Genomic DNA, 72,089 nt, shown 5'->3' on the forward strand with positions numbered 1-72,089 from the left:
CAGATGCCTCCGAGACGTGACCCCGGATTTACCTTCCCAACGGAGCTCACTCAGTTGATCCAGCAACAGAATACCCTGATGCAGTTGTTAGTTCAAAACCAAGGCAACAACAACAACAATCCACCACCACCACCACCACCAGTTGACAACTTAGCCCGTTTTCTGAGGTTGCAGCCGCCGGTGTTCTCCAGTAGCACCGAGCCTATAGTAGCAGATGATTGGCTCCGCAAGATTGGAAGGGAGTTAACCATTGCAGGATGTACTGATGCTGAGAAGGTGCGTTTTACCGCACATCAGTTGGATGGACCAGCAACCTCATGGTGGGAGAATTACACTGTCACCTACCCTATAGCCACGGTGACATGGGACCAGTTTCAGCAAGCATTCCGTACAGCCCATGTCTCAACTGGAGCCATGAATTTTAAGAAGCGTGAGTTTCGCAACCTACGCCAGGGGAACCGTACTGTGGCTCAGTACGCGGACGAGTTTAGCAAGTTATCTTGCTATGCCCCTGATGATGTGGCCACAGATGCCGCAAAGTAGGAGAAGTTCATGGAAGGGCTGAATGATGAGATGAGTATGCAGTTGATGGTGGCAACATTCACCAACCACCAGGAGTTGGTAGATAAGGCTCTTATGATTGAAGGGAAGTAGCAGCAGATTGAGAGCCGTAAGAGGAAGTATGGACAAGGGAGGTATAACTCAGGAGCTCAGCAGAAGCCTCGCCTAACCCCGAACTCGGGAGGACTTGTTCATAACCATGGAGGCCACACCCATAATGGAGGAAGTAACCATAATCATACTGGCCCTAGGAATGGGAATGGGAATGGAGCAAGCAACAATCAGAACCGCCCTAATCCAGCCACACCCACCAAGAGAGACCTAAACCACGTTACTTGTTTCAAGTGCGGGAAGACCGGACACTATGCCACGGAGTGCCCTGAAGGGAAGAATGGAAACGGAAATGGGAGCATTGGGAAGAAGCCCAATCCATTCAACAAAGGACAAGTGAACCACGTTAATATGGAGGAGGTTGAAGAGCAGCCAGACGCGGTTATAGGTAAGTTTTTGGTTACGTCATTTATCGCTCTTGTTCTTTTTGATACTGGTGCATCGCATTCATACATATCAAGGGAATTCGTGGATAAGTTTAAACTACCGACCCAAACCCTTAGGACCTCTCTATTAGTAAGCTCACCTGGAGCAGAGTATATGGCTAGTCGATAGTGTGACCAGTTACCCTTGACCATTGGTAACCATGTTTTTCCGTCCGACCTAATTATCTTGGAGTCACAAGGATTGGATGTGATATTAGGAATGGACTGGATGTCAAAGTATGGAGGAAGTATTGACTGTGTTAGTAAGTCAATTTGTCTCACCACCCCGGAGAGAAAAAGGATCAAGTATGTATCCAGGCATGCACCATGAAGTAGCCAAGTAAATACCCTCACGGGAGTTGTTCAGGAAGAAGTGCATGTAGTAAAGGATTACCCGGATGTTTTCCCAGATGAGTTACCAGGCATGCCACCAAACCGAGATATTGAGTTTTCGATAGAGCTATTGCCAGGCACAGGGCCAATATCCAAGAGACCCTATAGGATGCCCGCGAATGATCTAGAGGAGATCAAGAAATAGATCAAGGAGTTATTGGAGAAAGGTTACATTTGACGGAGTTCATCACCATGGGGAGCCCCAGTGCTCTTGGTTGAGAAGAAGGATAAATCCATAAGAATGGTTGTTGATTATCGAGCCTTGAATGAAGTGACGATTAAGAACAAGTACCCATTGCCGATGATCAATGATCTGTTTGACCAGCTGCAAGGAGATAAGGTGTTTTTGAAGGTCGATCTGCGATCAGGATATCATCAGTTGAAGATACGAGAAAAGGATATACCAAAGACAGCCTTCACCACATGGTACGGGCTATACGAATATACGGTCATGTCATTTTGACTGACTAACGCCCCTGCCTATTTCATGAGCATGATGAACAAAGTATTCATGGAATATTTGGATAAGTTTGTTGTGGTGTTCATTGATGATATAATGGTATATTCGAAGAACAAAGAGGAACACAAGGAGCATTTGTGTTTAGTTCTCGAGAAACTTAGGGAACATCAGTTGTATGCCAAGTTCAGCAAATGCGAGTTTTTGTTGAAGGAAGTTGGATTCCTTGGACATGTTATATCGTGAGAAGGTATAGTAGTAGATCCCACCAAGATTCAGTCAGTCACTGAATGGTTGGCACCCACTTCAGTTAGCGAGATCCGCAGTTTTCTTAGACTCGCAGGATACTACCGTAGATTCATTGAGAATTTTTCTAAGATCGCGAAGCCCATGACAGAATTATTGAAGAAGGATATCAAGTTTAAATGGACGGAAGATTGTGAGGCAAGTTTCCAGGAGCTGAAGAAACGTTTGACTACAGCCCTAGTGCTGACACTGCCAGATATACGTAAGGATTTTCAAGTGTATTGCAATGCCTCTCGCTTAGGACTTGGAAGTGTGCTTATGCAGGACAAAAGAGTTGTTTTGTATGACTCAAGACAACTAAAACAACTCCAGTTAAATTATGCCACGCATGATTTGGAACTAGCAGCCGTAGTACATGCGTTGAAGACTTGGAGACATTACCTTATTGGAAACCATTGTGATGTGTACACAGATCATAAGAGTTTGAAGTACATTTTCACCTAGAAGGAACTGGACCTTAGGCAGAGAAGATGGTTGGAGCTTATAAAGGATTATGACATGAAGCTTCATTATCATCCAAGCAAGGCCAATGTCGTAGCCGACGCTTTGAGCCGGAAGAGCTATGCTAATACCCTAATAAGCACGGGATTGCCGAAAGAGTTAGGAGAGGATCTCTGGGAACTTTGATTGGAGATTGTTCCTAGAGGTTTTGTTGCAACAATGGAAGCGCAGTCTACATTGTTGGGAAAAATTCGAGAAGCTCAGAAGGATGACAAAGATATTGCCGAGATAAAGGAGAAAATGAGCGAAGGAAAGGCCAAAGGTTTTCGTGAGGATGAGCACGACACCCTGTGGTTTGAGGACCGTGTTTATGTGCCCAATAACACGGAGATCAGGAAGTTAATACTTCAGGAGGCTCATGACTCACCATACTCGATACACCCCGGAAACACCAAGATGTATTTGGATTTGAAGGAACGTTTCTGGTGGACAGGGATGAAGAAGGATATCGCCGAGTATGTGTTGGGGAACGTTGCAGAAAACAAAAAAAATTCCTATGGTTTCACCAAGATCCATCTATGAGTTCATATAGCAACGAGTGATTGGATGCATCTACGTACCTTGTACATCACGAGCGGAAGCGTTCAAAGAACGGGGATGAGGGAGTTGTACTCGACGTGATCCGAATCACCGGAGATCCTAGCGCCGAACGGACGGCACCTCCGCGTTCAACACACGTACGGTCAGCGTAACGTCTCATCCTTCTTGATCCAGCAAGGGGAAGGAGAGGTTGAGGAAGATGGCTCCAGCAGCAGCATGACGGCGTGGTGGTGGTGGAGCTGCAGTACTCCGGCAGGGCTTCGCCAAGCTCTATGGAGGAGGAGGAGGAGGTGTTGGAGAGGGAGAGGGAGGCACCAAAGTCGTGGCGTAAGAAGTCCTCCATCTCCCCACTATATATAGGAGGGCCAAGGGGGGGCGCCGGCCCTAGGAGATCCAATCTCCTAGGGGGGTGCGGCCAAGGGGAGGAATCCCTCCTCCCCAAGGCACCTAGGAGGTGCCTTCCCCCTTTGGGACTCTTCCCTTCTTGAACCCTAGGCGCATGGGCCTCTTGGGGCTGGTTCCCTTGGCCCATATAGGCCAAGGCGCACCCTCTACAGCCCATGTGGCCCCCGGGGCAGGTGGCCCCACCCGGTGGACCCCCGGGACCCTTCCGATGGTCCCGGTACAATACCAGTGACCCCGAAAACTTGTCCCGATGCCCGAAATAGTACTTCCTATATATAATTCTTTACCTCCCGACCATTTTGGAACTCCTCATGACGTCCGGGATCTCATCCGGGACTCCGAACAACATTCGGGTTACTGCATATACATATCCCTACAACCCTAGCGTCACCGAACCTTAAATGTGTAGACCCTACGGGTTCGGGAGACATGTAGACATGACCGAGATCGCTCTCTGGTCAATAACCAACAGCGGAATCTGGATACCCATGTTGGCTCCCACATGCTCCTCGATGATCTCATCGGATGAACCACGATGTCGAGGATTCAATCAATCCCGTATACAATTCCCTTTGTCAATCGATATGCTACTTGCCCGAGATTCGATCGTCGGTATCCCAATACCTCGTTCAATCTCGTTACCGGCAAGTCACTTTACTCGTACCGTAATGCATGATCCCGTGACCAGACACTTGGTCACTTTGAGCTCATTATGATGATGCATTAGCGAGTGGGCCCAGTGATACCTCTCCGTCATACGGAGTGACAAATCCCAGTCTTGATCCGTGTCAACCCAACAGACACTTTCGGAGAAACCCGTAGTATACCTTTATAGTCACCCAGTTACATTGTGACGTTTGGCACACCCAAAGCACTCCTACAGTATCCGGGAGTTACACGATCTCATGGTCAAAGGAAAAGATACTTGACATTGGAAAACTCTAGCAAACGAACTATACGATCTTATGCTATGTTTAGGATTGGGTCTTGTCCATCACATCATTCTCCTAATGATGTGATCCCGTTATCAATGACATCCAATGTCCATAGTCAGGAAACCATGGCTATCTGTTGATCAACGAGCTAGTCAACTAGAGGATTACTAGGGACATGTTGGTGTCCATTATTCACACATGTATTACGATTTCCGGATAACACAATTATAGCATGAATAAAGACAATTATCATGCACAAGGAAATATAATAATAATGCTTTTATTATTGCCTCTAGGGCATATTTCCAACAGTCTCCCACTTGCACTAGAGTCAATAATCTAGTTACATTGTGATGAATCGAACACCCATGGAATTCTGGTGTTGATCATGTTTTGCTCTAGGGAGAGGTTTAGTCAATGGATCTGCTACATTTAGGTCCGTATGTACTTTACAAATATCTATGTCTCCATCTTGAACATTTTCACGAATGGAGTTGAAGCGACGCTTGATGTGCCTCGTCTTCTTGTGAAACCTGGGCTCCTTGGCAAGTGCAATAGCTCCAGTGTTGTCACAGAAGAGTTTGATTGGCCCCGACGCATTGGGTATGACTCCTAGGTCGGTGATGAACTCCTCCTCCCAAATTGCTTCATGTGCTGCCTACGAGGCTGCCATGTACTCCGATTCACATGTAGATCCCGCCACGACGCTCTGCTTGCAACTGCACCAGCTCACTGCCCCACCATTCAAAATATACACGTATCCGGTTTGTGACTTAGAGTCATCCAGATCTGTGTCGAAGCTAGCTTCGACGTAACCTTTTACGACGAGCTCTTCATCACCTCCATAAACGAGAAACATTTCCTTAGTCCTTTTCAGGTACTTCAGGATATTCTTGACCGCTGTCCAGTGTTCCTTGCCGGGATTACTTTGGTACCTACCTACCAAACTTATGGCAAGGTTTACATCAGGTCTGGTACACAGCATGGCATACATAATAGAACCTATGGCTGAGGCATAGGGGATGACACTCATCTCTTCTATATCTTCTGCCGTGGCCGGACATTGAGCTGAGCTCAGTTTCACACCTTGCAACACAGGTAAGAACCCCTTCTTAGACTGATCCATATTGAACTTCTTCAATATCTTATCAAGGTATGTGCTTTGTGAAAGACCTATGAGGCGTCTTGATCTATCTCTGTAGATCTTGATGCCTAATATATAAGCAGCTTCTCCAAGGTCCTTCATTGAAAAAAATTTATTCAAGTAGGCCTTAATGCTGTCCAAGAGTTCTATATCATTTCCCATCAAAAGTATGTCATCTACATATAATATGAGAAATGCTACAGAGCTCCCACTCACTTTCTTGTAAACGCAGGCTTCTCCATAAGTCTGCGTAAACCCAAACGCTTTGATCATCTCATCAAAGCGAATGTTCCAACTCCGAGACGCTTGCACCAGCCCATAAATCGAGCATTGGAGCTTGCACACCTTGTCAGCATTCTTAGGATCGACAAAACCTTCCGGCTGCATCATATACAATTCTTCCTTAAGGAAACCATTAAGGAATGTCATTTTGACGTCCATTTGCCATATTTCATAATCATAGAATGCGGCAATTGCTAACATGATTTGGACGGACTTTAGCTTCGCTACCGGTGAGAAAGTCTCATCGTAGTCAACCCCTTGAACTTGTTGATAACCCTTAGCGACAAGCCGAGCTTTATAGATGGTCACATTACCATCCGCGTCTGTCTTCTTCTTAAAGATCCATTTATTTTCTATGGCTCGCCGCTCAACGGGCAAGTCAGTCAAAGTCCATACTTCGTTTTCATACATGGATCCTATCTCGGATTTCATGGCTTCTAGCCATTTGTCGGAATCCGGGCCCGCCATCGCTTCTTCATAGTTCGAAGGTTCATCGTTGTCTAACAACATGATTTCCAAGACAGGGTTGCCGTACCACTCTGGTGCGGAACGTGTCCTTGTGGACCTTCGAATTTCAATAGGAGCTTGATCAGAAGTATCTTGATCATCATCATTAACTTCCTCTCTTGTCGGTGCAGGCACCTCAGAAACATTTTCTTGAGTTGCGCCATTTTCTGGTTCAAGAGGTAATACTTCATCAAGGTCTACTTTCCTCCCACTTACTTCTTTCGAGAGAAACTCTTTCTCTAGAAAGGACCCATTCTTGGCAACAAAGATCTTGCCTTCGGATCTGAGGTAGAAGGTATACCCAATAGTTTCTTTAGGGTATCCTATGAAGACGCATTTTTCCGATTTGGGTTCGAGCTTTTCAGGTTGAAGTTTCTTGACATAAGCATCGCATCCCCAAACTTTTAGAAACGACAGCTTAGGTCTCTTCCCATACCATAATTCATACGGTGTCGTCTCAACGGATTTCGACGGAGCCCTATTTAAAGTGAATGCGGCAGTCTCTAAAGCATAGCCCCAAAAAGATAGTGCTAAATCGGCAAGAGACATCATAGATCGCACCATATCTAATAGAGTGCGATTACGACGTTCGGACACACCATTACGCTGAGGTGTTCCAGGCGGCGTGAGTTGTGAAACTATTCCACATTTTCTTAAGTGTGTGCCAAACTCGTGACTCAAGTATTCTCCTCCATGATCTGATCGCAGGAACTTGATATTCCTGTCACGTTGATTCTCAACCTCACTCTGAAATTCCTTGAACTTTTCAAAGGTCTTAGACTTGTGTTTCATTAAGTAGACATACCCATATCTACTCAAATCATCAGTGAGGGTGAGAACATAACGATAGCCACCGCGAGCCTCAACGCTCATTGAACCGCACACATCAGTATGTATGATTTCCAATAAGTTGGTTGCTCGCTCCATTGTTCCTGAGAACGGAGTCTTGGTCATTTTACCCATGAGGCATGGTTCGCACGTGTCAAATGATTCGTAATCAAGAGACTCTAAAAGTCCATCTGCATGGAGCTTCTTCATGCGTTTGACACCTATGTGACCAAGGCGGCAGTGCCACAAGTATGTGGGACTATCATTATGAATCTTACATCTTTTGGTATTCACACTATGAATATGTGTAGCATTACGCTCGAGATTCATTAAGAATAAACCATTCACCATCGGAGCATGACCATAAAACATATCTCTCATATAAATAGAACAACCATTATTCTCGGATTTAAATGAGTAGCCATCTCGAATTAAACGAGATCCTGATACAATGTTCATGCTCAAAGCTGGCACTAAATAACAATTATTAAGGTTTAAAACTAATCCTGAAGGTAAATGTAGAGGTAGCGTGCCGACGACGATCACATTGACCTTGGAACCATTCCCGACGCGCATCGTCACCTCGTCCTTTGCCAGTCTCTGCTTATTCCGCAGCTCCTGTTTTGAGTTACAAATCTGAGCAACCGCACCGGTATGAAATACCCAGGAGCTACTACGAGTACTGGTAAGGTACACATCAATTACATGTATATCACATATACCTTTCATTTTGCCGGCCTTCTTGTCCGCTAAGTATTTGGGGCAGTTACGCTTCCAGTGACCACTCTCCTTGCAATAAAAGCACTTAGTCTCGGGCTTGGGTCCATTCTTTGGCTTCTTCCCGGCAGCTTGCTTGCCGGGTGTGGCAACTCCCTTGCCATCCTTCTTGAAGGTTTTCTTACCCTTGCCTTTCTTGAACTTAGTGGTTTTATTCACCATCAACACTTGATGTTCCTTTTTGACTTCTACCTCTGCTGATTTCAGCATTGCAAATACTTCAGGAATGGTCTTTTCCATCCCCTGCATATTGAAGTTCATCACAAAGCTCTTGTAGCTCGGTGGAAGCGGCTGAAGGATTCTGTCAATGACCGCGTCATCCGGGAGATTAACTCCCAGCTGAGTCAAGCGGTTATGCAACCCAGACATAGTGAGTATGTGCTCACTGACATAACTGTTTTCCTCCATCTTACAGCTGAAGAACTTGTCGGAGACTTGATATCTCTCGACCCGGGCATGAGCTTGGAAAACCATTTTCAGCTCTTCGAACATCTCATATGCTCCGTGTCTCTCAAAACGCTTTTGGAGCCCCGGCTCTAAGCTGTAAAGCATGCCGCACTGAACGAGGGAGTAGTCATTGGTACGTGCCTGCCAAGCGTTCATAACGTCTTGTTATGCAGGGAGAATAGGTGCGTCACCTAGCGGTGCTTGTAGGACATAATCTTTCTTGGCAGCTATGAGGATGATCCTCAGGTTCCGGACCCAGTCCGTGTAGTTGCTGCCATTGTCTTTCAGCTTGGTTTTCTCTAGGAACGCGTTGAAGTTGAGGACTACGTTGGCCATTTGATCTACAAGACATATTTGTAAAATTTCAGACTAAGTTCATGATAATTAAGTTCATCTAATCAAATTATTCAATGAACTCCCACTTAGATAAACATCCCTCCTGTAATCTAAGTATAACATGATCCGAGTTAACTAGCCCGTGTCCGATCATCACGTGAGACGGACTAGTCAACATCGGTGAACATCTTCATGTTGATTGTATCTTCTATACGACTCATGCTCGACCTTTCGGTCTTCTGTGTTCTGAGGCCATGTCTGTACATGCTAGGCTCATCAAGTCAACCTAAGTGTTTGCATGTGTAAATCTGGCTTACACCCGTTGTATGTGAACGTTAGAATCTAACACCCAATCATCACGTGGTGCTTCGAAACAACAAACTGTCGCAACGGTGCACAGTTAGGGGGAACACTTTCTTGAAATTATTATGAGGGATCATCTTATTTACTACCGTCGTTCTAAGTAAACAAGATGCATAAATATGATAAACATCACATGCAATCAAATAATAAAAGTGACATGATATGGCCAATATCACATAGCTCCTTTGATCTCCATCTTGGGGCTCCATGATCATCTTGTCACCGGCATGACACCATGATCTCCATCATCATGATCTCCATCATCGTGTCTCCATGAAGTTGCTCGCCAACTATTACTTCTACTACTATGGCTAACGCGTTTAGCAATAAAGTAAAGTAATTTACATGGCGTTTCTCAATGACACGCAGGTCATACAAAAAATAAAGACAACTCCTATGGATCCTGCCGGTTGTCATACTCATCGACATGCAAGTCGTGATTCCTATTACAATAGCATGAACATCTCATACATCACATATATATCATTCATCATTCATCACAACTTTGGCCATATCATATCACAAAGCACTTGCTGCAAAAACAAGTTAGACGTCCTCTAATTGTTGTTGCAAGTTTTACGTGCCTGAAGTAGGGTTCTAGCAAGAACGTTTTCTTACCTACGTGAAAGCCACAACGTGATTTGTAAACTTCTATTTACCCTTCATAAGGACCCTTTTCATCGAATCCGCTCCAACTAAAGTGGGAGAGACAGACACCCGCCAGCCACCTTATGCAACTAGTGCATGTTAGTCGGTGGAACCGGTCTCACGTAAGCGTACGTGTAAGGTTGGTCCGGGCCGCTTCATCCCACAATACCGTTGAAGCAAGATAAGACTAGTAGCGGCAAGAAAGTTGACAACATCAACGCCCGCAACAAATTGTGTTCTACTCGTGCAAGAGAACTACGCATAGACCTAGCTTATGATGCCACTGTTGGGGAACGTTGCAGAAAACAAAAAAATTTCCTATGGTTTCACCAAGATCCATCTATGAGTTCATCTAGCAACAAGTGATTGGATGCATCTACGTACCTTGTAGATCGCGAGTGGAAGCGTTCAAAGAACGGGGATGAGGGAGTTGTACTCGACGTGATCCGAATCACCGGAGATCCTAGCGCCGAACGGACGGCACCTCCGCGTTCAACACACGTACGGTCAGCATAAAGTCTCCTCCTTCTTGATCCAGCAAGGGGAAGGAGAGGTTGAGGAAGATGGCTCCAATAGCAGCACGGCGGCGTGGTGGTGGTGGAGCTGCAGTACTCCGGCAGGGCTTCGCCAAGATCTATGGAGGAGGAGGAGGTGTTGGAGAGGGAGAGGGAGGCACCAAAGGCGTGGGGTAAGAAGTCCTCCATCTCCCCACTATATATAGGAGGGCCAAGGGGGGGTGGCGCCGGCCCTAGGAGATCCAATCTCCTAGGGGGGTGCGGCCAAGGGGAGGAATCCCTCCTCCCCAAGGCAACTAGGAGGTGCCTTCCCCCTTTGGGACTCTTCCCTTCTTGAACCCTAGGCGCATGGGCCTCTTGGGGCTGGTTCCCTTGGCCCATATAGGCCAAGGCGCACCCCCTACAGCCCATGTGGCCCCCCGGGCAGGTGGCCCCACCCGGTGGACCCCCGGGACCCTTTCGGTGGTCCCGGTACAATACCGGTGACCCCGAATACTTGTCCCGATGCCGAAATAGTACTTCCTATATATAATTCTTTACCTCCCGACCATTCTGGAACTCCTCATGACGTCCGGGATCTCATCCGGGACTCCGAACAACATTCGGGTTACTGCATATACATATCCCTACAACCCTAGCGTCACCGAACCTTAAGTGTGTAGACCCTACGGGTTCGGGAGACCTGTAGACATGACCGAGATCGCTCTCTGGTCAATAACCAACAGCGGGATCTGGATACCCATGTTGGCTCCCACATGCTCCTCGATGATCTCATCGGATGAACCACGATGTCGAGGATTCAATCAATCCCGTATACAATTCCCTTTGTCAATCGGTATGCTACTTGCCCGAGATTCGATCGTCGGTATCCCAATACCTCGTTCAATCTCGTTACCGGCAAGTCACTTTACTCGTACCATAATGCATGATCCCGTGACCAGACACTTGGTCACTTTGAGCTCATTATGATGATGCATTACCGAGTGGGCCCAGTGATACCTCTCCGTCATACGGAGTGACAAATCCCAGTCTTGATCCGTGTCAACCCAACAGACACTTTCAGAGAAACCCGTAGTATACCTTTATAGTCACCCAGTTACATTGTGACGTTTGGCACACCCAAAGCACTCCTACGGTATCCGGGAGTTACACGATCTCATGGTCTAAGGAAAAGATACTTGACATTGGAAAACTCTAGCAAACGAACTATACGATCTTATGCTATGTTTAGGATTGGGTCTTGTCCATCACATCATTCTACTAATGAAGTGATCCCGTTATCAATGACATCCAATGTCCATAGTCAGGAAACCATGACTATCTTTTGATCAACGAGCTAGTCAACTAGAGGATTACTAGGGACATGTTGGTGTCTATTATTCACACATGTATTACGATTTCCGGATAACACAATTATAGCATGAATAAAGACAATTATCATGAACAAGGAAATATAATAATAATGCTTTTATTATTGCCTCTAGGGCATATTTCCAACAGTCTCCCACTTGCACTAGAGTCAATAATCTAGTTACATTGTGATGAATCGAACACCCATGGAATTCTGGTGTTGATCATGTTTTGCTCTAGGGAGAGGTTTAGTCAATGGATCTGCTACATTCAGGTCCGTATGTACTTTACAAATATCTATGTCTCCATCTTGAACATTTTCACGAATGGAGTTGAAGCGACGCTTGATGTGCCTTGTCTTCTTGTGAAACCTGGGCTCCTTGGCAATGCAATAGCTCCAGTGTTGTCACAGAAGAGCTTGATCGGCCCCGACGCATTGGGTATGACTCCTAGGTCGGTGATGAACTCCTTCACCCATATTGCTTCATGTGCTGCCTCCGAGGCTGCCATGTACTCCGCTTCACATGTAGATCCCGCCACGACGCTTTGCTTGCAACTGCACCAGCTTACTGCCCCACCATTCAAAATATACACGTATCCGGTTTGTGACTTAGAGTCATCCAGATCTGTGTCGAAGCTAGCGTCGACGTAACCCTTTACGACGAGCTCTTCGTCACCTCCATAAACGAGAAACATTTCCTTAGTCCTTTTCAGGTACTTCAGGATATTCTTGACCGTTGTTCCAGTGTTCCTTGCCGGGATTACTTTGGTACCTACCTACCAAACTTATGGCAAGGTTTACATCAGGTCTGGTACACAGCATGGCATACATAATAGAACCTATGGCTGAGGCATAGGGGATGACACTCATCTCTTCTATATCTTCTGCCGTGGCCGGACATTGAGCTGAGCTCAATTTCACACCTTGCAGCATAGGCAAGAACCCCTTCTTAGACTGATCCATATTGAACTTCTTCAATATCTTATCAAGGTATGTGCTTTGTGAAAGACCTATGAGGCGTCTTGATCTATCTCTGTAGATCTTGATGCCTAATATATAAGCAGCTTCTCCAAGGTCCTTCATTGAAAAACTTTTATTCAAGTAGGCCTTAATGTTGTCCAAGAGTTCTATATCATTTCCCATCAAAAGTATGTCATCTACATATAATATGAGAAATGCTACAGAGCTCCCACTCACTTTCTTGTAAACGCAGGCTTCTCCTAGGTCGGAGTTGAAGCGACGGATCTTGTTTCTTTCGCCGTTTGAGTTTCGTTGCTCCGTTTGATTTGATTCTTTTTGCAAACCGGAGTTCTTCAGTTGAACTTTCTGGTTAGATCTTCTTATTTGAGTTTTACCCGTGCTTATTAGCTTGATTGCTTATGTATGCTATTGTTTGTTTGCGATAGAATTCCCGGAGTGTGAAGCGTGTTATTTGGAGTCTCTAGGTTACGCGGATCGTCAGCAAGGCAAGTTACACTTTGATGATACCCCTTTATCACCCAGTTTTTATGCATTAGTTCCAATCCTCAAACATTGCATGGTTAGGATGTCATTAACATGTGGGTTGGGAAGTAGTTGATGAGGTAGAACCTATTACCCTGTTACATTCAAACCCTTGGGAGTTACTCTTACGAATTGCTTATATTGCTATGCAATGCTCGTAGATGAGGTTTGAGAGAGTGAAATCCATGACAGATGTGAGATTGTTAATTAATGGTTCAACTTAAGGTGGCAACTTAAATACACATCTGGGTGGATTGAGGCACCTGGAGTACCCATTGTTGCCTGTATTTTTTGGAAATCCCGGAGTACCCATGTGATCTTCCTATGGACCGTCACCCAGGCTCAAAGGGAACTGAGATTATTCATACTAGAAACTTCTGTGTGCAGCCACAAGCTAATATGGGCTCTAGCATTGTTGAGTAAGTTACGTGAAGCTCTTGAAGAGGTGGATCAGCAGGTAGTGGGATTGTAGGTTTGGTATGGTCTGCCCGGAGTAGAGAGTTAATGTTTCTGAAAGACTGTGTCTCGGTCATCCGTTTCTCAAACACCATGTAGTGCGAGAAATCCCACGGAGGCGATCGAGTCTTGTGGGGAAAAGTGTGCAGACCTCTGCAGAGTGTACAAACTAATCATGGTTAGTCGTGTCCCCGGTTATGGACAATCTTGAGTATCTAGTACTTGGAGTATCTAGTACTTGGAGTATCTTAAGTATCTCATCACTCTAAATTAATATTTTTGGGTTGTTAATTACCTTAATTGGGATTGAGTTGGAGGAACCTTCTCAATGATGTTTCAACTACCATGATAGTTAAATTAAAATCTATTCCTTTGTTGTAGGAAAAAATTGGCTTTTCGCAAAAACGGTAACCATAGAGCTTTCCACCAGCCAAATATGCATGTAGTGATAGCATTATTCTGTTCTTCCTCTATTGTGTTACTTTGCCAGCATATTCCATGTGCTGACCCGTTTTCGGGCTGCAACATATTATGTTGAAGACTTTTCAGATGAGGAGTAAGGTTCGTTAGGTCGTTGTCGTGCAGCTCAGCTATGCCGTTGGAGTTGATGGACTCACTTTATATTCCAAGCCTTCCGCTGTTATCGTATTAGATGGCCTTAAGCCATATTTATTGTAATAAGTTCTCTTTGGAGACATTCGATGTAATAAGTGTGTGATTGCTACTATGTTATAAATCCTCGAGTACTGTGTGTGTGTCAGCATTACCGATCCAGGGATGACACTGAAGCATAGAGACTTGACCGTTTGAGGTCTGATCGCTACAGAGACACCAAAGGAAAAAATCCTCTAGTTTTGCTTTGCTCCACTCCTAACCAAATGCACGAATAGTAGTACCATAGTAGTTTAATAGCAAAGGATCCCTGAGGGATCGAAATGAATGCAGAGTAACAAAGTGATGCGACGAGTGTACAACCTCTTTAGAATAGCCTTGTCGACCTCAGCATCATTGGATTGGACGTGGAGGATGGTGATGCTGGTGTGATTGTCGGAGGCGGGGAAGAAGATTTGAGGCCTCTGGAAACGGCGCCGAGGGTAGTGCTCCGCTGTGATGGATGGTTCCGTCGTTGAAGCAGCTCCGGTGAGGTGTACGGCAGCGAGGTTGAAGCAGCACAAGATAAACAATGCTAATCTGAAGTGGGACTCTAATATCATCTACAATAGATGATGTAAAATGCATCACCAAAAAGTGCTAGATGTAAAACGCATCTGCCACGCCACAGCCGCTCCGACAGATGTTGTAAATACTGTTCACTCTGAACTTAACTGAAGAAACTGAACTTTACAGTCAAAACTGAATTTTACTATCGAAACTGGTTGAACTAGTAGCAGAGCATTGCAATAGATGTTTAGGGCGTTCGAGCACTAGTAGTAGAGAAGCAGTGATCTAAATCAGCAGACGCTCGAGTAGGGAACGCAATAGCAGGGAGCAAGTCGTGCAGCAGCACCGCGAGCGAGTGCTAAAGCAGCAACTCCTATAGCTGCCGGAGGTCGTGCAGCAGCAGAGCAAGAGCAGAGAATCAGCACGAACGAGAGAAAGAGCAGAGCAGCAGCACGATCGACGGCAATAGCAGAGCAGTAGCATGAACGAAAGCAAGAGCAGTGCAGCAGCGCGACTGACAACAAGAACAGAGCCGCATCGCGAGCGAGAGCCGGAGTAGCTGCAGCTAGTGCCGATGTGGAAGTCGCTGCTAAGGAAGCAACGACATGAGGGAGAGATGCCATGGATGAAGTGGCCAGCGACGGAGACCCGCCATGGCTGCTCGGTATCGAGCATCGGCAGCCCCATGAGATCGAATAAAAGATAAAATGCTGCGGTGAGTGCAGAACCTCCTTGGTGGTGCCGAGTTGGCCTCGGCTTCATCGGAGGAATTGGTGAGGGTGTTGTGGTTCCGATGGGGCAGGTCAAGATGATGCTGTGGGGATGGAGGCGGCGCCATAGATGAGACGAACATCGGGGCACGTCCTTGGAGGTGGAGGACGGGGCGGCTGATCCGGCGAGATGACGAGATCGGCGACGGATCCTCATTCGGTGCGGTGGATGAGGGACGACGAGCTGTTGCGGTGGACGAAATCGTCGGGGAAGAGTCTCCGGCTGGGCGGTGGTCGGGAGGCCAACGGAGGAGCGTGGGGTTTCATGGGTTTTGGCGGCCTCGGTGTACAAATGGGAGGGGGCAAAGGGGAAGTTAGGGGGAGCCATGGCTTAGGGACGCGCTTGTCCAAAATGTAGGGTAAGTTACCAGCATACCCCCACCGGTTTTGACCACGCGACGTCGAGCCAGCATTTTCGGCTGAGGGGTAGAAGAGGGATTTCGTGTGTTTGGGATGCGGGACCGATTTCGGACGAGGAGGGAGTTTTCACGCACGTCAAAATTTTGGGATAACAAGGCACGGGGCGGGTTGAAGAGGCGGGAGTTTCAAAGAAGATGAGACAAAAGATACTCGGGCTTGAAAATTTCGAGATAACAAGGCGCGGATTCCATGTTTGGTAAAACAAACTTAACGTGTACAAAAAACAATTCATACAAGACACAAGAGAGTCATTTCCCCTTTTACTATATTGCTATAAATGCCATTGAAAAAACTACAAGAAAAATGTAAAAAAATTGGGAGAACAAGATTACCCTGTACAGTACCAAATCGATTCGCACTTCACTCAACAACAACAAAAAACAAATCAATTCCCACCAAAAGAAAGATTCATGTCCCTTTTATATGATTACTGTCGGCGTTCTGGGAACGGGGGTCCGCAGACTTGCCTGCCTGCGGCCCACGGCGTGGCTGAGCTGGTAGGTCTGTACGACCCATCTTCATCGACAAGGCATTCAAGACCCTCGCGAGGGGCCAAGCCTCACGAGGCGAACGATGCAAGACCTCCTCAGGAGCGGCCTCGCCAGGCAAGCTCACGAGGGGCGGAGAGATCAAGGCAAGGCAAACCTCGCGAGGTACTCGTGACATGAGCCATGACGATCGAGGCCAGGCGAGCGCCAGGCGGGCACCAGCACGCGCAGTGTCCTTGCTTCCTCTTTGGTGCCAAGGGGGCAAGCACAGGCGTGGAGTGCTGAGTCATCAAGGAAAGGTTTCCATATCGGTGCAACGAGACCAAGACCAGCAGGACGGCAAGACAGAGGTCACCATGGAACCCAAGACGGCGTCATCACCAGAGCCTTTGCAGGCAAAGACCACTTTTGTAAGGATAAGTTGTACTAGATGTCCCCTTTCAAATTGGCTGTTGTTGGCTCCCTTCCCGCTCAATATTTGGGGAGAGGACCAGGGCCTATATAAGTAGAACTAGCCACCACAATAGAGGGGACTAATCGAGAACGGATCATCAAGATCATCCCCAACCACACAAGTGCACCAAGGACAAGAACACCTCAAGCTCAGGAGGCTGTTCTTCCCCTTGTACTGTTCATCATCAGCCCAAGAGGCAATCCACCACCAGCACACTGGAGTAGGGTATTACACCACAACGATGGCCTGAACCAGTATAAATCTTGTGTCTTTCTGTGTTGTCGATCGATAGGGAGAAAACCTTCATGCGCACCCCAGTGTTCGAACCTCGAGGGTTTTGTCAGAACCTGTGATCTGATATTCGGCGCGCCAGGTAGGGGTGCGTCGTAGCATCTCTTCCGTCGATCTGCGCTCCGTCGCCACCGCGCTTCTCCCACATGGTAGGTGCCCTGCCGCCAACTCCGACGGACATCGTTGATGACGGGGCCAGGGGACTCCGAGCCCTGGCCCCCGCCCTACGGCGTGTGCAGTGGCCGCCCAAGTTCAAGCCAGAGATGCCGCCGCGCTACGACGGCGCGGCGGACCTGTCAGCTTTCCTGCTGGCGTAAGAGGAGGCCGTCCTCGAAGCCGGGGGTGATGACAAGGACATGGCCAACTGGCTTCCCATGGCCCTCGTCGGCGAGCCGCACGCCTGGCTGCTCAACCTTCTCGGATCCACGGTGGCGTCTTGGGAGGAGCTCCGCGACCTCTTCACTATGCGCTACGCGGCAACGGTGCACCACGCGGTCGCGGCCCTGCTAGGCGGCTCACAGGCGCCGCCTTCAGAGCGCCACATCAAGCCATTCCTCCGCCAGATTGGTGTCGGGTCCACATGCTCGGGGGCTCCGCCGGGCTGGGCCGCGCCTGAGGCCAACCTCACCTTCAGCTCAGAAGACCACCCCGTCACCACCACCTGCTCGGGAATGCTTCCGATGCTCTGCACGCCCGCCATCTGCAACGTGGCCATCACCAAGACCCTCATCGATGGCAGCGCTGGCCTCAACTTGCTCTCCATGGAGGCCTTCAGCCTTCTTCATGTGCTGCTCGAGCGACTCAGCCTCAGCAAGCCTTTCTCAGGAGTTGGTGGCGGCGCTGCCCGCTCCCTAGGGCAGATCCGCCTTCCCATCACCTTCGGCATGCGCGACAACTACCGCCCCAAGCTGGTCGACTTCGACATCGCCCACATCGGCCTCCCGTACAACACCATCCTCGGGTACCCATCTCTGGCCCAGTTCATGGCGGCGACTCATCCAACCTACAACCTCATGAAAATGACTGGAAGCAAAGGTGTCCTCACCATCAAGGGGGACACCAAGGAGGCCGTGATGGCACTCAAACTTGCCTTCCGGACCACTGCGGCACTGCAGCCCGTCGGCACCGGTGCCCTCCAGGCCAAGGAGGCTGCGCCAACCAAGAAGAAGCAGTTGTTCACCCAAGACAAGGCAGAGACCAAGCAGGTGCCAGTTGACGAGGACGGCTCCTCAGGAGCCACCTTCACCATAGGTTCCGGCCTCAACCCCAGCCAAGAGGAAGCATTGGTGAAGTTCTTGCGCGCGAACAAGGACATATTCGCATGGGAGCCCAATCAGTTGGTGGGGGTCCTGAGAGAGGTGATTCAGCACCACTTAAGGGTGTGCCCCAATGTGCGCCCTGTGAAGCAGCAAGCAAGGCGGCAGTCCACGGAGAAGCATACCTTCATCGTCCAAGAGACCCGCAAGTTGGAGGCGGCAGGTGCCGTTTGTGAGGTTAGGTACCCCGAATGGCTGGCGAACCCAGTCATGGTGTCGAAGAAAGGCGAGAAGGAGCGAATCTGTGTCGACTTCACCAACCTCAACAAGGCGTGCCCTCAAGATCCGTTCCCTCTCCCGTGCATCGACCAGATCATCGACTCCACCGCCGAGTGCGGCCTACTATGCTTCCTGGATGCGTTCTCAGGGTATCACCAAATCAAGATGGCGATGGAAGATGTAGAGAAGACAGCCTTCCTGATCCCGTGTGGGGTGTACTGCTACACCTGTATGCCCTTCGGACTGCGCAACGCGGGTGCGACCTTTCAGTGGCTGATGCACATCGCTTTAGGGCGGCAGCTCGGGAGGAACACGGAGGCCTACGTCGACGACATTGTGGTGAAGTCTTGGCAGGCGAGAACCTTGATCCAAGACCTGGAGGAGACCTTCGAAAGCCTGCGCCAGGTGAACTTGCGGCTTAACCCGGAAAAGTGTGTGTTCGGTGTCCCTTCCGGCAAGCTGCTGGGATTCCTCGTGTCACACAGAGGGATCGAGGCGAACCCAGAGAAGATCAAGGCCATTGAGGGCATGAGCCCGCCGCAGACCATCAAGGAAATGCAGAAGCTAGCTGGTCAGGTGACTGCATTGGGGCGCTTCATCTCCAAGCTAGGAGAGTGCGCCTTACCCTTTTTCAAGATGATGAAGAAGAAGGGCCCGTTCGAGTGGACTCCGGAGGCCGACCGAGCCTTCCAAGACCTCAAGAGATACCTGACCAGCCCACCGGTGTTGGTGGCGCCACGGCCTCTCGAGCCTCTAGTACTTTATCTTGCCGCCACCCCATACTCCATCAGGGCTGCGCTAGTGGCGGTTCGGGAGGAGCACCGGGCCAAGAGTGTACCGCGCCAGCTACGTCGCCAGCCGGGATGACGCAAGATCAGGAAGGCGCAACAAGAGCCATAGCGGCAACAACAGAAGACCAAGCTCGGCAGGATGACACCGTAGAGATTCCCGCAAGCGACCAGGCGCCAGGGGTCCCACCATCTCAGGAGGCACCCCAGCTTGCACAAGACGCGAGCCTCACCAACATGCTAGTCCTCGTCGAGCACCCGGTGTAGTTCGGTAGCACGATGTTGCGGGACGCGAGGGCACGCTATCCCATGCCTCAGAAGCTCCTGCTCATGCTCCTGGTGGCCTCGCGCAAGTTGTGGCACAACTTCGAGGGTCACCCCATCAAAGTCGTCTCGGCCTACCCGTTGGAGAGGGTGCTCAGGAGCCCCAAATCTGCCGGAAGGGTCACCGAGTGGAACATAGAGCTGCAGGCATTCCAGTTGGAGTTCAACACCACGAGGGTCATCAAGGGAGCCGCACTCGCTGACTTTGTGGTGGAATGGAAGGATGCCCCGGCGCTGGAAGTAGGCGAGGACCGGTCCACCTCGCCAGGAAGTGAGGCGCCCGATGGATGGGTCATGTATTTTGATGGTGCCTTCGCGCAGCAGGGCGCGGGGGCTGGAGAAGTACTCATCTCGCCGACGCAGGACAAGCTCTACTACACTGTGCAGCTCTGTTTTCAGCAGGGCGAGAAGGTCTCTAACAACATCGCAGAATACAAAGGCCTCATAGCTAGCCTGAAGGCCGTGTCAGCTCTAGGGGTGAAGCGCCTCACCGTTAGGGGCGGCTCACAGCTCCTCGTCAACTTCTCCAACAAAGTGTACGAGTTAAAGGACGAGCACATGGAGGCGTATCTTGCAGAAGTACGTAATATGGAAAAGTAGTTCCTAGGCCTGGAGGTGCAGCATGTGCCTCGTGGCACCAACAAGGAAGTCGATGGCATCGCCAGGAGGGCATCCAAGCGGCAGCCCCAAGAGCCTGGCGTCTTCGACTAGCGGCTCTTCAAGCCGTCAGCGACGCCACCACTTTCAAGCACGGCACGGCCTTGGGAGGAGCTCCCACAACTGCCTGCCATGGGAGCCCCAGCTTGTCGCCCAACCTCAGGAGCTCGCTTGCTCCTGGTGCTCGAGCCTCAAGAGGGATGTTGGACCAAGGAATTCAAGGAATATGTGATGCAAGGGGTGCTACCGAAGAAGGAAGAGGACGCAGAGCACGTGGCCCGACAAGCCACAACATACTCCATCAACGGCGATGACTTGTACAGGAAGTGACCAAATGATGTTTCGTTGTGTTGCATCTCCAGGGACCAGGGGAGGGAGTTGCTGATTGACATACATGGCGGGGACTGCAAACACCACTCGTCGTCACGGACTCTTGTCGGCAAGGTGTTCCGCAGTGGATTCTACTGGCCCACGGCGCTCAACGACGCAGCTGGGCTGGTGAAGTCCTACGAAGCTTGCTAGTTCCACGCCAAGTAGGTCCACCAGCATGCTCAGGGCCTCCAGACTATACCACTCACATGGCCGTTTGCGGTCTGGGGGCTGGATATCTTGGGCCCATTCCCTCGAGCGCCAGGGGGCTACTGCTACCTCTACGTCGCCATCGACAAGTTCACCAAGTGGGCGGAAGTGGAAGCTGTCCGCACCATCCCGGCTGGTTCCGCGGTTAAGTTCATCAAGGGCCTCGTGAGCCGTTTCGGGGTCCCCAACCGCATCATCACCGACAAGGGCTCGCAGTTCACCAGTAACCTCTTCAAAACATACTTTGCTAACCTTGGAACGCAGATCTGCTACGCTTCAGTGGCGCACCCCTAAAGCAATGGCCAGGCTGAACGCGCCAACGCGGAGGTCCTAAGAGGCCTCAAGACCAGGACCTTCAAGAAGAAGCTTGAGGCCCGCGGCAGGGGCTGGCACAACAAGCTCCAGTCCATGCTGTGGTCGATCCGCACCACCGCCACTAAGCCGACGGGCAAGACCCCATTCATCCTTGTCTACGGAGCCGAAGCGGTCCTCCCTTATGAGGTCAAGCATCGCTCCGCACGGGTCCTGGCGATTGATGAAACACAATAGGACGCCATGCGGGGGATGGACCTCGTACTAGGGGAGGAACGACGCCGCGAAGCTGCACTAAGGTGGCAAGGTACCAGCAGGCACTGCGGCGGTACCACTGCCATAACATCCGCTCCAGGACGCTCGAGGTGTGCGACCCCATCCTGAGGCGGGTCCTCTCCAGGGAAGGGTTGCACAAGCTCTCACCCATGTGGGAGGGCCCGTTCAGGGTTGTCCATGTCTCTAGGCCTGGCGCCGCATGCCTGGAGACGCAGGATGGGGTACCCATCCAGAACGCCTGGAACATCCAGCACCTCTGGAAGTTCTACCCATGAAGCAAGGCCCAGTGCCTGTGAAGCAAGGCCCAAGGCCTGTGAAGAAAGGCCCAGTGCCTATGAAGAAAGGCCCAGTGTCTGTGAAGAAGGCCTGGTGCCTGTGAAGAATCACTGCCTGTGACACTCTCACGTAATAATGAGTGGGGCTGTACACGCCCCGGAGTCTCAGGAGTGCCGCCCTCGGGCCTCGGTGGCTCCCTCCCACGCCTAGTGGCAGCACTTAGCTCCGTGCTGGTGAGAAGACTTTAAGACTAGACTAGGTGTTGGACGTGGCTTTTGTTGGATGTGGGGTTCTGGCTAACCCTTAAGGTTCGAACACTGGGGTGCGTGCGAAGTCTTTCCCTTCTACCAATCTACGCTCTAGCTCGCTAAGATCTTGCGGACGAACTCGACGAACTCACAACACAGAAGGACACAGGGTTTATACTGGTTTGGGCCACCATTGTGGTGTAATACCCTACTCCAGTGTGGTGGTGGTGGATTGCCTCTTGGGCTGATGATGAATAGTACAAGGGAAGAACAACCTCCTGAGGTTGAGGTGTTCTTGTGTGTGTCTCTCGGCCTGATTCTCTCAAGCTAAGATGAGATTGAGGTCGAGCTCCCTCCTATGGTGGTGGCTAGCTCTACTTATATAGGCCATGGTCCTCTTCCCAAATATTGAGCGGGAAGGGAGCCAACAATGGCGGGCTAATTCGAAGGGGGACAGCTAGTACGAGCTATCCTGACAAAAGCGGCTCGCCTGCGAAAGGCTCTGGTGGTGACGCCGTCTTGGGCTCCACAATGACCTCCGCCTTACAGTCCTTCTGGTGTTGGTCCTGTTGCACCGAAATGGCAACCTTTGCCTGAGGCCTCGGTACTCCGCGGCTGCGCTTGCCTCCTTTGCACCAAAGAGGAAACAAGGACGCTGCGTGTGCTGGTACGTCTCCAACGTATCTATAATTTTTGATTGCTCCATGCTATATTATCTACTGTTTTGGACATTATTGGGCTTTAGTATCCACTTTTATATTATTTTTAGGACTTACCTATTAACCAGAGGCCCAGCTGAAACACCCTCGATGCGACTATAGCTCCCACGTGTCGAGGCACGACTTAGAGACATAATCGCATTGAAGGCATATGTCGCAAGTTAGGCAATCTTCACAAAGATCCCATGTAATATAATAATAAAAGGGGAGATAACATAGTTGGCTTACACTCGCCACGTCAATCAAGTACATAAATAACATTACATCAACCAAACACTCATGGCCCGACTACGGCGCCAAAATAAAAGAGAACCGAACGTGCGACACGGTCCCAATCACCCCCAACTGGGCACCACTACTGATTATCGGGAAAGGAAACATAGTAACGTTGAGAGTCTTTGTCGAACTCCCACTTGAGCTCAAACGCGTCTCCTGGAGCGGAATCATGAGGCCCTGCATCTGGTGTAATAGTAATCTGTGAGCCACAGGGACAGCAATCTCGCACCCTCGCGATCAAGACTATTTAAGCTTATAGGAATGACAGGGTAGAAATATGTGGAGCTGTAGCAAGCGACTAGCAAATATGGTGGCTAACTTATTCGCAAAAGAGAGAGCGAGAAGAGGAGGCAAAGCGCGAGCGAGAAACTATAGAACAACCTGCACAAACATTACTCCAACACCGTGTCCACCTCCCGGACTCCGCCGAGAAGAGGCCATCACGGTAACACACTCAGTTGATTCATTTTAATTGAGTTAAGGTTCAAGTTATCTACAACCGGACATTAACAAATTCCCATCTTCCCATAACCGCGGGCACGGCTTTCGAAAGTTCAAATCCCTACAGGGGAGTCCCAACCTAACCCATGACAAGCTCTCATGGTCAACGAAGGAATAGACCTCCTCCCAAGACGTTCCGATCAGACTCGATATCTCGGTTCTTCAAGACACTTCGACAGGTTAAAACAAGACCAGCAACACCGCCCGAATGTGCCGACAAATCCCGATAGGAGCTGCACATATCTCGTTCTCAGGGCACACTCAGATGAGACATCCTATGAGTAAAACCAACCCTCAAGTTGCCCTGAGGTGGCCCCGCTGTCTACTTGGTCGGACCAACACTCAGAGGAGCACTGGCCCGGGGGGGGGGGGTTAAAATAAGATGACCCTCGGGCTCCGGAAACCCAAGGGAAAAGAGGCTAGGTGGCAAATGGTAAGACCAATGTTGGGCATTGCTGGAAAAGCTTTAATCAAGGCGAAATATCAAGGGGTTCCCATTATAACCCAACCGCGTAAGGAACGCAAAATCCGGGAACATAACACCGACATGACGGAAACTAGGACGGCAAGAGTGGAACAAAACACTAGGCAAGAGGCCGAGCCTTCCACCCTTTACCAAGTATATAGATGCATTAATATAACAAGATAATATAATGATATCCCAACAAGTAAATAAATGTTCCAACAAGGAACGGCCTCCAATCTTCACCTGCAACTAGCAACGCTATAGGAGGGGCTGAGCAAAGCGGTAACATAGCCAATCAACGGTTTGCTAGGACTTGGTGGGTTAGAGGTTTGACATGGCAATTTGGGAGGCTTGAAAGAAAATGGTAGGCATCGTAGCATTGGCATAGCAAAAGAGCGAGCAAACTATCATAGCAAAGATAGTAGTGATTTCGAGGGTATGATCATCTTGCCTGCACAGTTGTCAGAGTTGACTGGATTCTCGAAAGCAAACTCAACGGGCTCCACGTTAGCGAACTCGTCTCCTGGCTCTACCCAAACAAGACAAACAAGCAATAAGGACACAATCAACCACGTGCAAGAACCGAAACAAGACGATGCGATGATGATATGCTATGCGGGATGCGATGCGGGATGCAAAATGCAAGATATGACAGGAAATGCATGAAACTGGCCTCAACATGGAAATCCAAGTGTTCCACTGAAAAGATGAGATGAAATCGTTTGAAAACGATATAAAGAACACCGGAATCAGAGTTATGGTTTGGAAATGGCAAGCGATTCAAATATGACACCGGTCTGCGATTTACAGCACGTAGGCATGTAAGTGCAACGAAATGAACATGCTACAGGACCCAAACATGACAACAAAATACATGGCAGGGATGCATTCAAGATGCTTAACAAAAGTCTAGCACTGAGCTACGGCCAATTCATCCATTAACAGGTTCAAACAAGCATGGCAAAAATGCATATGGCAAACAGATCTCAGACTTAGTAAAATTAACACTTGTCTGGAATTTCAGATCAGGTAGCCCTCTTCGGAGCAACAAAACTATATGGTACAGGACCTGAACATGGAAAAGGAAAGCATGGCATGGAGCTACTCAAAGAGCTTAACAAAAGTCCCTTAGTGACCTTGAGCCAAAAGGGATCAGAAGATACAATTGCAAGCATGTGAACATAGCAAAAACATAATCAGTTTTCAGACTTGGTGAAAACTGGAGCATGCTGAAAACAGAACTCAAGTAGGCATGTTTACGAGCTCGATGCACTCACTACGGTGCAAGTCATGGCAAGACAAGCATACACCCATTAATAATGCACAAAATGCAAGCTAGGCATGGCAAGAACAATAGCATAGCATGCACGGATCAACTACAACATCATCGGCAAAATTGCAAACAAGTTGACAATCTGCCCAGATTCACAAAGTAGCAAAAGTAGAGCTCGATTGACTCAATCTAGGTTGCTCCATAATTGCAAACAAAGACATGGATGGATAGAGCACTACAATATTAACAAAACATCCTTACTTATCATCCTCAAAAGAGGCACGGATCACTAGGAAACAACATGAACATATGGCATCATGAGCTAAACAGATCAAGGACTTGGTGGAATTGCTAAGTCCCTGAAAATAGAATCACTAAGTGCACCACTTTGCAAGCTTGCACTAGTCACCACACACATCCTAAAAATACATGGGTTGCACCTCTGGAGAGATGACAAAACCCTTAACAGAACATATGTAGAACTCACGGGCATATCATGCACATATTAATCATGTCAAAAATGACAAAAAAGCTAAACGGAGTAGCACATCTGACAATTAACTCAAGTAGCCCTATTCTAACAGCATTTCGGGCATCAAGATGAACTCAAATGAAAATGATGCAGTGGAATGAAATGATGTACTCTCTGAGATGAACATTTTGATATGCTATATGCATGAATCGGAGCTACGGATGCAAAGTTACGGAGCCATGAACATGAGCACTTGAATTTAAAATCTCCGGGACTTAGTGAAAAAAAGCAACCTCCCAGATCTAGGGTTTCGGTGGCACGTGGCCCGAGGTTCGCCGGCGCGAGCTCGAGGTCGCCGGCGAGGTGGGTTCGTCGGCGGGGAGAAGAGGGGAGGCTAGGCCGGGGCCGGATCCGGCGGAGGAGGGAGGAGGCGGCGCTGGGCGCGGGCGGCGGCCGGTGAGGCGGCGCGGCGAGCGAGGCCGGTCGGGCGGCGAGGCGTGCCGGCGTCGGCTGGTGGTGGCGCCGGCGGGCGGAGGCGGCGGGGCCGGCGAGGCAGCGCGGTGGCGGCGGAGCTAGGAGAAGGGCGCGGGCGCGCGGCGGCGGAGGGAGTGGGCCTCGGGGGTCGGCGGCTGACACGTGGCAGCGGCGGGTGGTGGCGGACACGTCTGGCCCGAATCGGACGTGTCCGTCGGCGGGAGGTGCAGTTTTTAGCGTTTCGGGGGACGAAGGAGATCCGAAAACGGAGGGGTCTTTAAATAGGCATAGAGGGAGTTAGGAGAGTCCAAATGAGGTGCGGTTTTCGGCCACGCGATCGTGATTGAACGCTCTAGATGATGGAGCAGAGTTAGGTGGGTTTTGGGCCAAATTGGAGGGGTGTTGGGCTGCAACACACATGAGGCCTTTTTGGTCCCTCGGTTAACCGTTGGAGTATCAAACGAAGTCCAAATGGTACGAAACTTGACAGGTGGTCTACCGGTAGTAAACCAAGGCCGCTTGGCAAGTCTCGGTCCAATCCGGAAATGTTTAATCCCCACACACGAAAAAAAGATAGAATTGACCACCGGAGGAGAACGAAGCGCCGGAGTGCAAAACGGACAACGGGGAAAATGCTCGAATGCATGAGACGAACACATATGCAAATGCAATGCACATGATGACATGATATGAGATGCATGACAACGACAACAACACACGGAGACAAGGACCCGAACCCGAGAAAATAAATATAACTTAACGCCGAAACGGCAAGAGTGGAGTACAAATTGGGAAAGTTACATCCGGGGTGTTACAACACTCCACCACTATGAAAGGATCTCGTCCCGAGATCTAGGACTGAAAGAACGCCGGCTACTCAGAACGGAGGTGATCCTCACGTTCCCAGGTAGCTTCACGGTCGGAATGGTGTGACCACTTGACTTTGAGAAATTTGATTGACTTGTTGCGAGTCTTGCGTTCAGTCTCTTCAAGAATAGCAACTGGGTGCTCACGATAAGAGAGATCTTCTTGGAGCTCAATGTCCTCGAAGTTGACAGTGCGGTCAGGAGTCTTGAAGCACTTTCGAAGCTGAGAGGCATGGAACATGTCATGAACATTTGCAAAGTTTGACGGAAGCTCGAGTTGATAGGCGAGGTCGCCTCTCTTGCTGACAATCTTGAAAGGTCCCACGTATTTGGGGGCAAGCTTCCCTTTGATACCGAAGCGACGAGTACCTTTCATAGGAGAGACGCGGAGGTAAACATGATCTCCGATCTCGAAAGCCAAATCACGGTGCTTACTATCATAGTAGCTCTTCTGACGGGATTGGGCTGCTTTGAGGTTATCACGAATGACTTTGCACATTTCTTCTGCTTCTGTGATTAAGTCATTACCCAAAAGCTGACGTTCAGCGGTTTCATACCAGTAGAGAGGGGTACGTCACTTCCTGCCATACAGAATTTCAAAAGGGGCCTTGCCTGAACTTGCTTGAAAACTGTTGTTGTAGGAGAATTCAGCATAAGGAAGACAATCCTCCCACTTCATGCCGAAGGAGATCACACAAGCCCTGAGCATATCTTCAAGAATCTGGTTGACACGCTCGACTTGACCGCTAGTTTGAGGATGGAAAGCTGTGCTGAAGCGGATGTTAGTGCCCATGGCCTTCTGAAAAGAATCCCAAAACTTTGAGGTAAAGATGCTGGCACGGTCTGAAGAGATCATTGTGGAATACCGTGCAGAGAGACAATACGAGAGGTATAGAGTTCCGCCAATTGAGCTGCAGTGATCGACTCTTTGATGGGCAGAAAGTGAGCCACTTTGGTGAGTTTGTCGATGACAACGAATATAGCATCATTGCCACGCTTGGACTTTGGAAACCCAGTCACGAAGTCCATTTCAATGTGGTCAAACTTCCATTCTGGAATGGCAAGAGGTTGGAGGAGACCTGCTGGCCTTTGGTGTTCTGCCTTCACTCTTCTGCAGACATCACATTCATTCACGAATTGAGCGATCTCGCACTTCATTCGAGTCCACCAATAAGCTTGCTTAAGGTCCTGATACATCTTCGTGCTCCCGGGGTGGATGGAGAGGAGAGAATTGTGAGCCTCGTTCATGATCACTTTATGAAGTTCACCTTTGGGTACAACAATACGATCCTCGAAGAAGAGAGTGTCCTTGTCATCAAGGCGGTAGCACTTGTACTTGGACTGGCTCTTGGCAATCCCAATCTTCACCTTTTTCACCATAGCATCAAGAAGCTGGGCTTGGTGAATCTGGTCTTCCAAGGTAGGAGAGACTAGAAGGTTGGCGAGGAAACCTTGAGGAACAACTTGCAGATTAAGTTTGCGGAAAGCTTTACAAAGCTCGGGTTGATAAGGCTTGAGAATCAGACTGTTGCAGTAAGCTTTCCTGCTCAAAGCGTCAGCAATCACATTAGCCTTGCCTGGAGTATACTCGATACTCGGATTATACTCTTGAATCATTTCGACCCATCGAGTTTGCCTGAGGTTGAGATTAGGCTGAGTGAAGATGTACTTGAGACTCTTGTGATCAGTGAAAATGTCCACTTTTCTTCCCAATAGAAGATGTCTCCAAGTCAAAAGAGCATGCACGACTGCCGCCAACTCGAGATCATGAGTGGGGTAGTTCTTCTCATTAGGCTTCAACTGGCGAGAGGTATAAGCAACAACTTTCTTCTCTTGCTTCAAAACTGCGCCAAGACCTTGGAGAGAGGCATCACAAAAGACCTCGTACGGCTTGGATTCATCAGGCGGAGTCAGAACTGGAGAAGTGATCAATTTCTCTTTCAAAGTGTTGAAAGCAATATCACACTCCGGAGACCAAACGTACTTGACGTGCTTCTGGAGAAGATTAGAGAGAGGCTTCGTGATCTTAGAAAAGTTTTCAACAAATCTTCGGCAATAGCTTGTGAGACCGAGGAAGCTACGGAGTTGCTTCACGTTCTGAGGAGGTTCCCAATTCACAATTGCAGACCCTTCTCAGGATTCACGGCAATGCCCTTGGCAGAGATGATATGCCCAAGATAAAGAACCTCATCAAGCAAAAATTCACACTTGGAGAACTTGGCGTAGAACTGATGTTCCCTGAGCTTATCAAGCACCAAACGCAAGTGTTTGGCATGATCTTCCTTCTTCGAGAAAACCAGAATGTCGTCGAGATAGACCAAAACGAAGTCATTGGTGTAGGCGTTGAAGATGAAGTTCATCATGCGAGAGAACGTCGGAGGAGCGTTGACGAGGCCAAAAGACATGACAGTGTATTCATATGAACCAAAGCTTGTCCTGAAAGCCGTCTTGGGAATATCTTGCTCACGGATACGAATCTGATGATAACCCATACGGAGATCAAGTTTGGAGAATACTTGGGCACCTTTGAGTTGTTCGAACAGCTCATTGATGTTGGGAAGTGGGTATTTGTTCTTGATGGTCTTATTGTTCACTGGACGGTAATCAACACAAAGTCGGTCCGTTCCATCCTTCTTCTTCACAAAAAGAACACCACAACCCCACGGAGAAGAACTAGGCCGTATGAGACCCATTTTCTCTTGAATATCGAGTTGCTTCTTCAGCTCGTTCAACTCTTCAGGTCCGAGCTTGTAAGGACGTTTGCACACAGGTTCCGTGCCAGGCTCAAGATCAATAACGAATTCAACTGGACGGTGCGGAGGCATTCCTGGAAGCTCTTCTGGAAAGACGTCTTGATATTCGCAAACGACTGGAATTTGCGAGATGGCATCCAATTCACCCTTCTCATTGAGAGAAAACAGACGAATTGTATTATCACGAGCGGCAAAGACAATTACATCCTCAGACGAATGAGTCAATTGAATCTGCCTGGCTGCACAATCAAGATGTGCCTTGTGCTTAGAAATCCAATCCATTCCGAGAATAAGGTCAATATCCGAGTTACCAAGAACAATTGGGGAAGAAAGGAACTTGTAGTCACCCAAAGTGATAGAGATGTCGGGATCAACCAAACTAGAAGTCAAAAGCTTGCCGGGAGAAACAACTTGCATGACTTTGGGCATGATCTCAGTCTCAACATTGTGCTTCGATGCAAAAGGGCATGACAAAAAGGAATGCGATGCACCAGTGTTAAAAAGTACTTTTGCGGGAATATCATTAACAGGAAGGTTACCCATGATCACATCTGACGAGTCCTCTACCTGAGTTGCGTTCATCAAATTGACCTTGGCATACTTGGGGTTATGCTTGACCACAGCTGTACTTGCCGATCTGACAGGAGGAGGAGGAGGAAGACGCCTCTGGTTGAAACACTTGTTGGCATAGTGACCATTCTGTTGGCACTTGTTGCACGTGACCTCTGAAAGCGGACGGTGATACGGAGCACTCGATCTTGGAGCTTGAGACGAAGTCTTGTTCTGAAAGCCAGGGTTGGGTGGGTGGGAAGATCCACTGCCACCTTTGCTCTTCTGCTGATATGGCTGGCGGAACGGAGGAGGAGGAAGCCAAAACTTCTGCTGCTTGGCCACTTGAGTAGAGGAAGAAGGAGTAACGTCTCTGACTCGCTTCTTGGAAGCATCACACCTCAACTGAGCAGCCTCTTGCTTCAGTGCCATGTTGTAGAACTCATCGTATCTCAAGGGCTCAAAGAGGACAAGAGTGAGCTGAATTTCTTCTCTGAGACCACCCATGAACTGGTATATCATGCTCTTCTCATCAGGTACATCCTGCTTGGCAAAGCGGGCGAGCTTCTGGAACAACTTGTTGTAGTCATAGACAGACAAAGATCCTTGCTTCAGGTTGCGGAATTCCTCACGCTTGCTTTCAACCACGCTCTGTGGAATATGATGAGCTCGGAAATCTCGACGGAAATCATCCCAAGTGATAACACGTCCACTTCTGGAGTCCTTGTATTGCTGGAACCATTCTGCAGCTTGATCTTTGAGTTGGAAGGAGGCGAACTTAACAAAGTCCTCAGGCCTGACGTTACTGCACTCGAAATGCTTGCATAGATCCACTAGCCAATCGTCTGCATCGGTTGCCTCAACACAATTGCTGAAAGTCTTTGGCCCGTGAGCAAGGAACTGGTTGAGTGTAGCAAAGTGATTCTGATTGCTGCCTTCATTCCCTTGGTTGCCTTGATTGCGCTCTTGGAGAATTTGCATGATCAACTGTGTGTTTGCATTGGTTGCGGCCATCACAGCTTGCCATGCCTCCGGAGGAGGTGGAGGTGGTGGCGGATCAGGATTCGGAGTCGTGCGCGTTGGAGGAGCCATCCTGAAGAGGTTGACCACCATTAGCACATTGATAGACAAATATTCAAGCTGAATCCAACGGAATGAAAATTGCAACATATAGTCTTCACATCCGAACAAAATGAACGAATGCATTCCTCTTGAAATGGTCACATATCCATAAATTGAGAAGCCACGTAGAATTAAGGTAGAGAAATAAATCAACAAGGTGCGGATCAAGAACGAATAATCGGTAAGAAATCCCAATCTCAAACCAATATCCGTGGAAGAAGAACTAGAGCTACTAGAATTCCCACCTATGAAACTCCCGAACCTTTCCGGTTATGCAATCAGGTGTTGGGGATACAGGGGAAGCATAATATCTCACCCAAATCTAGCAAATCCTACATCCAGCTGTATCCATCCTTCAAAACATAACCAAGAAACCTTCGGAAACCATCTACCTCAACCTTCGAAAAGCATCCGTTATACAAGTTATGGCGATACTCCCGAACTCCCACCCCAGTACTGGGTGGCGTCGAGGTTATCTCACCAACGAACTGCATAAAAGAGATTTTCGATGTCGGCGTACTAAACTCAGGTATTCCAGAACTACAACGATAAAATTATGATGACAACACCTCAGAGCTCAACTCCCCAGGACACTTCCACTAAACCCCTGACAGGAGGCACCAAGACAATGTTGTCATCATAAAACCATCGGCACGATTCCAAGATACCCGCGTGATCCTAAATTTTTTTTAGTAAAATTTGAGGAGAGAAGAGTCAAAACTCTACGTCAGGATGCCTTACCAGAGCTATGAGGAGACTGGGAAGTAAAAAGAATTCCTAAAGTCTCCAATATATAATTCCTAAATGACTCAAAACATTTTTCTAGACACAACTCGGCCGCTAAAAACGATCAAGCAATGGGGCTCCTAAGGTCGGGGAAGGCTCTGATTACCAACTTGAAACACCCTCGATGCGACTATAGCTCCCACGTGTCGAGGCACGACTTAGAGACATAATCGCATTGAAGGCATATGTCGCAAGTTAGGCAATCTTCACAAACATCCCATGTAATATAATAATAAAAGGGGAGATAACATAGTTGGCTTACACTCGCCACGTCAATCAAGTACATAAATAACATTAGATCAACCGAACACTCATGGCCCAACTACGGCACCAAAATAAAAGAGAACCCAACATGCGACACGGTCCCAATCACCCCCAACTGGGCACCACTACTGATCATCGGGAAAGGAAACATAGTAACGTTGAGAGTCTTTGTCGAACTCCCACTTGAGCTCAAACGCGTCTCCTAGAGCCGAATCATCAGGCCCTGCATCTGGTGTAATAGTAATCTGTGAGCCACAGGGACAGCAATCTCGCACCCTCGCGATCAAGACTATTTAAGCTTATAGGTATGACAGGGTAGAAATATGTGGAGCTGTAGCAAGCGACTAGCAAATATGGTGGCTAACTTATTCGCAAAAGAGAGAGCGAGAAGAGGAGGCAAAGCGCGAGCGAGAAACTATAGAACAACCTGCACAAACATTACTCCAACACCGTGTCCACCTCCCGGACTCCGCCGAGAAGAGGCCATCACGGTAACACACTCAGTTGATTCATTTTAATTGAGTTAAGGTTCAAGTTATCTACAACCGGACATTAACAAATTCCCATCTTCCCATAACCGCGGGCACGGCTTTCGAAAGTTCAAATCCCTACAGGCTGAGCAAAGCGGTAACATAGCCAATCAATGGTTTGCTAGGACATGGTGGGTTAGAGGTTTGACATGGAAATTTGGGAGGCTTGAAAGCAAATGGTAGGCATCGTAGCATTGGCATAGCAAAAGAGCGAGCAAACTATCATAGCAAAGATAGTAGTGATTTCGAGGGTATGATCATCTTGCCTGCACAGTTGTCAGAGTTGACTGGATTCTCGAAAGCAAACTCAACGGGCTCCACGTTAGCGAACTCGTCTCCTGGCTCTACCCAAACAAGACAAACAAGCAATAAGGACACAATCAACCACGTGCAAGAACCGAAACAAGATGATGCGATGATGATATGCTATGCGGGATGCGATGCGGGATGCAAAATGCAAGATATGACAGGAAATGCATGAACCTGGCCTCAACATGGAAATCCAAGTGTGCCACTAGAAATATGAGATGAAATCGCTTGAAAACGATATAAAGAACACCGGAATCGGAGTTACGGTTTGGAAATGGCAAGCGATTCAAATATGACACCGGTCTGCGATTTACAGCACGTAGGCATCTAAATGCAACGAAATCAACATGCTACAGCACCCAAACATGACAACAAAATACATGGCAGGGATGCATTCAAGATGCTTAACAAAATTCTAGCACTGAGCTATGGCCAATTCATCCATTAACAGGTTCAAACAAGCATGGCAAAAATGCATATGGCAAACGGATCTCAGACTTAGTAAAATTAACACTTGTCTGGAATTTCAGATCAGGTAACCCTCTTCGGAGCAACAAAACTATATGCTACAGGACCTGAACATGGCAAAGGAAAGCATGGCATGTAGCTACTCAAAGAGCTTAACAAAAGTCCCTTAGTGACCTTGAGCCAAAAGGGATCAGAAGATACAATTGCAAGCATGTGAACATAGCAAAAATATAATCAGTTTTCAGACTTGGTGAAAACTGGAGCATGCTGAAAACAGAACTCAAGTAGGCATGTTTACGAGCTCGATGCACTCACTACGGTGCAAGTCATGGCAAGACAAGCATACACCCATCAAGAATGCACAAAATGCAAGCTAAGCATGGCAAGAACAATAGCATAGCATGCACGGATCAACTACAACATCATCGGCAAAATTGCAAACAAGTTGACAATCTGCCCAGATTCACAAAGTAGCAAAAGTAGAGCTCGATTGAATCAAGCTAGGGTGCTCCATAATTGCAAACAAAGACATGGATGGATAGAGAACTAGAATATTAACAAAACATCCTTACTGATCATCCTCAAAAGAGGCACGGATCACTAGGAAACAACATGAACATATGGCATCATGAGCTAAACAGATCAAGGACTTAGTGGAATTGCTAAGTCCCTGAAAACAGAATCACTAAGTGCACCACTTTGCAAGCTTGCACTAGTCACCACACATATCCTAAAAATACATGGGTTGCACCTTTGGAGAGACGACAAAACCCTTAACAAAACATATGTAGAACTCACGGGCATATCATGCACATATTAATCATGGCAAAAATGACTAAAAAGCTAAACGGAGTAGCAGATCTGACAATTAAATCAAGTAGCCCTCTTCTAACAGCATTTCGGGCATCAAGATGAACTCAAATTAAAATGATGCAATGGAATGAAATGATGTACCCTCTGAGATGAACATTTTGATATGCTATATGCATGAATCGGAGCTACGGATGCAAAGTTACGGAGCCGTGAACAGGAGAACTTGAATTGAAAATCTCCGGGACTTAGTGAAAAAAAGCAACCTCCCAGATCTAGGGTTTCGGTGGCACGTGGCCCGAGGTTCTCCGGCGCAAGCTCGAGGTCGCTGGCGAGGTGGGTTCATCGGCGGGGAGAAGAGGGGAGGCTAGGCCGGGGCCGGATCCGGCGGAGGAGGGAGGAGGCGGCGCCGGGCGCGGGCGGCGGCCGGTGAGGCGGCGCGGCGAGCGAGGCCGGTCGGGCGGCGAGGCGTGCCGGCGTCGGCTGGTGGTGGCGCCGGCGGGCGGAGGCGGCGGGGCCGGCGAGGCAGCGCAGTGGCGGCGGAGCGAGGAGAAGGGCGCGGGCGCGCGGCGGCGGAGGGAGTGGGCCTCGGGGGTCGGCGGCTGACACATGGCGGCGGCGGGTGGTGGCGGACACGTCTGGCCCGAATCGGACGTGTTCGTCGGCGGGAGGTGCAGTTTTTAGCGTTTCGGGGGAAGAAGGAGATCCGAAAACGGAGGGGTCTTTAAATAGGCATAGAGGGAGCTAGGAGAGTCCAAATGAGGTGCGGTTTTCGGCCACGCGATCGTGATCGAACGCTCTAGATGATGGAGCAGAGGTAGGTGGGTTTTGGGCCAAATTGGAGGGGTGTTGGGCTGCAACACACACGAGGCCTTTTCGGTCCCTCGGTTAACCGTTGGAGTATCAAACGAAGTCCAAATGGTACGAAACTTGACAGGCGGTCTACCGGTAGTAAACCAAGGCCGCTTGGCAAGTCTTGGTCCAATCCGGAAATGTTTAATCCCCACACATGAAAAAAAGATAGAATTGACCACCGAAGGAGAACGAAGTGCCGGAGTGCAAAACGGACAACGGGGAAAATGCTCGAATGCATGAGACGAACACATCTGCAAATGCAATGCACATGATGACATGATATGAGATGCATGACAATGACAACAACACACGGAGACAAGGACCCGAACCCGAGAAAATAAATATAACTTAACGCCGAAACGGCAAGAGTGGAGTACAAATTGGGAAAGTTACATCCGGGGTGTTACACCAGCCCAGAATTGTTGTTTTTTGCCTGTTTTAGGGTTTCGAAGAAAAGGAATACCAAACGGAGTCCAAACGGAATGAAACCTTCGGGAACGCGATTTTCTCAATAAACAAGACCCGGGAGACTTGGACCCAACGTCAAGACACAAAAGAGGAGGCCACGAGGTAGGGGGCGCGCCCACCCCCACCAGGCGCGCCCTCCACCCTCGTGGGCCCCCTGTTGCTCCATTGACGTACTCCTTCCTCCTATGTATACCTACGTACCCCCAAATGATCAGATACGGAGCCAAAAACCTAATTCTACCGCCGCAACTTTCTGTATCCACGAGATCCCATCTTGGGGCCTGTTCCGGACCGCCGGAGGGGGCATCGATCACGGAGGGCTTCTACATCAACACCATAGCACCTCCGTTGAAGTGTAAGTAGTTTACCTCAGACCTACGGGTCCATAGTTATTAGCTAGATGGCTTCTTCTCTCTTTTTGGATCTCAATACAATGTTCCCCCCTGTCTTGTGGAGAACTATTCGATGTAATCTTTTTGCGGTGTGTTTGTTGAGACTGATGAATTATGGGTTTATGATCAAGTCTATCTATGAACAATATTTGAATCTTCTCTGAATTCTTTTATATATGATTGGTTATCTTTGCAAGTCTCTTCGAATTATCAGTTTGGTTTGGCCTACTAGATTGATCTTTCTTGCAATGGGAGAAGTGCTTAGCTTTGCGTTCAATCTTGCAGTGTCCTTTCCCAGTGACAGTAGGGGCAGCAAGGCACGTATTGTATTGTTTCCATCGAGGACAACAACATGGGGTTTTCATCATATTGCATGAGTTTATCCCTCTACATCATGTCATCTTGCTTAAGGCGTTACTCTGTTTTTAACTTAATACTCTAGATGCATGCTGGATAGCGGTCGATGAGTGGAGTAATAGTAGTAGATGCAGGCAGGAGTCGGTCCACTTGTCTCGGACGTGATGCCTATATACATGATCATACCTAGATATTCTCATAACTATGCTCAATTCTGTCAATTGCTCAACAGTAATTTGTTCACCCACCGTAGAATACCTATGCTCTCGAGAGAAGCCACTAGTGAAACCTATGGCCCTCGGGTCTATCTTTATCATATTAATCTCCTACTACTTAGTTATTTCCTTTGCTTTTTACTTTGCCTTTATTTTACTTTGCATGTTTATCACAAAAATACCCAAAATATTATCTTATCATATCTATCAGATCTCACTCTCGTAAGTGGCCGTGTAGGGATTGACAACCCCTATTCGCATTGGTTGCGAGGATTTATTTGTTTTGTGCAGGTACGAGGGACTCGCGCATAGCCTCCTACTGGATTGATACATTGGTTCTCAAAAACTGAGGGAAATACTTACGCTACTTTTCTGCATCATCCCTTCCTCTTCGTGGAAAACCAACGAAGTGCTCAAGAGGTAGCAAGAAGGATTTCTGGTGCCGTTGCCAGGGAGGTCTATGCAAAAGTCAACATACCAAGTACCCATCACATACCCTTATCTCCCTCATTACATTATTTGCCATTTGCCTCTCGTTTTCCTCACCCCCACTTCACCCTTGCCGTTTTATTTGCCCTCTCTCTCTATCCTCCATCTCTTTCTCTATTTGCCTCTATTTGCCCACTTGCTTTTTGTTTGCTTGTGTGTTAGTGCCTTTTCTTGTCGTTATGGCTAGTCCCTTATCTTCTCCGTTGTCTCCCGAGAGTGAAATTTCAAATTTTAAGCAAAGGGAGGGAGAAAATCTAAAAGATGCTTGGTATAGAATTTGCAATGCTCGAAATAGATCCACCAGGAAGCAATCTACTTCTGTACTTCTTCACAATTTTTATGCAGGCATTACACCTTGGCATAGATATGTCCTCGATACTATTACCGGAGGGAACTTCTTGGGTATCCATACTTTTGATTCTTATAATGCTATGATATATTTGTTTGGCTCACCCCCTCTTTTGGTTAATGAAACTGTATTAACTTTGGAGCATGTAATGCGAAGACTTGAAATTATTGAAAATAAGGTTGCTACCGTAGAGTTAATCGAAAATTTGGATAAAAATATCCACAACCGAATCTCTCAATATGGATCTAAAGTAGGAGTCACTTTAAAAAATATTAAAGAGAAGGAACCCATAGTTAATGAGAAAATAAATCACGATTCCACTAGAATTGATAAAATTGAGGATATTATTACCAACTTGGGAACCGCTTTTTCTTCCCTAAAGAAAACTCCAAGTCCTCCTGCTAAAATTGCCAAGCTTATGTATGTTCCTAAGAATAAGGGTGAATCCTCTAGTAAGGAAATTGCGGATCTCAAATCTATAAGTGTTCACCCCAATCTTTTTGCTATCATTAAGGAACCATTTGTTACAAATAATTTTTTTCGATCTTGTGACTAAAAATTTGATAACCAATAAAAATAAAGAAATTCCTAAAGATGGTAGATGCCTCATTGAAGAATTGCCTACCAAAGATGGCAATACCTAGATCTATCCTTACTTGTTATGCCTAGCTAGGGGCGTTAAACGGTAGCGCCTGTTGGGAGGCAACCCAATTTTATTTTTATTCCTTGATTTTTGCTCCTGTTTAGTAATAAATAATTTATATAGCCTCTGTTTTGTTTGTGTTTTTTGTGTTTAATTAGTGTTTGTGCCAAGTAGAACCGTTGGGAAGACTTGGGGAAAGTCTTGTTACACTTGCTGTAAAAAACAGAAACTTTAGTGCTCACGAGAACTGCTGCCATTTTTATTTGGAAAGTGTTATTTAGTTAATTATTTTTGAAGATGATTAATAGATAAATTACTCACGTCCAGAAATTTATTTTAGAATTTTTGGGGTTCCAGATCTTGCGCTAGGTACAGATTACTACAGACTGTTCTGTTTTTGACAGATTCTGTTTTCGTGTGTTGTTTGCTTATTTTGATGAATCTATGGCTAGTAAAATAGTTTATAAACCATAGAGAAGTTGGAATACAGTAGGTATAACACCAATATAAATAAAGAATGAGTTCATTACAGTACCTTGAAGTGGTCTTTTGTTTTCTTTCGCTAACAGAGCTCACGAGATTTTCTACTTTAAGTTTTGTGTTGTGAAGTTTTCAAGTTTTGGGTAAAGATTAGATGGATTATGGAACAAGGAGTGGAAAGAGCCTAAGCTTGGGGATTCCCATGGCACCCCAAAGATAATCTAAGGACACCTAAAAGCCAAAGCTTGGGGATGCCCCGGAAGGCATCCCCTGTTCCGTCTACTTCTATCGGTAACTTTACTTGGAGCTATATTTTTATTCGCCACATGATATGTGTTTTGCTTGGAGCGTCTTGTATGATTTGAGTCTTTAATTTTTAGTTTACCACAATCATCCTTGATGTACACACCTTTTGAGAGAGGCATACATGATTTGGAATTTGTTAGAATACTCTATGTGCTTCGCTTATATCTTTTGAGTTATATAGTTTTGGTCTAGTACTTCACTTATATCTTTTAGAGCACAGTGGTGGATTTGTTTTATAGAAACTATTGATCTCTCATGCTTCACTTAGATTATTTTGAGAGTCTTAAATAGCATGGTAATTTTATTAAAATCCTAATATGCTAGGTATTCAAGATTAGTAAAATTTTCTTATGAGTGTGTTGAATACTAAGAGAAGTTTGATGCTTGATGATTGTTTTGAGATATGGAGGTAATAATATCAAAGTCGTGCTAGTTGAGTTGTTGTGAAATTGAGAAATTCTTGTGTTGAAGTTTGCAAGTCCCGTAGCATGCACGTATGGTAAACATTATGTAACAAATTTGAAACATGAGGTGTTATTTGATTGTCCTCCTTATCAGTGGCGGTCGGGGACGAGCGATGGTCTTTTCCTACCAATCTATCCCCCTAGGAGCATGCGCGTAGTGCCGAGGTTTTTGATGACTTGTAGATTTTTGCAATAAGTATGTGAGTTCTTTATGACTAATGTTGAGTCCATGGATTATATGCACTCTCACCCTTCCATCCTTGCTAGCCTCTTCGGTACCGTGCATTGCCCTTTCTCACATTGAGAGTTGGCGCAAACTTCGCCGGTACATCCAAACCCCGTGATATGATACGCTCTTTCACACATAAACCTCCTTATATCTTCCTCAAAATAGCCACCATACCTAACTATTATGGAATTTCCATAGCCATTCCGAGATATATTGCCATGCAACTTTCCACCATTCCGTTTATCATGACACATTCATTATTGTCATATTGCATAGCATGATCATGTAGTTGACATAGTATTTGTGGCAAAGCCACCGTTCATAATGCTCTCATACATGTCATTCTTGGTCCATTGCATATCCCGGTACACCGTCAGAGGCATTAATATAGAGTCATCTTTTGTTCTAGTATCGAGTTGTGATCATTGAGTTGTAAATAAATAGAAGTGTGATGATCATCATTTTCTAGAGCATTGTCCAAAGTGAGGAATTATAAAAAAAATAGAAAGGCCATAAAAAGAGAAGGCCCAAAAAAATGAGAGAGAAAGCGAGAAGGGACAATGTTACTATCCTTTGCCACACTTGTGCTTCAAAGTAGCACCATAATCTTCATGATAGAGAGTCTCTTGTTTTGTCACTTTCATACACTAGTGGGAATTTTCATTATAGAACTTGGCTTGTATATTCCAACAATGGGCCTCCTCATGTGCCCTAGGTCTTCGTGAGCAAGCAAGTTGCATGCACACCCACTTAGTTTCTTTTGTTGAGCTTTCATACATTTATAGCTCTAAGTGCATCCGTTGCATGGCAATCCCTACTCCTTGAATTAACATCAATCGGTGGGCATCTCCATAGCCCATTTATTAGCCTCGTTGATGTGAGACTTTCTCCTTTTTTGTCTTCTCCACATAACCCCCCTCATTATATTCTATTCCACCCATAGTGCTATGTCCATGGTTCGCGCTCATATATTGCGTGAAAGTTTATAGGTTTGAGATTACTAAAGTATGAAACAATTGCTTGGCTTGTCATCGGGGTTGTGCATGATGAGAACATTCTTGTGTGAAGAAAATGGAGCATGACTAAACTATATGATTTTGTAGGGATGAACTTTCTTTGACCATGTTATTTTGAGAAGACATAATTGCTTAGTTAGTATGCTTGAAGTATTATTACTTTTATGTCAATATGAACTTTTGCCTTGAATCTTTTAGATCTGAATATTCATACCACAATTAAGAAGAATTACATTAAAATTATGCCAAGTAGCACTCCACATCAAAAATTCTGTTTTTATCATTTACCTACTTGAGGACGAGCAGGAATTAAGCTTGGGGATGCTTGATACGTCTCCAACATATCTATAGTTTTTGATTGCTCCATGCTATATTATCTACTGTTTTGGACATTATTGGGCTTTATTATCCACTTTTATATTATTTTTGGGACTAACCTATTAACCAGAGGCCCAGCTAAGAATTGCTGTTTTTTGCCTGTTTTAGGGTTTCGAAGAAAAAGAATACCAAACGGAGTCCAAACGGAATGAAACCTTCGGGAACGTGATTTTCTCAACAAACAAGACCCGGGAGACTTGGACCCTATGTCAAGACACAAAAGAGGAGGCCACGAGGTAGGGGGCGCGCCCACCCCCACTAGGCGCGCCGTCCACCCTCGTGGGCCCCCTGTTGCTCCACCGACATACTCGTTCCTCCTATATATACCTACGTACCCCCAAACGATCAGATACGGAGCCAAAAACCTAATTGCACCGCCGCAACTTTCTGTATCCACGAGATCCCATCTTGGGGCCTGTTCCGGAGCTCCACCGGAGGGGGCATCGACTACGGAGGGCTTCTACATCAACACCATAGCCCCTCCTATGAAGTGTGAGTAGTTTACCTCAGACCTACGGGTCCATAGTTATTAGCTAGATGGCTTCTTCTCTCTTTTTGGATCTCAATACAATGTTCTCCCCCTCTCTTGTGGAGAACTATTCGATGTAATCTTCTTTTTTTGGTGTTTTTGTTGAGATAGATGAATTGTGGGTTTATGATCAAGTCTATTTATGAACAATATTTGAATCTTCTCTGAATTCTTCTATGTATGATTGGTTATCTTTGCAAGTCTCTTCGAATTATCAGTTTGGTTTGGCCTACTAGATTGATCTTTCTTGCAATGGGAGAAGTGCTTAGCTTTGGGTTCAATCTTGCGGTGTCCTTTCCTAGTGACAGTAGGGGCAGCAAGGCACGTATTGTATTGTTGCCATCGAGGATAACAAGATGGGGTTTTCATCATATTGCATGAGTTTATCCCTCTACATCATGTCATCTTGCTTAAGGCATTACTCTGTTTTTAACTTAATACTCTACATGCATGCTGGATAGCGGTCGATGAGTGGAGTAATAGTAGTAAATGTAGGCAGGAGTCGGTCTACTTGTCTCGAACGTGATGCCTATATACATGATCATACCTAGATATTCTCATAACTATGCTCAATTCTGTCAATTGCTCAATAGTAATTTGTTCACCCGCCGTAGAATACCTATGCTCTCGAGAGAAGCCACTAGTGAAACCTATGGCCCCTAGGTCTATCATTATCATATTAATATCCTACTACTTAGTTATTTCCTTTGGTTTTTACTTTGCCTTTATTTTACTTTGCATGTTTATCACAAAAATACCAAAAATATTATCTTATCATATCTATCAGATCTCACTCTCGTAAGTGGCCGTGTAGGGATTGACAACCCCTATTCACGTTGGTTGCGAGGATTTATTTGTTTTGTGCAGGTATGAGGGACTCACGCGTAGCCTCCTACTGGATTGATACCTTGGTTCTCAAAAACTGAGGGAAATACTTACGCTACTTTGCTGCATCATCCCTTCCTCTTCGGGGAAACCAACGCAGTGCTCAAGAGGTAGCACGCGCTGGCGCCCGCCTGGTGTCGATCGTCATGGCTCATGTCACGAGAGCCTCGCGAGGTTTGCCCCACCTTGATATCTCCGCTCCTCGCGAGCCTGTCTGACTAGGCCGCTCGGGAGGAGGTCTTGCGTCGTCCGCCTCGCGAGGCTTGGCCCCTCGCGAGGGTCTTGGATGCCTTGTTGGTGAAGATGGGTCGTACGGCTGGCTGGCTCTGCCACGCCGCGGGACGCAGGTAGGAAAGTCTAGGGACTCCCGTTCCCAGAACACCGATAGTAGCCCCCGGGCCCAAGGTGCGCGTGGGCTTGGCTTCGCGGTGAAGCCAAGGGTCAAGTTCGGAGCACCACGGGCCCCAAAAGCCTGCGGCCTCAGTTGACGCATGGCAGTTGATTGGACGTGGGCATCTCCGCTTCCCCACGCTGCCTCGGGAACTGCACGACTTGACAAGTCCCTGCGACATGCAAGGGAAGCTATCATTACCTGTGATCATGGGAGGTGCCGGTTGGCCTTCTTCCGTTATAAATGGAGAGCAGGGGCGGAGCCCCCGTCGCCCATATCTTCCCCGCTTGCTTGCTTCTTCTTCCTCCTTGCTCTACTGCTTGCTCCAATGGCGCCTATCAGAAGGTTCTCCGCCGAAGAGAAGGGGAAAGCCCCCGGGATGTCCCGGAGCCACTCCCGCCGAAGAAGAGGTCGATCCATCGCCGTGATGAAATGGCGATGCAAGTGGTGATGAGGCCTAGGTGCGAGCGGCCTCCACCGGGGTACCCGCTACCCCTGTACGCCCAAGCCAAGGGCTCGGGAGGACGAAGTGATGAGCAGCGCCGCCCACGCTGCATCTGGGGTCGCCGCACCACGGCGACGCATGCCGTCCACGCCGCGGACTCCTCGCGCGAGTTGGTGCTGTGGGCGCCGATGCCTCCGAGCTCCTGGATCCAATTCCCGTGGTTCTTCTCTGACGTGATGCCGCCGAGGGGGCCTCTCGAGCTCCGGCTACAGCACGCCGACTGCAGCGCCCCGGCTACCAGAGTGGTGATCGAAGCGGTCCCCACCGGCAAGATCTTCATGACCAGTGGCTGGGGGGAGATCGCTCGAGTCTTTCGTGCGAGGGGCGCCCTCGTGATCCACTTCGAGTACGACGGTGCCTCCATGCTCTTCCTCAAGGTCTTCGACGCCGAGGGCCGTCGCCTGGAGTGCTGCTCTGGAGAAGAGCGCAAGGCTGATGCGCGCTCCTCTCGTGACCACTCCAGCAGTAGCAGCCCTTGGGAGTCCAGAAGTTCTCCTGAGCTCCATGAGACTCTGGAGACGAGCGACGACAGCTACGTCCCCCTGAGCTCTCGCCGTTCTCGGAGCAGGGCTGCGGCGTCCGGCCACCGCCGCCGCTGATTTGGATGGGGTTGGCGCCGGCCTCCCGTGGCCCACTGTTGATGATGGTGTCCGCCACGAAAGGATGTAGATAGGATCCCCCTTAGCATCAGCTTTTGTTTCCTGCGAAGAATCATGAATCACCCCATGGGGGCATGTAAGTATCTGCAATGACTTTGTACTTATCTTCCTTGTTATGAAGATTTGATGAACGCGTGTCCCGTTAAGGCTCGGTCCCCCTTTCTTTCCTCGCGATGGCTTGTTGTTCTACACTAACGGGTCCCAGTCCCAAGGCGGCTTCAGCCGTCGCTGGTATGCTAGGTCGCGATGCCGTGGTCAAGGCTAGGAGGTGTGCGGCCCGAGGTCCAGTAAGAGCCCCTGAGGTGCCATGCTCGGGAGGTCCCCCTTAGCGCCCAAGCGGCCATGGTAAGGAAAGAAAGGAAGATGACTTGGCCGCAACAGGGTTGCAGCATGGTGTGAGCGACCACTAGGCCCAAATATTTAGCCGATCCGAGGGCGATACTTATCTTGCTGACTTTGCGGTGATTCCTGATGTTGTGCTAGGGTTGCGCGCCAACTTACGTGACATAGCTAGGTTGGTCCATACGAGTTTTCCTTCTCCCGAGCACTTCTTAGTGCTCTACGTCCTCAGGTCCCGGCCCTCGAGCGAGCTCAGCCGCCACTGGTATGCCAGGTCACGATGCCGTGGTCAAGGCCAGGGGGTGAGGCTGGAGAGCCAGTAAGAGCTCCTGAGTCGTGATGCTCCGGAGCCCCCCTTTTAACGGGCAAGCGAATCGCACGAGAGAAAAGGAGACTCGCGGTGCCGCCTGCTATCCTTCCCGCGGGGTCCCTGTGGACAGGCACAAGAAGAAACATGGTTTGCCATTATTGCTGCCTGCCTGCCGCTGGTTGGTCTGGACGAAGTGAAGGCACCGAGGGCCTGGTGAAGTGACGTGCACGGCGCGTGTCGTGAGCCAGAGCTCGACCACTCAGATTTGTCGGTCGTGATAGGGACGGACCCATGCACCAGCGCCATGCCTGTGTAGAGGCCTCGAGGGAGGAGATGATCGAGCAGGTGATAGCAGTTGGCAGGTTAAGCATGAAGAGCAGATCAACTTGGATAAATGCAGGAAGATACGTGCCATTGGGTCTGGCCCGAGTGGCGTGGGGATTATGCAGCCCGAGGGGTGCTCCCAACAAGGTAAGCTAAAGGCATAAGCAAAAGGGGTGCATGCCACAGGGACGGACCCATGTGGCCTGGGAATAATGCAGCTCGAGGGGCGCTCCCAGCTTAAATGCACTTGGGAGATGTCACCTGGTCCTGTAAACGAAGTAGAGTTGGTGCAGCTGAAGCCACGCGTTGAAGGAATGGCTCCTCATGAGACACCGGGACCCTGAGCCTCGGGAGGCTCTGGGGGTTCAGGAGGTTTCCTGGAGACCATCCCCATCTCCTCCTGAACGGCGTGGAACCTGGCCTCCTGAGCCGCCAGGACTTGCCGGGCGTCGCGTTGATAGGCCGACGCTACGCTCGGCAAGCGGAAGGGCATGCGCACGTAGCTATGTGGTGGACCCTCACAGCGGCCCACACGTGATGGCCAGAAGCGTTCCTGAGATGCGCCCCTGTTGAGCCCTGGGATGTCGATGTAGACGCGCAGTTCAGCACCCTCGCTTGGATGGTGAGCCGCGCTCGGTGAGCGGCTGTCACCGCGCATGGCTCTCGCGTCTTGTAGCTCTTGGGTGGTCCTGGTGATGAACTCCTGGGTGGTGGGCACTCCTCGCCCTATGCTCTCCTGAGGAAAGTGTGTCGTGAAGCACGCTTCCAAGTGGTGCCCAAGCGCCTCCCCCATGAGGTTGACAAGGTCTGAGGCCCTCCAGAAGAGAGCCCCCGAGCCCTGCCCGAGGAGGGCGCCAGGCGCGCTTTCCTATGCGGTGGAGGGAGGCGCCCTTGGAGCGGGCGCTGATCCTGACGAGGCTCCTAACGCGACGCCATCTTCTTGGGGTCCTGCGCGGCGTGGCAGCTTCTTCTTGGGGATGGTCTCCAGAGGGCCTTCACTTCTATTGTCAGGGTTGTCGATTGCTGCGGCTTGGAAGGCGCGCTCAAGGGAGCACACCGCATCCCTTTCTTCACATGGGACCGTGATGATTCCCCCACTACCTGGCATCTTGAGGATGTCGTAACCATGGTGAGTGACTACCATGAACTTGGCCAGGGCTGAATACCTGAGGATGGCATTGTACGGCAGGCGGATGTGCGCGACGTCAAAGTCGATGAGCTCGGTCGGTAGTTCTTGCGCTCTCGAAAGGTGACAGGCAGGCGGACTTGCCCTATAGGTGTGGTGGAACTGTCAGTCACTCCTGAGAAAGGCTTGGTTGGCTGGAGCTGCTCATAGGGCACTTGGAGGTTGTCGAACGTGTCGACGGATAGGACGTTGAGCCCTGCGCCGCCATCAATGAGAGTCTTGGTGACTTGCACATTGCTGACGACTGGGGAGCATAGCATAGGCAGGGTGCCAGCGGTGGCTGCGCACTTGAGCTGGTCGGCCAAGTCGAAGGTGATGGCGCATTGGGACCACCTGAGCGGGCGCGTGGCCTCGAGCTTGGGGAGCGTCGCGTTCACCTCGCGAGCGAACTGTTTGAAGATGCGCTGGGAGGCTGAGGCTTGAGCACCACCTAAGATGCAAGCGATCGCACATGGCTCCTGGAAGCCCCCATCCCCCTCGTCCTGGTGGTGGTCGTCGTTCCTTCTTAGTGGCGGCAACGGGGGAAGACCGGCGTTGCCCAAGGGGTGATCCTCACAAGGCGGGTCCCTCCAGGCGCCCTCGCGAGGTTGGTCCTGCCAGCGGTCCTCACGAGGCCGGTCGCGCAACTCCTGGCGCAGGCCACGGTCGTCCCAGCGTCCGCCTCCGCGTCCTCCTCCGCGGCCATAGCCCCGGTCGTTGCGCTCGGGGCTTCGACCGAAGCGTCCTTCCTGTATGGCTCTGAGCTCTTGACAGTCGCTGGTGTTGTGGGTGTTCAGGTTGTGGAAGGCACAGAATGAACGTCCGTTCTTGGATGACTCGGGCTGATCCCTGCCTCACTTGGTGTCGGGCTCCGCTGCGAGCACTACTGCCTCTTTGCGCTTCACGTCCTTGGCCTTGTCCTTCTTCTCCTCCACTCCTGCAGCTGGCAGCTCAAGGAGAGAGAGGCGCCCCTCCTCAGCTCTTGCACACTTGGTCGCCAGGTTGAACAGCTCCTGAGATGTGCAAAGCTCCTCGTGGATAGCAAGCTCTTCCTTCATCTTGACGTCACGGACACCTTTTGAGAGCGCGGAGATGATGGCTTCGTCCGTGACCTTGGGGATCTTGAGGCGGGTGTTGTTGAAGCGTTGGTTGTACTTCTGGAGGGTCTCTCCTGGCTGTTGCTTGATGCGGCGTAGATCGCCCGCGACCGGTGGGCGGTCGTGAGTGCCCTAGAAGTTGGTGACGAATTGGTCGCGCATCTCGTCCCAGGAGGAGATCGAGCCGTGCTGTAGGTTCAGGAGATAGGAGCCGGTCCCGTCCTTGAGAGCCATGGGAAACCAGTTCGCCATGACTTTTTTGTCGCCCTTAGCCGCTTCGATGCTCAGCTCATAGAGCTGCAGGAACTCTGCGGGGTCGGCGGTGTCGTCGTATCGAGGAGGTAGATCTGGCCTGAACTTGCCTGGCCAGGCGACGCTATGCAGTTCGGGGGTGAAGGCACGACAGCCAGCCGTGGTCGCCGGGGCCCGCTTCTGAGGCAGAGCATGGTCTTGGTGAGGCCCGCGCTGTGCCCCTGTAGGCGGCACGCGGTCTTGACGAGGTGGCGCGGGGAGCGCCGGTGCAGCTTCTTGCAGCCGCGGGATTTCTTGGCAGCTTCTTTCTTCACGCGCGGGCGCCGGGCGCGGTGGATCACGCCATGGAGGCGCGCACCTTGGTGCCAAGGCACCGTCTTGGGGTCGAGGCAGTGGAGGCACGCCATGAGCCCCGTCGCCCGCGGCTGGTTGAGGGGGAGGCAGAGAGTGGGACGGCGTCGGAGACCCCCCTGCGGCACGGACGAGCTCAGCGATGCGGTCGAGCCACTCCTCATAGAGGTCATCGACGGGACGGTAACGCAGGAGCTCGTTCACCGTGATGAGCGCGGCCCGTGCCTCCATGGGAGAGCGGTGCGTGTGGGACGAAGAACCAGCAGGGGTGAGCGATGGAGTAGCGGTGCGGCCGTCCTGCCGCACTGAAGGATGCAGCGAGGACGCCTGCTGCTCATTCCCCACCGGGCCAGTGGCAGCGTTGGCGGCAGGGGACGGAGAACGATGAGGTGGCCTGCCGACGGGAGCCGTCTGAGCGACGCGGGAAGCGAGTGCAGCCCGACGCTCAGCTCGAGCACGGCGAGCGTTCGACATGGAGACGACGGAGCGACGGACTGACGGAAAGGAAGCTACGGTGCACCCCTACCTGGCGCGCCAAATGTCGGATGTGGGGTTCTGGCTAACCCTTAAGGTTCGAACACTAGGGTGCGCACGAAGTCTTTCCCTTCTACCAATCTACGCTCTAGCTCGCTAAGATGTTGCAGACGAACTCGACGAACTCGCAACACAGAAAGACACAGGGTTTATACTGGTTCGGGCCAACGTTTTGGTGTAATACCCTACTCCAGTGTGGTGGTGGATTGCCTCTTGGGCTGATGATGAACAGTACAAGGGAAGAACAACCTCCTGAGGTTGAGGTGTTCTTGTGCGTATGAACTTGTAGTGCCAGGATTCGATGCCCCCTTCCTCCTATGGTGATGGCTAGTCCTATTTATAGAGGCCCTGGTCCTCTTCCCAAATATCAAGCGGGAAGGGAGCCAACAATGGCGGGCAAATTTGAAGGAGGGCAGCTAGTACAAGCCATCCTGACAAAAGTAGTCTTCGCCTGCACAAAGCTCTGGTGATGACGCCGTCTTGGGCTCCACTATGACCTCTGCCTTTCCGTCCTCCTGGTCTTGGTCTTGTTGCACCGAAATGGCAACCTTTGCCTGAGGCCTCGGTACTCCGCGGCTGCACTTGCCTCCCTTGCACTAAAGAGGAAACAAGGACGCTGCGCGCGCTGGCGACCGCCTGGCACCTACCTCGTGTCGATCCTCATGGATCACGTCACGAGAGCCTCGTGAGGTTCACCTCACCTTGATATCTCCGCTCCTCACGAGCCTGCCTGGTCAGGCCACTCCGGAGGAGGTCTTGCATCATCCGCCTCGCAAGGCTTGGCCTCTCGCGAGGGTCTTGGGTGCCTTGTTGGTGAAGACGGGCCGTACGGCCTGCTGCTTGGCCATGCCATGGGCCCCGGGCAGGCAAGTCTGGGGACCCCGTTCCCAGAATGCTGACAACATTGTACGGCAGGCGGATGTGCGTGACGTCAAAGTCGATGAGCTTGGTGTGGTAGTTCTTGCGCTCCCCGAAGGTGACAGGCAGGCGGACTTGCCCTATAGGTGTGGTGGAACCGTTAGTCACTCCTGAGTAAGGCTTTGTTGGTTGGAGCTGTTCATAGGGCACTTGGAGGTTGTCGAACGTGTCGACGGACAGGACGTTGAGCCCTGCGCCGCCGTCAATGAGAGTCTTGGTGACTTGCACATTGCCGATGACTGGGGAGCATAGCATAGGCAGGGTGCCAGCGGTGGCTGCGCACTTGTGCTGGTCGGCCGAGTCGAAGGTGATGGCGCATTGGGACCACCTGAGCGGGCGCGTGGCCTCGAGCTTGGGGAGCATTGCGTTCCCCTCGCGAGCGAACTGTTTGAAGATGTGCTGAGAGGCTGGGGCCTGAGCACCGCCCAAGATGCAAGCGATCGCACGCGGCTCCTGGAAGCCCTAAGCCCCCTCGTCCTGGTGGTGGTCGTCGTTCCTTCCTTCTCGGTGGCGGCAACGGGGGAAGACCGGCGTTGCCCTGGGGCGATCCTCACGAGGCGGGTCCCTCCAGGCGCCCTCACAAAGTTGGTCCTGCCAGCGGTCCTCACGAGGCCGGTCACGCCACTCCTAGCGCGGGCCACGGTCGTCCTAGCATCTGCCTTCGCGTCCTCCTCCGCGGCCGTAGCCCCGGTCGTTGCGCTCGGGGCGTCGACCAAAGCGCCCTTCCTGTATGGCTCTGAGCTCTTGGTAGTCACTGGTGTTGTGGGTGTTCAGGTTGTGGAAGGCGCAGAACGGGCGGCCGTTCTTGGATGACTCGGGCTGATCTCTGCCTCGCTTGGTGTCGGGCTCTGCTGTGAGCACTACTGCCTCTTTGCCAAGGTTGTCAGAATCGCGATTTTGAATCGGATCGAAGCTCTGATGGTAGAATCATAAATCATAGAATCTTCACTACCAGGATCGTAGAAACGTAGATTTTATGAACTAAAATTGTAGAATCAGATGGGTAAGTTTGGATAGTAAAGTCGTAGAATCGTATAACAAAATCACGATTCTAACAACCTTGCTCTTTGCGCTTCACGTCCTTGGCCTTGGCCTTCTTTTCCTCCACTCCTGCAGCTGGCAGCTCAAGGAGAGAGAGGCGCCCCTCCTCAGCTCTTGCGCACTTGGTCGCTAAGTTGAGCAGCTCCTGAGATGTGCAAAGCTCCTCATGGATAGTCATCTCTTCCTTCATCTTGATGTCACGGACGCCGTCTGAGAACGCGGAGATGATGGCTTCGTCCGTGACCTTGTGGATCTTGAGGCGGGTGTTGTTGAAGCGCTGGACGTACTTCTGGAGGGTCTCTCCTGGTTGTTGCTTGATGCGGCGTAGATCGCCCCCGGCTGGTGGGCGGTCGCGAGTACCCTGGAAGTTGACGACGAAGCAGTCGCACATCTCGTCCCAGGAGGAGATCGAGCCGTGCTGCAGGTTCAGGAGCTAGGAGCGGGCCCCGTCCTTGAGAGCCATGGGAAACCAGTTCGCCTGTAACACCCCGGATGTAACTTACCCAATATGTACTCCAACTCTTGTCGTTTCCGGCGTTAAGTTATTTTATTTTCTCGGGTTCGGGTCTTTGTGTCCGTGTGTTGTTATCGTTGTCATGCATCTCATATCATGTCATCATGTGCATTGCATTTGCATACGTGCTCATCTCATGCATTCGAGCATTTTCCCCGTTGTCCGTTTTGCATTCCGGCGCTTCGTTCTCCTCCGGTGGTCATTTTTACCTTTCTTTCGTGTGTGGGGATTAAACATTTCCGGATTGGACCGAGACTTGCCAAGCAGCCTTGGTTTACTACCGGTAGACTGCCTGTCAAGTTTCGTATCATTTGGACTTCGTTTGATACTCCAACGGTTAACCGAGGGACCGAATAGGCCTCGTGTGTGTTTCAGCCCAACACCCCTCCAAGTTGGCCCAAAACCCACCTAAACCCTCTCCATCATCTAGAGCGTTCGATCACGATCGCGTGGCCGAAAACCGCACCTCTTTTGGACTCTCCTAGCTCCTCCTATGCCTATATAAAGACCCCCTCCGAAATCCGGATCCCCTTCTTCCCCGAAACCCTAGAATCAGCTCCCCTCACCGCCGGACGTGTCCAAATTGGGCCGGACACGTCCGCCCGATCCATCGCCACCACTTAGCTCGCGTCACGTGGCCCATCGCCGCCTCCCTCCGCCGCAGGCCCAGGAAGCCCGGATCGGGCCCCCGCGGCCCAAGCCGGTGCGCCGCCCCGTGGCTTCGTCTCCCCCGCGCCCGAGCCACCACCTCGCCGGCCAGCTTCGTCTCCGGCCGATTCCGGCACCGCCCGGCCGCCCTGGTGCCACCCGGCCGCCCCTGTCGCCGCCCTGCCGTGGACGCCCTCGCCGTGCCGCCCATCGCCGACCGGCCGCGTCGTCGTCGTCCCCCTCCTCAGATCCGGCCGGCCCCCTCCTTCCGCAAGTCCGGCGAGCTCAAAGCTCCGGCCGGCGATCCTCGTCATCCGTGCAACTATAGTAGATCTGGATCTGAGATCTGTTCGGGTTGACTTTTATCCCCGAAATCCTAGTTCATATGCCCTTGTTCATCGTGCTATAACTTTGCATCCGTAGCTCTATTTTTGGCATATAGCATATCCAAATGTTCATATCAGAGAGTACATCATTTCATTCCATTGCATCATTTTCATTTGAGTTCATCTTGATGCCCGAAATGCTGTTAGAAGAGGGCTACTTGAGATAATTGTCAGATCTGCTGCTCCATTTAGTTATTTGTCATTTTTTCCATGATTATTGTGTGCATGATATGCCCGTGAGTTCTACATATGTTTTGTTAAGGGTTTTGTCATCTCTCCAGAGTTGCAACCCATGTATTTTTAGGATGTGTGTGGTGACTAGTGCAAGCTTGCAAAGTGGTGCACTTAGTGATTCTGTTTTCGAGGACTTAGCAATTCCACTAAGTCCTTGATCTGTTTAGCTCATGATGCCATATGTTCATGTTGTTTCCTAGTGACCCGTGCCTCTTTTGAGGATGATCAGTAAGGATGTTTTGTTAATATTGTAGTGCTCTATCCATCCATGTCTTTTCTTGCAATTATGGAGCACCCTAGCTTGAGTCAATCGAGCTCTACTTTTGCTACTTTGTGAATCTGGGCAGATTGTCAACTTGTTTGCAATTTTGCCGATGATGTTGTAGTTGATCCGTGCATGCTATGCTATTGTTCTTGCCATGCCTAGCTTGCATTTTGTGCATTATTGATGGGTGTATGCTTGTCTTGCCATGACTTGCACCGTAGTGAGTGCATCGAGCTCGTAAACATGCCTACTTGAGTTCTGTTTTCAGCATGCTCCAGTTTTCACCAAGTCTGAAAACTGATTATGTTTTTGCTATGTTCACATGCTTGCAATTGTATCTTCTGATCCCTTTTGGCTCAAGGTCACTAAGGGACTTTTGTTAAGCTCTTTGAGTAGCTCCATGCCATACTTTCCTTTGCCATGTTCAGGTCCTGTAGCATATATTTTTGTTGCTCCGAAGAGGGCTACCTGATCTGAAATTCCAGACAAGTGTTAATTTTACTAAGTCTGAGACCCATTTGCCATATGCATTTTTGCCATGCTTGTTTGAACCTGTTAATGGATGAATTGGCCGTAGCTCAGTGCTAGACTTTTGTTAAGCATCTTGAATGCATCCCTGCCATGTATTTTGTTGTCATGTTTGGATGCTGTAGCATGTTCATTTCGTTGCATTTAGATGCCTACGTGCTGTAAATCGTAGACCGGTGTCATATTTGAATCGCTTGCCATTTCCAAACCGTCACTCCGATTCCGGTGTTCTTTATATCATTTTCAAGTGATTTCATCTCATCTTTCCAGTGGCACACTTGGATTTCCAAGTTGAGGCCAGGTTCATGCATTTTCTATCATATCTTGCATTTTGCATCCCACATCGCATCCCGCATAGCATATCATCATCGCATCGTCTTGTTTCGGTTCTTGCACGTGGTTGATTGTGTCCTTGTTGCTTGTTTGTATTGTTTGGGTAGAGCCAGGAGACGAGTTCGCTAACGAGGAGCCCGTTGAGTTTGCTTTCGAGAATCCAGTCAACTCTGACAAATGTGCAGGCAAGATGATCATACCCTCGAAATCACTACTATCTTTGCTATGCTAGTTTGCTCGCTCTTTTGCTATGCCAATGCTACGATTCCTACCATTTGCTTTCAAGCCTCCCAAATTGCCATGTCAAACCTCTAACCCACCATGTCCTAGCAAACCGTTGATTGGCTATGTTACCGCTTTGCTCAGCCCCTCTTATAGCATTGCTAGTTGCAGGTGAAGATTGGAGGTTGTTCCTTGTTGGAACATTTATTTACTTGTTGGGATATCATTATATTATCTTGTTATCTTAATGCATCTATATAGTTGGTAAAGGGTGGAAGGCTCGGCCTCTCGCCTAGTGTTTTGTTCCACTCTTGCCGCCCTAGTTTCCGTCATATCGGTGTTATGTTCCCGGATTTTGCGTTCCTTACGCGGTTGGGTTATAATGGGAACCCCTTGATATTTCACCTTGATTAATGCTTTTCCAGCAATGCCCAACATTGGTCTTACCATTTTCCACCTAGCCTATTTTCCCTTGGGTTTCCGGAGCCCGAGGGTCATCTTATTTTAACCCCCCCCCCCAGGCCAATGCATTTTTGCCATGCTTGTTTGAACCTGTTAATGGATGAATTGGCCATAGATGGGTGCTAGACTTTTGTTAAGCATCATGAGTGCATCCCTGCCATGTATTTTGTTGTCATGTTTGGGTGCTGTAGCATGTTCATCTCGTTGCATTTAGATGGCTACTTGCTGTAAATCGCAGGACGTGGCCATATTTGTTTTGCTTGCCATTTCCAAAATGTAACTTCGATTCCGGCGTTCTTTATATCGTTTTCAAGCGATTTCATCTCATCTTTCCAGTGGCACACTTGGATTCCCAAGTTGAGGCCAGGTTCATGCATCCCTTGTCAAATCTTGCATATGCATCCCGCATCGCATCCCGCATAGCATACCATCTTTGCATCATATTGTTTGAGCTTTGCACGTGGTTGATTGTGTTCCATTTGCTTGTTTGTCTTGTTTGGGTAGAGCCGGGAGACGAGTTCGCTAACGAGGAGCCCGTTGAGTTTGCTTTCGAGGATCCAGTCAACTCTGACAACTTTGCAGGCAAGATGATCATACCCTCGAAATCACTACTATCTTTGCTTTGCTAGATGCTCGCTCTTTTGCTATGCCAATGCTACGATGCCTACCACTTGCTTTCAAGCCTCCCAAATTGCCATGTCAAACCTCTAACCCACCATGTCCTAGCAAACCGTTGATTGGCTATGTTACCGCTTTGCTCAGCCCCTCTTATAGCGTTGCTAGTTGTAGGTGAAGATTGGAGGCCGTTCCTTTTTGGAACATTATTCACTTGTTGGGATATCATTATATTATCTTGTTATCTTAATGCATATATATACTTGGTAAAGGATGGAAGGCTCGGCCTCTCTCCTAGTGTTTTGTTCCACTCTTGCCGCCCTAGTTTTCGTCATATGGTGTTATGTTCCCGGATTTTGCGTTCCTTACGCAGTTGGGTTATAATGGGAACCCCTTGACAGTCCGTTTTGAATAAAACTCCTCCAGCAATGCCCAACCTTGGTTTTACCATTTGCCACCTATCATTTTCCCTTGGGTTTCGCGGACTCAAGGGTCATCTTATTTTAAACCCCCGGGCCAGTGCTCCTCTGAGTGTTGGTCCAACCTAGAGCACCGTGCGGGGCCGTCCCTCGGCAACTTGGGTTACATTGGCTCCCTTACGCTTAGCTTATCCGGTGTGCCCTGAGAATGAGATATGTGCAGCTCCTATCGGGATTTGTCGGCACAGTGGGTGGTGTTGCTGGACTTGTTTTACCATTGTCGGAGTTGTCTTGAAGAACCGGGATACCGAGTCTGATCAAAACGTCTCGGGAGGAGGTCTATTCCTTCGTTGACCGCGATAGCTTGTCATGGGCTAAGTTGGGACTCCCCTGCAAGGATTTGAACTTTCGAAAGCCGTGCCCGCGGTTATGGGCAGATGGGAATTTCTTAATGTCCGGTTGTAGATAACTTAAATCTTAACTTAATTAAAATGAATCAACCGTGTGAGTTACCGTGATGGCCTCTTCTCGGCGGAGTCCGGGAAGTGGACACGGTGTTGGAGTAATGCTTGCGTAGGTTGCTCTCTAGTTACTCGCTCGTGCTTTGCCTCCTCTTCTCGCTCTCTTTTACGAACAGGATAGCCACCATATATGCTAGTCGCTTGCTACAGCTCCACTTTTATTTTACCTTGCCTTACCTATGAGCTTAAATAGTCTTGATCGCGAGGGTGCGAGATTGCTGAGTCCCTGTGGCTCACAGATTACTATTACACCAGATGCAGGGCCTGATGATTCCGCTCTAGGTGACGCGCTTGAGCTCAAGTGGGAGTTCGACGAGGACTCTCAACGTTACTATGTTTTCCTTTCCTGATGATCAGTAGTGGTGCCCAGTTGGGGTGATCGGGACCGTGTCGCTTGTTGGGTTATCTTTTATTTTGGCACCGTAGTCGGGCCATGAGTGTTTGGATGATGTAATGTTATTTATGTACTTGATTGACGTGGCGAGTGTAAGCCAACTATGTTATCTCCCCTTTTATTATCTATATATTACATGGGATGTTGTGACGATTGCCTAACTTGCGACATTGCTTTCAATGCGGTTATGCCTCTAAGTCGTGCCTCGACACGTGGGAGATATAGCCGCATCGAGGGCGTTACATCGCCATGACTTTTTCGTCGCCGTTAGCCGCTTCGATGCTCAGCTCATAGAGCTGCAGGAACTCTGCAGGGTTGGCGGTGCTGTCGTTTCGAGGAGGTAGATCTGGCTTGAACTTGCCTGGCCAGGCGACGCTACGCAGTTCGGGGGTGAAGGCACGGCAGCCAGCTGTGGTCGCCGGGGCCCGCTTCTGAGGCGGAGCTTGGTCTTGGCGAGGTCCGTGATGCGCCACTGCAGGCGGCACGCGGTCTTGACGAGGTGGCGCGAGGAGCGCTAGTGCAGCTTCTCGCGGTCGCGGGATTTCTTGGCAGCTTCTCGCGGTCGCGGTGGATCACGCCGTGGAGGCGCGCGCCTTGGTGCCAAGGCGCCGTCTTGGGGTCGAGGCGGTGGAGGCACGCCATGAGCCCCGTCGCCCGCGGCTGGTTGAGGGGTAGGCAGAGAGTGGGACAGTGTCGGAGAGCCCCCCGCGGCATGGACGAGCTCGGCGACACGGTCGAGCCACTCCTCATAGAGGTCATCGATGGGGCGGTAACGCAGGAGCTCGTTCGCCGCGATGAGCGCGGCCCACTCCTCCATTGGAGCGCGGTGCGCGTGGGACGAAGAACCAGAAGGGGTGAGCGATGGAGTACCGGTGAGGCCGTCCTGCCGCATTGAAGGATGCAGCGAGGACGCCTGTTGCTCGTTCCCCACCGGGCTGGTGGCAGCGTTGGCGGCGGGGGACGGAGAACGACGTGGTGGCTCACCGACGGGAGCCGTCTGAGCAATGTGGGCGGCGAGGGCGGCCTGACGCTCAGCTCGAGCACGGCGAGCGTCCGACATGGAGAGATGGAGCGACAGAGTAACGGAAAGGAAACTATGGCGCACCCCTACCTGGCGCGCCAAATGTCCGATGTGGGGTTCCGGCTAACCCTTAAGGTTTGTACACTGTGGTGCGCGTGAAGTCTTTCCCTTCTACCAATCTCCGCTCTAGCTCGCTAAGATCTTGCGGACGAACTCGAGGAACTCGTGATAACCCACAAGTATAGGGGACCGCAACAGTTTTCGAGGGTAGAGTATTCAACCCAAGTTTATTGATTCGGCACAAGGGGAGCCGAAGAATATTCTCATGTATTAGCAGCTGAGTTGTCAATTCAACCGCACCTGGAAACTTAAAATCTGCAGCAAAGTGTTTAGTAGCAAAGTAATATGATAGTCGTGGTAACGGTAGCAAAAGGTAACAGTAGCAAAAGTAATGTTTTTGGTATTTCGTAGTGATTATCGCAATAGCAACGGAAAAGTAAATAAGCGAAGAACAATATGTGGAAAGCTCGTAGGCAATGGATCAGTGATGGAGAATTATGCCGGATGCGGTTCATCATGTAACAGTCATAACCTAGGGTGACACAGAACTAGCTCCAGTTCATCAATGTAATGTAGGCATGTATTCCGAATATAGTCATACGTGCTTATGGAAAAGAACTTGCATGACATCTTTTGTCCTACCCTCCCGTGGCAGCGGGGTCCTTACCGAACCTAAGGGATATTAAGGCCTCCTTTTAATAGAGTACCAAAACAAAGCATTAGCACATAGTGAATACATGAACTCCTCAAACTACGGTCATCATCGGTAAGTATCTCGATTATTGTCACTTCGGGGTTAATGGATCATAACGCATAATAAGTGACTATAGACTTGCAAGATAGGATCAAGAACTCTCATATATTGACGAAAACATATTAGGTTCAGATCTGAAATCATGGCACTCGGGCCCTAGTGACAAGCATTAAGCATAGCAAAGTCATAGCAACATCAATCTCAGAACATAGTGGATACTAGGGATCAAACCCTAACAAAACTAACTCGATTACATGATAGATCTCATCCAACCCATCACCGTCCAGCAAGCCTGCGATGGAATTACTCACGCACGGTGGTGAGCATCATGAAATTGGTGATGGAGGATGGTTGATGATGATGATGGCGACGGAGTCCCCTCTCCAAAGCCCCGAACAGACTCCAAATCAGCCCTCCCGAGAGGTTTTAGGGCTTGGCGGTGGCTCCGTATCGTAAAACATGATGAATCCTTCTCTTTGATTTTTTTTCTCGCCGAGAGCAAATATATAGAGTTGGTATTGAGGTTGGAGGACCTCCAGGAGGCCCATGAGGTAGGGGGCGCGCCCCCCACCCTCGTGGACAGGTGGTGGCCCCCCGGCCTTCATCTTTTGCAAGGATTTTTTATATTTTCCGAAAAGGTGTTCCATGAAGTTTCAGGTCATTCCGAGAGCTTTTGTTTCTCCACATAAATAACACCATGGTAATTCTGCTGAAAACAGCGTCAGTCCAGGTTAGTTCCATTCAAATCATGCAAGTTAGAGTCCAAAACAAGGGCAAAAGTGTTTGGAAAAGTAGATACGACGGAGACGTATCAACTCGCAACACAGAAGGACACAGGGTTTATATTGGTTCGGGCCACCATTGTGGTGTAATACCCTACTCCGGTGTGGTGGTGGTGGATTGCCTCTTGGGCTGATGATGAACAGTACACGGGAAGAACAGCCTCCTGAGGTTGAGGTGTTCTTGCGCGTAAGAACTTGTGTGTGTCTCTCGGCCTGATTCTCTCAAGCTAAGATGAGATTGAGGTCAAGCTCCCTCCTATGGTGGTGGCTAGCTCTACTTATATAGGCCCTGGTCCTCTTCCAAAATATTGAGCGGGAAGGGAGCCAACAATGGCGGGCTAATTTGAAGGGGGACAGCTAGTACGAGCTATCCTGACAAAAGCGGTCTTCGCCTGCGAAAGGCTCTAGTGGTGACGCCGTCTTGGGCTCCACAATGACCTCCATCTTGCAGTCCTTCTGGTCTTGGTCTTGTTGCACCGAAATGGCAACCTTTGCCTGAGGCCTCGTTACTCCGCGGCTGCGCTTTCCTCCTTTGCACCAAAGAGGAAACAAGGACGCTGCGCGCGCTGGCGCCCGACTGGCGCCCGTCTGGTGTCGATCGTCATGGCTCATGTCACGAGAGACTTGCGAGGTTTGCCCCGCCTTGATATCTCTGCTCCTCGTGAGTCTGCCTGACTAGGCCGCTCGAGAGGAGGTCTTGCGTCGTCCGCCTCGCGAGGCTTGGCCCCTCGCGAAGGTCTTGGATGCCTTGTTGGTGAAGATGGGCCGTACGGCCGGCTGGCTCCGCCACGCCGCGGGCCGTAGGCAGGCTAGTCTGGGGACCCGCGTTCCCAGAACGCCGACAGCATTTCATTTGCTTTACATAGTTGGCTCGCCTTCTCTTAATCGAAGTTTGCTTCTGGCGTTCCTTCCTGATTTGATTCCGTTGCCTTTTGCCGCCTTTTCCGAATCCAGTTCACTTGTGTTCTATCTCTCGCATACCTCGCGAGGGGGCTAGGCAGGTGCCTTCGCAAGGGTTTCTTCCTCCAGTGTTGGTCCTCCTCTCTGCGTTCGGTCTACTTTCTCGCGAGGCACCCTCGTTCGAGCCCACAAACCGGCACATCTCTCCTAATATGCGCCCCTCGGGAACTGTGATATGAAGCGCTGGGTCAAGGCTCGGGTGAACGATAAGTCTCCTAGCGAGCTTCCTAACTAATTTTTTGCAGTTCTTGAGCAACCACTAAGCCAAGACGGGCACGAGGAAACAAGTGCCTCATGAAGAAGAGGCTGCCCCAAATGCGCCAGGCTAAGTTATCTCCGCACAAAATAACGACACATCACAGAAATAACAAGCATAGCGTAATGATTGAGGAATCACAGTTCGATACATGCCCCTCCGGGCCCATACTGGTTTCATTTTGATGCAAGAAAGAAAAGAGGAACAAAGCAAAAGCGGCGTTGCAGCGAACCACGGGGGCAGGCCTCCAGCGACGTCCCGAGCTTAGCCGGATCCCTCCTCGTGCTTCACGGAGGCGCGACGATGAGACGACCCGCTACCACCTTCGAAGCAAGCGCGGCGGTGTCGAGGCTAGTCGTAGCCGCCGTTGTTGGAGCTTTCGCCAAGAGAAGAGCCACCGTAGCTGGACGTGGCGCGGCCGGTGGGCTCGCCCTTGTCGCGGCCATCGCCGAGGCCGAGGAGGTCGCGCAACCAAGGCATGTCTCCCCTCATCGACGGGGTTGCCGCGACCGGAGCGACCCCCACCACGCGCAGCGGCGCCACCCCGGGAGCGGGGGGCATGGCGGGAGTCGTGGTGTGCTTGCAGGGACGGCCGCGTCCCCGCTTAGGCGCCGGGGAGCCGGGCCCCTTGCGAGGGGCCTTTCCTTTCTCCGTGGCGGAGAACCTCTTTGATGGCGCCATTGGAGTCGATGGTGGAGCAGAACAGGAAGAAGCAGACGGAATGGGAAGAAGGGGGGACGGGGGCTCTGCCCCCTTCCTCATTTATAGCAGGAGAAGGCCAACCAGCGCCCCCCACGATCACAGGTAATGATGGTTTTCCTTGCATGTTGCAGGGACTTGCCAAGTCGGGCAGTTGCCGAGGCAGCGTGGGGAAGCGGAGACGCACACATCCAATCAACCACCACGCGTCAACCGAGGCCGCAGGCTTTTGGGGTCCGCGACGCTCCGTGCTTGACCTTTGGCTTCGCCTCGAAGCCAAGCCTGAGCGTGCCTTGGGCCCGGGGACTACTGTCGGGATTCTGGGAACGGGGGTCCCCAGACTTGCCTGCCTGCGGCCCACGGCGTGGCTGAGCTGGCAGGTCTGTACGGCCCATCTTCATCGACAAGGCATTCAAGACCCTCGCGAGGGGCCAAGCCTCGCGAGGTGGACGACGCAAGACCTCCTCAAGATCAGCCTCGCCAGGCAGGCTCACGGGGGGCGGAGAAATCAAGGCAAGGCAAACCTCGTGAGGTACTCGTGACGTGAGCCATGACGATCGAGGCCAGGCGGGCGCCAGCGCGCACAGTGTCCTTGCTTCCTCTTTGGTGTCAAGGGGGCAAGCACAGGCACGGAGTACCGAGGCATCAAGGAAAGGTTTCCATATCGGTGCAACGAGACCAAGACCAGTAGGACGGCAAGACGGAGGTCAGCATGGAGCCGAAGACAGCGTCATCACCAGAGCCTTTTGTAGGCGAAGACCGCTTTTGTCAGGATAAGCTTTACTAGCTGTCCCCTTTCAAATTGGCCGTTGTTGGCTCCCTTCCCGCTCAATATTTGGGGAGAGGAACATGGCCTATATAAGTAGAACTAGCCACCACAGTAGAGGGGACTGATCGAGAACGGATCATCAAGATCATCCCCAACCACACAAGTGCACCAAGCACAAGAACACCTCAACCTCAGGAGGTTGTTCTTCCCCTTGTACTGTTCATCATCATCCCAAGAAGCAATCCACCACCAGCACACTAGAGTAGGGTATTACACGACAATGGTGGCCCGAACCAGTATAAATCTTGTGTCTTTCTGTGTTGTGAGTTCGTCGAGTTTGTCCGCGAGATCTTAGAGAGCTAGGGCGTGGATCGATAGGGAGAAAACCTTCGCACACACCCCACTGTTCGAACCTCGAGGGTTTTGCCAGAACCTGTGATCCGACAATTACAAATGCCAGGATCTCGAATTTCAATTTTTGAATACACGTTATGTTGAATTCGAATATATCGTTAGGTGACCTTGCTGTTTATAATGGATGTAGTCCTACATTTTGATCTTCCATCATATATGAACATTTTACTCCACCCTATGAACATATATATATATATATATATATTGTCATCTACCATATGGACTAAATTAGAATCAACTTTCCTTATTCGAATACGATTGTTGTCAAGTTATACCATCAATTAAATATTATCTTGATAACAAAAAACATGCATATAGCAGTAATCATATTTCACTATGAACTACATGTACCATACAATCTCCAATTAAAATATTTGTATCCATTTTATGTTGAATTCAAATTAGAGTACATTGGTCTTGGTAACGAGGTGTTCGGGATAATCATAGTACCCTGTTTTCATATGTATAATTTTTTGGTGAATTGGGACAAGTTTTGGTATAAGCTTCTTGCAAAACCGGAGACCTCTCAACAAGCCTCATGGTTCCAAGAGGGAACGTGTCACCTTTGTGTGTGAAACGATATACGCGGCCTCCCCCCTAATTTTCTTTACAGTGGCAACATAGAACTATATGAGTGCCCTGTTAAATTTTGGAATTATTCCGGGTTCGTTTGGCCTTTTTTATACATTAATTGAGTTTTTGGACATTTAATGTGCATAATTCAAATTTGAACTGCAAGCACATGCTCCGGTGCACCGAAGTTGGTTGAAAAATCACATGTGTGTCCTTGGGTGAATTTCTAGGTCCCATGCAAGAAATGGGAATGAAATTGAAACATCTGGGAGTCGTGACTCGACCGAGAACATCGAGAAACTTGGTTTTTTAAATTCCTATAAATCCAAAACTCGCCTAGAAATCATGAAACTTGGCATGGTGTCATGTCATGGCACTAACATGTTGTGGTAAAAAATTGGGCCAAATTGGAACAAGTTTTGGTCTAAGCTTCTTGCAAACCGGAGCTTGTCTCAAGAAGGCTCGTGGTTCTGAGAGGGAATGTGCCACCTTTGAGTGTGAAACGATATACGCTACCCCCCTTGAGTTTCTTTACACATGGAACATAGAACTACATGAGTGCCCTGTTAAATTTTGGAATTATTCCGGGTTCGTTTGGCCTTTTTATACATTAATTGGGTTTCTGGTCATTTAATGTGCATAATTCAAATTTGAACTACAAGCACATGCTCCTGTGCACCAAAGTTGATTGAAAAATTACATGTGTGTCCTCGGCTGAATTTCTAGGTCCCATGCAAGAAATGGGAATGAAATTCAAACATCTGGGCATCGTGGCTCAGCCGAGAACATTGAGAAACTTGGTTTTAAAATTCTTGTAAATCCAAAACACGCCTGAAAATCATGAAACTTGGCATGGTGTCATGTCATGGTACTACCATGTTGTGGTAAAAAAATTGGCCAAATAGGAACAAGTTTTGGTATAAGCTTCTTGCAAACGGGAGCTTCTCTCCATAAGGCTCGTGGTTCAGAGAGGGAACGTGTCACCTTTGTGTGCATAATTCAAATTTGAAATACAAGCACATGCTCCAGTGCACCAAAGTTGGTTGAAAAATCGCATGTGTGTCCTCGGGTAAATTTCTAGGTCCCATGCAATAAATGGGAATGAAATTCAAACATTTGGGCGTCCTGGCTTGGCCAGAAACATTGAGAAACTTGGTTTTTTAATTCCTATAAATCCAAAACACGCATGAAAATCATGAAAATTGGCTTGGTGTCATGACATGGCACCAACATGTTGTGGTAATTTTGCTGTCCAATTTGCGAAGGCGCACACATTAAAAATCAACAAAGTCATTTTGGAGCAAGTGCTGTCACGTTACAATCGGAAACACGAGTATTATTGAAACCGTGGGCGGTATACTTACCATTTACAGGATGCCACACCTCCCTTTTTTATTAGCTAGGAGGCGCCATACAGGGTAGCTATTTGAGTACGGGAGGCGTGCGATCAGACCCTTGTGTGTGCTTATCGGGAGGAGATCCCTTTGACCTCCATCTGCCACCCACATCTCTTCCAAGGTCTCCATTAATGGCGCCCGAGCCTCTTTTTAATGGCGTGGCTATGTCTCACTCGACTGAGATTTAAGAGAGAAATAAGAAAATCTGAAAAGAAAATTTTGCACAGATCTTGATGTAAGATCCGATGGACCTATATAGTATCTACTGTGACTTATAGCAAGACTGATGAATATATAAGGACGACGACAATGGATAATAATTGTCTTACATAATTAGGAAGATAACTAAAAAAGGCACATGTGGCTACGCCCGAAATACACAAGGGCAAAAGAAGAAGGAAGACAAAGATCTGGCTCGCTGAACTCTACTTTCCTGATGCGTTGTTGCAGGCCACGGGAACTAGTCTCCGTGGCGAGCGGCGATGAGCTTTGTTGTGTCCTCAAGACACTTCTTGAGAGCATCCACGGATTACTCCACCAACCTTTGGCGCTCAATGCGGAGCATGTAATTCTCGTCGACAAGTTTATTGACGATGACGCCGATCTTTTTCAACAAGGCACTGGTCTCCTCTTGCTGCTCTGCACTTCGGACGATCTTCACCCTCAGCAGGTGTCGCTCGGCCCGGAGCCTCTCATTTCCCTCCCTTAGTTGCCGGATGATGCCGGTAGCATGTTCAAACGAGGCTTTCATGTCATCCTGCAACCTCACCCAGCCGGAGATCTGATCCACCTGGCAATGGACGATCGCATGCATGCGTTTGTAAGAGTCATCACCTGCCCGCGAGACATTTTCCCAGGCTGTTGCGGTGCGGCGGGACATTTCTGCTGCTTCCGCGGTGCTGCCGGACTAGTCTACTGCATCGATGACGCGGCAGGACCTCTATGCTACTTCGGTGGCACGGCAGGACCTCTGTGCTCCTACTTCCATGCGGCGGGACATGTCGGCTTCTTTCGCGGTGAGGTGGGACATCTCTCGTGCTTCCGTTTCCATGCTCGCCTCTCCCAGGTGGTAATCTCTCGACCCAAAACTCACGCTGGCCATGGCAGATGCAAGGGAAGGGTGCTAAATGACTTGTTTGTTTTTGTGGATGAGGAGTTGAGTAGGAATGTGCAGTCATCTTGGCATAGTAGTATTTATAATAGAGTACTAATATGATCCTAAGTGGGAAACCATTTAGGTTGTGATTAGTGTGAACAGGTTTGCAATTAAATATAGCATGGTAGTAGTTATTTGGAATGTGACGAGACGCAAGCTCAAAATTTATTGAAGGTTCTAGTTTCGAAGTGCGGCACTATTCCCGGATGGCATAACGTGGGCACGTGTTCTCGGCCATGGTGTAGCATATGCCATGGTACTTATTTTTCTACTGCTGTGTACATGCAATAACTGGCACCGTCGGATACATATCTTACGGTTATTGAGGCATCGACAGGAATAGCCTCATGGCGATGTATATACTAGTATTTTTTCAGACACATTACACCTATCTCTCGGGACTTCTCACATGCACCATCTCTAGTTCCCTAAGTCGATGCCACCCACATACACTTGTACTCTGAGTTTAGTACATTATACAGGAAGGGAAGAGGTGCACACACGCACTCGTCCTCTCTCACACACGCATATGTAGCTATGAATTATAATGTTCTCAACCATTCGATTGGCTCTATCATAGGTTTCACGTTGCTCCTTGGCCTTGAGATTGAGAAGTTTAAAACGTGGAGGCTAAGCTGGAGGCGCGAGGTTTTGGTTAATGTGCGGGCCGCACACGGCACCAACACGACACAAGCTTCCTCTGCCTGGTGCGCAGTCGGCTGAGTTGTCCAAGTATAGACACAACCAGGCCCTCCTTGGTATATGCGCCTCGACTTATGTGCAGAGAAATTAGGATCGGAGGGAGTACTACTAGTAGTAGTACTACTTTGATGTGTCGCGTCAACTCGCACAAGTATGCAACACTTCCTGAACAAACAAGCATATAAGTTGTTATACTACTTCTTACCCAAAGGATGTTTATATCCAACAAACAAAAATATCCGTTCAACTATTGGAAATTACTTTAACTGCTGATCTGATGTCGAAGTAATTGCTGCATCGCCACCAAAACCCACCATCCCTTAAGATAAAGTAGACCGAGCTAACCCCTATATTAGCATATTACTAAGATAAACAGAAGGCACCATAGAATCATTTAGGAGGTGAGCTTGTCAATCTGAATGTGGAGGGACACCGTCTGTCGGTGTCAAAACCGGCGGATCTCGGGTAGGGGGTCCCGAACTGTGCGTCTAGGCCGGATGGTAACAGGAGACAAGGGACACGATGTTTTTTACCCAGGTTCGGGCCCTCTCGATGGAGGTAATACCCTACTCCTGCTTGATTAATATTGATGATATGGGTAGTACAAGAGTAGATCTACCACGAGATCAAGGAGGCTAAACCCTAGAAGCTAGCCTATGGTATGATTGTTGTGTATGGAGTTGATTGCCTACGGACTACAACCCTCTAGTTTATATAGACACCGGATAGGGTTAGGGTTACACAGAATCGGTTAGAATGGTAGGAGATCTTGAATATCCGCATCGCCAAGTTTGCCTTCCACGCCAAGGAAAGTCCCATCCGGACACGGGACGAAGTCTTCAATCTTGTATCTTCATAGTCCAGGAGTCCGGCTGAAGGTATAGTCCGGCTACCCGAACACCCCCTAATCCAGGACTCCCTCAGTAGCCCCTGAACCAGGCTTCAATGATGATGAGTCCGGCGCGCAAATCGTCTTCGGCATTGCAAGGCGGGTTCCTCCTCCAAGTCCTTCATAGAAGATTGTAAACACCAAAAGTAGTGTCCGGTTCTGCAAAATAAGCTTTCACATATTGCCATAGAGAGAATAATATTAACACAAATCAAATCTGCTGACGTATTCCGCAGTGCGTCATCACACTACGGCCAAGTTATTTACTCGAATCATTTTTACTCTTCCACCTCAGCATGTTTTGCGAGGCGGCTTCCTTGGCACGTCTTGTCAAAGCAGAGATCGTGTGCCCTCTTTACGGGATTCTCATCAATACGGACGTGGGTAACCCTAACCGCGCCATTTACCACGGCGCTTGGGAGGCAAGTGAATTTTATTAGGCAGGTGGGGACGCATAACCGCATCCGCCCATATAAGGGGATAAGGATCCACCCTTTTTACCTACGCCTTCTTCCTCCCCTGCCTATCCATCTCCTGCGCACCCGAGCTCCGGCGCCCAAGCCCGCACTTCCCACCTCGACCTTCTCCAGCGATGTCCGGAGCGGGAGGCAAGTGGAAGGTCTCCTCCGTCACGGAGGGCGACGTCAAAAAGCTAAGGAAGGCCGGATATTTGTCCAAAGACATCGCGCACCGGCTTCCCGAGAAGGGGCAGCTCCTCCCCACCCCAAGGCCCCACGAGAGGGTAGTATTCCTTCCCCACTTCCTCCGCAGACTGGGTTTTCCACTTCACCCATTCGTCCGGGGGCTCATGTTCTACTACGGCCTGGATTTCCACGATCTGGCCCCAAACTTCATCCTCAACATCTCGGCGTTTATCGTCGTGTGCGAGGCTTTCCTCCGCATCCGCCCCCATTTCGGCCTCTGGCTTAAGACCTTCAACGTCAAGCCCAAGGTGGTGTGCGGCAGCCAGGCGAAGTGCGGAGGAGCCATGGCGGGCAAGATTGCCAACGTCCTGTGGTTCGAGGGCTCCTTTGTAGAGACCCTAAAGGGGTGGCAAGCCGGGTGGTTTTACATCACCGAGCCACGCGATCCGAAATGGATCGCAGCCCCCGAGTTCCGATCCGGACCCCCCACGCGGCTCATGTCCTGGAAAGAGACGGGCCTATTGTGGGGTAACGAGGAAGAGGTGACCGGACTAAAGACATGCATCCAGTCCCTGGTAAACAAGCCAATCAGGCTTGTAAATGTAGTCCAGGTCATGCTCGTTCGCCGAATCCTCCCGTGCCAACAACGGGACTTTACTCTGTGGGAGTTCGACCCGGCACAACACCGAACCCTTAACAGGCTCTTTGACACGACGTATGAAGACGTCTGGAAGGCGCTAATCAAAGGTGCCAGGGCTCCCGCATCCGCTTCCGAGGACCGCGGATACAGCTCGCAGCGTCACGCTAGCGAGGTAAGCTATCTTCACCTTTTACAGGATGTTCAGCTTTTTTCATAGTTTAACTCTGTGCAGGATCTAAACTCCCTTACCTTTGACAGGCTTGGCGGGCGATATCCGGACCGATTAACTGTCCGGCTCCTCTGCCCGAAGACCCAGCCCCAGCTCTACTAGGGAAGCTGCTGGCTCCGGCGCCTTATGTGGTGCTAGAAAAGAAGGCTAAGAGGAAGAAGACCACGGGGACTCGAAAGAGTGCCCGTAACGTGGTGGGGTCGGACTCGTCATCCGGCGAGTCCGAGACGCACTCCTCCCGTGGAGACGAGGAGGAGGAAGAAGAACCCTCTCCCCTCCAGTGGGGGGAGGAAAGAAGAGGAAGGCCGCCCCAGTAGGGGGGCCGAAGGGTCCACGAACAGGAAAACCCCTCCGCGGGACTACGCCCCCGACGCCGACGAGGACGAAGAGGAGTGGCCGGACAGGGCCAAGCGTCCGGCGAAATCGTAAGTATTCGGATACTAGAGTAACTCATGATATTCCTTTTGTTGCACAGCTTTCCATAATGTCGAATATAATCATGCAGCCCGCCCCGGGCCGAACTCAACGAGTCGTCGAGCGGCTCCCTGGATTCATCGGACGTGAAATCAGTTCCGCCCGCTGTCTCCCCCCGCGCTGCGGATGACGCCGAAGTGGCGTCGCAACGAGCTCCGGGGCAGGAGGTGGTGGTCCTGGAGGAGCCGCAAGGCGACCTCCCGGACTCCAGGAGTAAAGGGGACAAGACCCCCCCCCCCAGGGCTCCAAGTCCGGATTTATGCCGGACACCGCACCGGAATCTTCAACAGTTCCGGACTGCGGTAGGCAAACTCCTTCCAAGAGGAGCAAGTCTTCTGAGCCGGCGGCCTCCGTCCAACCGGAGGTGCCGGACAATCTGCTGGAGGTGCTCGACGGCGCCTCCATCGACGAGGAGCACCGTACTATTATGAGTACGGTGATCCAGAAGGTTTAGTCCGCCAAGAGCGGACTGACTGAAGCTTGCGCTAGCCTTCTAACAGGCTTCGAGGTAAGTAAAAATGTGTAAAAATATTACCGCATAGACAGTAGCCCCTGATGCTCTGTTTGCTGTTCGAAAAGAAAAGCCGAATAGAGGATCTATTAAATTTCGCAGGAGTCTAACAACAAAGAGTCTATATGCGTATGCAGGCTTCGCTGCTAGCCACCGCCGCACTGACTGCGGAGGTGGGTGCCCTGAAACAGGGACTCGAGCGGACCGAGCAAGAGCTCGGCCTTGCCAAGCGGCAGCTCGAGGAGAAAGAAGATAAGAAATACCTTACAGAAAAAAGTGCCTATAGAGAGGCACGATTGCAAAAAATAACAGGATTGCACTGCTTATTATAGGGGCCACGACTGAGGTGGCGACCCTCAAGCAGGCGCTGTCCGAGGCCGAAAAGAAAACGGCCGCGGAGCGCACCGAGCGAGAGAAACTTGGGGCTCGGGTCGGCGAGGTGCAGCAAGAGCTTCAGGCTCTCATGAAAAAACATGAGAGTTTGGAGCTTGAGTCAAAGACCCAAGCGTCCGAGCTCGCGGCGGCCCTTGAGACCGCCAAGTCTGCGAAGGCCGAAGCCCAAAAGGCCCTCCAAGAGTTGGAGGAGGTGAAAAAGATAGCAGCGGGTAAGGCATTCTTTATGCAAAGCAGAAATATAGAAGTAAACTACTTGTTACTTACCCGAATCCGGAGCTCTCCAGGGGCATTCGCAGATCTTCCCGCAGCATATCCGACGCCGTCGCATTCTACCGAGCTGAAGAGGGCAGCTCGACGGAGAAGGTGTTCTGGTCTCAGTATGCTGAGGCCGGACACCCTGTGCCCTTAAGCGACCAGCTGAAACAGTTGGTCGAGCTCCACAAGGCGGCCGAACAAGCCATGTAGGGCTTCATAGTTAGGCTGTGGCCCGGAGAGGCCCTGTCTGGGAGCTACTTCAGGCTAGTGCGGCGGCTGGTGGAGGCCTGTCCACGGCTCGAGGTCATCAAGCGGTCCGTCTGCATCGAAGGAGCCCGTAGGGCCCTTGCCCGTGCAAAGGTGCACTGGGGTAAGCTGGACGGTGAGAAGCTTGTGAGGGACGGGCCGCCTCCGGGGAAGGAGCATCGCAAGCCTGAGAACTACTATAAGCATGTTCTTGCGGGTGCCCGCCTTGTGGCGGATGAATGTACCAAGGATGTAATTTTTGAATGAACTCGCTCGTGTTTATCTTGTGCGCTGAAAACTTGTTCAAGGCGCTAAGCCATGCTTGTTGAATTTAAAATATTATTTTCTGTGCGGCCGTTTATCAAAAATTGAGAGATGGCCAGTCGTCGGCTTCTTCCCCCATGCCACTAGTGCTGGGGTGTTCGGGATAGACCTGAGCTCTCTTTTTCCCATAGTTGGGTCCTTCAAGGGAGGCGCTCAGCACAACGAACCAGGCAATCGGACTATAGTGCTTGAACACTCTCACTTAGCCATAGAACTTTATAATTTTAAATTTTGACGAAGCCCCTAGTTCGGAAGACCGAGTTCGGGGCGCTATCCACGCCTTGGCCGGGGTTATCCAGCTCCTCGCTCGAAGCGGCATAAGCCTTTAAGGACTCGAAAAACCTCTCGAACAGCGACCGGTCTCTCGCCTCATCATGACAGTCAGTTTTAGCTTTCTCCACTGACGTGCTTAACCCAGCTCAACCGGGGCACAATCGTAGTGGTTCTCCTAGTGCTACCTTAGCCGATATAGCAGAACGTAAGGCACCAAAACATAGGAGCCGTGCAAACCCAACTATTGACCCAAATCATGATTCGGAGCCGATGCATATAGTGCTATAAGTTCGGGGTGCCGCACTTGTGAAAGTGTACGGACTTCTCACACCATATTGAAGGGTACTGAAGCCCCTGGCGTACTTGCCTTACCACAGTGTACGGGTGCAACATGTCATTAATGAACATACATAAAAGAGAGTAATGCAAAAAATAGACAAAAGCTTATGCATTGTTTATATAAAGGCTATTTATCAAAGCCGAACGATACAAATAGTGTGGTAAGCAAAAGATATTGGACTATTCAGTATGCCCTGACCAGGGGTAGGCCGCGGAATTGTATTTAAAACAGGTATACTGCTCGTAACAGAGACCACCTGGGAGTTCCATAATGCGGCATGCCTTGTCTGCCTCCCTGGATCTTGCATCGTTTGTGCGGCAGTCGAATTGCCGAACAGGTTGTCCGAAGTATGGAGTCCTGAAAGTAAGAAAAAATTAAAAAAAGAATCCGGCAGCCCCTAGTACGTTTTAAGCCGTATTTTGGGCATGTCGTTATTGTGCCCCTTCCCCTGTGCCCATGGTATTTCAAGGGCGTAGTTATGTACGCGAGGTACTGGTTTCGCTATGTCGCGAAAGCTGGGGTTGGGGCCGCATTGCTACACTTACTCAGAGTGTGCTAGGCGGTCCTGCTGTGGGTTACTCCGGGCGCACTTGGTAGTGTCTGGCTTTTTAATGGCCGGATGGGAGAATTGCCTGAGAAGGCTACTTTGTACCTCCGCTGCGAGAGCCGCCGTATGCTCCTCCGTACAGAGGGAGCGTTCGGTGTTTCCGTTGACCGTAATTACTCCTCGAGGGCCTGGCATCTTGAGTTTGAGATATGCGTAGTGTGGCACCGCATTGAACTTTGCGAATGCGGTTCGTCCGAGCAGGGCGTGATAGCCACTGCGAAACGGGAC

The sequence above is a fragment of the Triticum urartu genome, chromosome 6, assembly GCF_003073215.2.
Source record: "Triticum urartu cultivar G1812 chromosome 6, Tu2.1, whole genome shotgun sequence".
NCBI classification, from domain to species: Eukaryota; Viridiplantae; Streptophyta; class Magnoliopsida; order Poales; family Poaceae; genus Triticum; species Triticum urartu.